The following is a 72,089-nucleotide window of genomic DNA, read 5'->3' on the forward strand; positions in this document are numbered from 1 at the left end:
AAGGCAGGCAAAAAACTATATATGTGATTCGATCATGCTCGTATGTGTGCTAAGGCAGTAAAAAAATTGAATATGTGAATATAGCATGCTCATATGTGCTCTAAGGCAGGCAAAACCAAAAAAATTATATGTGATTCTATCATAAATGATATATAACATGTTCATATGTGTTCTAAGGCAGTAAAAAAACTCTATATGTTATTACATGCTCATATGTGTGCTAAGGCAGTCAAAAAACTGAATATGTGATTATAATATGCTCATATGGGTTCTTAGGCAGTCAAAAAACTGAATATGTGATTATAGCATGCTCATATGTGTTCTAATGCAGTCAAAAAAACTTTATATGTGATTCTATCATGCTCATATGTGCTCTAAGGCAGACAAAAAGTTATATATATATATATATATATATATATATATATATATATATATATATATATATATATATATATATATATGATTCTATCATGCTCATATGTGTGCTAAGGCAGTCAAAAAATTGAATATGTGATTATAGCATGTTCATATGTGTTCTAAGGCATCTAAAAAAACTCTATATGTGATTCTACCATGCTCAGATGTGCTTTAAGGCAGGCAAAAAACTATATATGTGATTCGATCATGCTCGTATGTGTGCTAAGGCAGTCAAAAAATTGAATATGTGAATATAGCATGCTCATATGTGCTCTAAGGCAGGCAAAGCAACTTTATATGTGATTATAGCATGCTCATATGTGCTCTAAGGCAGACAAAAAAACTTTATATGTGATTATAGCATGCTCATATGTGCTCTAATGCAATAAAAAAACTCTATATGTTATTATAGCATGCTCATATGTGCTCTAAGGCAGTCAAAAAACTGAATATGTGATTATAGCTGAGAGGGACCTGGAATCGAAGATCCCCTATCATGAACAGCGGCCTTGATCTCATTTCGGAGAAAGGGGGCGACGGTGTATTGAAAGTAGTTATTCAGTGATTCATTAATGATCTGGCGTACATCATCACTGGAAAGAATATTCGGCTGCTTGGAGCTTATGTCGGTGCAAGAAGTCGGTGAGCCGTAACTGGAAGAACCAATAACTGGTGAAGTGTTCATATTACTCCCAAACCCGAACACGCGACCTTTTTTGGGTTCACCTGCTGCAGTCACCCATGCTGTAGGATCAAATGATGGATGCTGAGTAGCGTCATCGCCATATCGCTCTACCATCTGTTGCTCATATGCCTCCTACAAAATAATGTTTAAAGTATTCATTAATAATTAATGATAACATTATGATAACTTGCATATATATTGCAATGATTATTAATAGAATTAATACATACCGTTGTCGTTCTCGCCTTCTCTGATACGAAGACTCCCATGGTCTTCCATTTATGTGTTTCTACAAACACATCCTTATATGGTACACTGTCTCCTTTTTCTGCTTCCTGCGAAGTTAAATGACAAAAGATTTAGTACACAAGTTTGCAACAATACTTATAAAATTAATATTATATATTGATGAGTTACCATTTTCTTTAGGTGGCTCCCAAATGTCTTAGATCCACCTGTGTGTAGATGGGCTTCGGGCATCTTCGATCGATTTTGTGAAGCCTTCGCAGAGCGATTTTTAAATGCATCTCCCGCCCACTTATCGCACATTTCGTCCCAGTAATCTCTCCTGATAGTAATAGGACCATGGCCCTTCCACAGTAATGGATCATCTACTACGCCAGATGCTTTTTTTGCTGCAGTCTTCATAGTGTGCAGCATGTCTGCAAATCGATTGGCAGCCACCTTCTGCCACACCTTCCTTGCATCATTTTCTTCCACCGTAGTTGCGAAGCGATTCGAAGCCTACAAATATTTTCAGAAAGTTAGTAGACATTGCTTAAATAAATTAAATATGAAACACATTAACTATGAGGAACAACTGTATACCATGAATGAGGACCACAATCTGTCTAACACCTCCTTTGGGTACTCTTTCCATTGAGCAACTGGTCCTGGTAGATGTTGAAGAAGTAAATTCCTAATCTCCCGTACTACTTCTTGTGGCTCAAACCTCATGCTGCACATGAATTGTTACACAGTAAATATCAATATAAAATATTTAAAAGATATGCAATAATTGAAAACAAAATACTTACGGTCGATTATCGATATACACTATTCGAATGAGTCTTCTTGTGCCAGCCTGAGAAGACCATGTTTTCTGTGTTGGTTGTTGACTTGTGTGATCAACTGGTGTAGGTGGGTCGTGTACAGGTGCAACATCATCTGTAAAAAAATACATTAGAAATTCTCAGAATGTGCATTTGAACTAATCAAGCATCTAATTAGTTATATGATATACCTATCACAGGAGCCAGTGAAGATGAAGGCTGAGCCTGGCTACTACTGAATGAGCGACCACTATAACCTCCACGAATCATATTCTAACAAATAACATATGTCATATAATACATTCAAATAATTCACATCAAGTATTACAATGCATTCAAGTCATTCACATCAAGCATTGCAATGCATTCAAATAATTCAAATCATTGACATCAAGTATTGCACTAATTCAAATCATTCGTTAATTGCATAAATTATAATACATTCAGATAATTGAAATCATTCACATCAAGTATTACAATGCATTCGAATCATTCGTATCAAGTATTACAATACATTCAAATAAAATTTTTAATCATTCACACCAAGTATTGCAATACAACTCACATCAAGTATTACAATGCATTTAAATAGAGGTTTGTAGTATAAGATTTTGCTCACTAGCTTGAGAATTCTTCCTCGTCACTAGTTTGATTTTCTTCTTCTTCTTCTTCTTCTTCTTCTTCTTCTTCATTGTTTGCCCATCCACTTGGTACATCATTTGGATCACATTCCTCTATGAATGTTTCATCGGCCAATGGAGATATGACATGCATATCATGCGCAACATCGTGATCATAAGCGAAGTCATAGACATCATCTGATTGATAGTAATCACTGTCTTCAGCTAACTCATCTTCCTGTAACTGATCATACTCGGGGTATAGTTTGGATTTCACCTTGCAAACTGCCCACCATTCATTTCTATCTGACTTTTTTATACTCGGATATGAAGTATAATAAACTTGTTGAGCTTGCGATGCTAATATGAATGGTTCATATGTTCCAAACCTGGATTTATGATTCACCTCCACAATGCCTGAAGCTTTGTCGAGTCTTGTTGCAGTTGGATCAAACCAATGACACTTGAATATCGTAACCCTGTTATTTATGCCTAAGTAAGTCAACTCCATTATTTCCTCTATAACACCGTAGTAATCATGTTCATTTTTACCGTAGCTGCTACCCTTGACACACACGCCACTATTTATCGTTGATTTGTTTATACCGTAGTCTTTTGTATGGAATCGATAACCATTTACGATATACCCGTTGTAGCATTGCACAACTTTGGTCGGGCCATTTTCTAAATCACATATTCCTTGATCTTTAACATCACCATTGCGAACCTACGCACAAACATAAACAATGATTGTGATCACGATCAATTAAGTAACTTAGTGTTGTTTATGAGTAAAAAATTTATGTTAGCTTCTTTACCAATTGTTTCAACCACTCCACAAACTTAGTTTCATGTTCTTTTTGTACTTCTGCATCAGTGAGATGTGAAACTTCGTTTTGCAACTCCAGATCAAATCGACTGCAAACCACAAATACTTATATTGCCGAGCCATGTATCCATATATAGAACATAAAATGATTTATAATTGAGTTGCATATACATATACTAACTCGATGTATGGGTCGATCGCTGAGCAATTAAAAAGAATATAGATGTGTGTTGCATCTTGCTCTCGATCTGTCAATAGCCTTGATCGGCAACTACCAAATGCATGCCCAAGTGGTTGAAATATCGACAGCTTGTCAGCTACAGTTACTTGTTCTCCATCATCGTTACGGGGCGGGCATGTGTAACGTGCTGGAATATGAGGTTCGAAGTACATAGATGAGAAATTTGAAATCTCTTCTAAAGTGTACGCCTCACAAATAGAGCCTTCTACTCTTGCTTTATTACGAACCTTTTTTTTTAGGTCGAACATTCATCTGACAAGAATATATATTTCAAATTTTAAATATCTGTCATTAAAGAGACAAATATAAAAAAACATATACCTTTCAAATGGGTACATCCATCGATATTGCACAGGGCCACCAACCCTTAGTTCATATGGCAGATGTATGATCAAATGTTCCATAACATCGAAAAATGCTGGCGGAAATATCTTTTCTAACAGACAAACAGTTGTGATGACAGAGTCCTCGAGATTCTTTACATCTGATAAAATGACCTCCGATGCGCACAATGTTCTGAAAAATCCGCTCAACTCAGACAATACCCCCCATATAGGTTTGTCTAACATATCATGGAATGCTAGGGGTATCAATCGTTGCATAAAGATATGACAATCATGGCTCTTCAACCCATATAATTGTCCATCGTTATATGGACTAAATCCATCTGTACATAGACCGAGTCTAACATTTCGCACTTCCATTGCGAAGTTCTGATGAGTACGATCAAAGTGCTACCAAGCTTCAGCGTCAACAGGATGTGTGATCTTGTTTTCATCGTGTCGAACTTTATTTGCATGCCATCTCATGTGTTTAGCTGTCCTTGAAGACATATACAATCGCTGCAATCTAGGAGTGATAGGAAAGTAGCGGAGCGACTTGTATGAAACTTCCTTTGATCTCGTGCTACCATTGCCTCTTGTCTTTGGCTTGAACCGAGGATGCCCACATGACGGGCATGATATGTCATTTTCCTGCTCCTTGAAATACAACATGTAGTGATTTAGACAAGCATCAATCTTTTTGTAACCCATACCTAGTGCGTTGACCATAACTTTCGCACGATAGAAATTTTGTGGCAATTTCTCATCTTTAGGCAACATACTCTTCACAATCATGCACAAACGGTCAAAACATGATTGACTCAAATTATACTCGGACTTCAAATTCATTAGTTGAAGAACTGCAGACAAGATAGTGTGACTCTCACAACCGTTCCAAAGTGGCTCATCAGCATCTCTAAGTAAATCATAAAATCTACTAGCTGCATCGTTTGGTGATTCTTCATCTACGGCAGTTCTTACATCACTAGAACTCATAGCAGAACCCAGTTCTGTTCCTGCAGCATCAAATATCAAATTCATATATGGATTGTCGTGCACCACATTCACCCGTGCATCAAAATCGTTTCTAAATTCTTCTCCATGAAACGTCCAGTTTTGATAATCACTCACAAAACTCTTTCTGTATAGGTGATGTCTAACGCCATGAGGTTCTACAAATCGATTATTCTTACAAATCTTGCAGGGACACCTAATCCGACCTGTGGGATCTACCGTACTGACACTTGCCGTTGCAAATTCAATAAAACTGTCGACACCATCCATATATTCATGCGATAACTCATTGTCCACTATCCTACGGTACATCCATTCACGGTTTGCAGTCATTCTGTCGTATGATGTTACGAATAGTATCCTAACCAGTTAAAAGAGAACCATTAGAATGCTATGATGAAGAAAATATCAAATTTATCATGCAATATATGATGTCATACAATCACAAGAATTATGATGCATGCATTGATAACTTAATATTTTCATGTGCAAACTATTTATGACACGATACATTCATTTGAAGCATGCTTTCAGTATACAATTTCACATGGAAGACATAATCAAATTGAAAGTAACTACATGTAAGCATGGATACAATCACATCAAACATTGCAATACATCGAAATAATTCATATCAAACAAATGTCAAACATGTACCTGCAGCAAACACACTTCAATATCCCACTAACTACTACCATGCATAGCATGGACTCCGTACTCCAAAAATAAGAACACTTCCATATTCATACATTAAAATCATGCTCAGCATGATCTCCGAACTCCAACAAAGCAGTCCTAGATATCAACAACTAAGTGAGTGTGTGAACAATAAAGTGTTACATTCAATAAATTAAATAACATGTGATGCGCTTGCATCACTTACTCACCACGGGTATTTACCCGATTTGCATTGTTTTTGTCACTTACTTACCATGGGTGGCGGGGCACAAGCGAGTTCTGTTGAGAAATCTGCACAAAAAAAATGATGTTTTAAAATGAAGTCACCATGAAAAAAACTCACTCTAAACAAATGATTTATAAAAAGGACACGCCTGGTAATAAACTAATTGGTTGGCCATATATGGTTAGAAAAAAAAAGGTTAAAATATTTATCTCTTATTCCAATAACAAAAGAACGTAAGAGTGGATATTAACAATGAAGGAAAAGGAGTAATTCTATACACCAAGTGGCTATTGAATTTTATCATGGATAAGCAGGCACTACAATGTAATAATCTAAAAGTTGAGCTAGTTTTTGCAAACAGAGTGCACAGGCTTTTGTAATTTATTCAAATAAAATAAAAAATTTTGATTTAAAGTCCTAACCAAATTAACTAAAAATCCTTAATTAAAAAAATTATGATTCAAATCCCTAATCATAGAAAATAAAAGCTCTAATCAAATCCAAGAAAACCCTAATCAAATTAACTATAAAATGCCCTAATTTTTAAATTTTGATTCAAAGCCCTAATAAAACAAAATCAAATAAAAAACCCTAATTAAATTAACTACAAATAGCCTTAATTTAAGAAATTTGATTCAGTTGCCTAATAAATGAAAATCAAAATAAAAAATCCTAATCAATGAAAATCAAAGAAAACTAAACAATGAAAATAAAATAAAAACCCTAATTTCTGAAAAAAGAAAAAGAAGAGCAAGAAACCAGGGGGTCGACCCCCTGCCGGACACTGCAGGGGGTAGACCCCCTGTCGACCCCCCCCCCCCCCCCGACCGAACACGGCAGGGGGTCGACCCCCTACCAGGGTTGACCCCCGGCCGGACACGGCAGGGGGTCGACCGCCTGGCGGAGTCGACCCCCTGCCGGAAAACGCAGGGGGTCGACCCCCAATCCATTTCACGGTGAAACACATACGGTTGCTCCGGGCAGCGGCGGCGGCAGCGGAAGGTTGACGGAGATCGACTTCCGGCGAACGGTGGGGGCCGGCAGAGAGGTCGATGGGATGTATAGGGCGGCCGAAGGAAGAGGGCGGCAGGAGGGAGAGGGCGGCGGGCGGGAGCAGCGAAAGGAGAAAGGAAAAAGAGGGCTGGGATTAGGGGTAATGCGACATTTAGCGACGGATTAATTTCGTCGCTAAGCCATCGTAATTCAAAAAACCAAAACAGCGATGGAATATACTCTGTCGCTATGCCGTCACTAATTAGCGATGGATTCGCGACGACAGAGTTCCCTCTCTAAATCCATCGTTGAAATGGTGTTCTTGTAATAAGAATTAGCGACAAAAAAATGCAGTCGCTAATCCGTCGCTAAGTAGCGACGGATTAGCGATAAAAGTTGTTTCCTCGCTAATCCGTCGCGAATTAGCAACAGATTGTTTCTCTAGCTAATCTGTCGCTAATTCGCGACGGAAAAAATCCGTCGCAAATTTCCGTCGCTAATTAGCATTTTTCTTGTAGTGTTTGTGAATATGTGATCATATGCATTTTGTATAAGGGCAAGCTACAAGAGGATTACTACGACAAGTTCTTCAAAGTTGAATCTATCGAGCTGCATATAATACATTTTTATTTCTTTTGATAGATAATGTCTCACACAATACTCTATCGACTCTTATTTTTGTCTATCCATCGAAAGTGGCTCATAAACCAAGATAACCTAAGGTGGAGAGACAAATACATAACACAAGGATGTGTCATACAAGTGCAATGTATATAGTGAGGTTAGCCACAACATTCACATGCATAAATAACAATATGTTTGAATACCTCTTGTTGCAAAATGTGTATTTGTTAAGAGTTGATGAATGAATTACTTTTAGGTATTTATTTAGAGTTTTTTAATGAACAACTCCAATGTCTTACGACTTCTATGTATATCTTAGTTACTTCATGATGTATACAAATAAAGGAAAATGCGACCACAAAAAGGAAACCAAACCTCTATACCCAAGCAATGATTGTAACGTCTCCAAAAAATCCGATCTTTTAAAACTTTTCCCAAAATGTGAAATTTTGACAAAAATTAAAAATTTTCTTTCATGTAAAACTAAACATGACTTCCAAAGGGTAATGCATCAATGAACTCATCTAGGGTCACGTTCCAACCATTCTAAATACTAGACAGTCTGCCTGAGTTCAAGCACGATCGTAGATTAGCCTCTCTATATCAAGTACAATACAAAATCATTCGCAGACACAACTCGATTGTGTTTATTACACTATCAAAAATCATATAATAAATCTGAAAGATGAAATATATTTAAAGCTTAAGACATTCAAAGAGTTACATAATAAGATTGAGATTTAAAACATTTGAAGGGGTAAGCTTAATAGCTTTACCTTTGGAATTAAAAACAAATCATGATATAAGCAAAAGGTTTTATTTCATTCCAAATAACAGATATGTTTAATATCTTTATAAGTCTTTAAAACAAACCAAAGTCTAGATCCTTAATGGATCGTAATATGTAAGAGTGTCTCTCAAAAGCATAGTGTCTTGTCATTTGTCTCAGTCCTCTAAGATGATATCTTTAATTTGTTTTGGTGTTAATACAACATGCTTGTAGGAAACTCAAAACCAAACTTAAAGAATGTAAATCAAGTTTGTATTGATACAACCATAGTGTGATTCCCATCATTTATAAAATAAGGATCAAGGGAATCCACAATAAAAACATTCATTCATTCATTCTCATTGCAATCATTTGTATAAATGAATAAGCAATTAAACAAATCACATATAATTGCATAAATCAAATAGGTTAAGTCCCATTAACCATGTCCAGCGTGAAACACATGCACATGCTTTTCAAACAAATCAGGACATACAAGTCTCTCATAATCATAATATATGCATCACAAATTGCATATAACAAACATGTCAAAAATCTTATTTGACCATTCCAACGTACATTATACTTGCAAGCTTTTCAAGCAACTAAGACACACAAGTCTGTAGCAATTTAAAGCAATCACATTCATTCTTTCAAAAAAATATAAATAAGTCAATCTCATGACCATAATATGCATTTAAGTAATCAACAGGTCAATTCTCATGACCATATTATGCTTTTTTGCATTTTTATAATATAGGAATAGGTTCATTCCCATGACCTTTTTCGTGTGTATCACACACACATGCATCTCATATACATTTCAGTTAAGTCTTTGACTTGAATCATCTGGTCAGTTACATGACACGATGCATGTATTTTTCATTTACATGTATACTCATATGCAATGATATTTGTAAATATTAACAATTCTATATGTCAATATCACTATATTTATGCACATGATAAAAGTGATTATAAGAATCTAATGAAATATTTCTCTTGATTATCTTAAGCCCATCTGGTACAATAAAGGGTATAACCGCCTAGAAACCCCCAACAGAGTGTTTATTGTTCTATGTGTTTTATTATTTTTTCAAAAGCTTAACTAGGTCTATCATGAGTGATCAACCTTGCAGTGCAGCGATTGGAAGATGGACTCATGATCCTCGTATCGGTCTTACCTAATACATTGTCGGACTAACATCGGGCATGCATCCCTAACTTTGTAGAGTTGTGGTTCTACCACCTAGGAATCACTGATAGATCTATCTCCTAACCTCCGTGAGATGAGGACAAGAGGCACCTCAAACCCTTTATGAACTCTCAATGTCCCACAAGACTTTTACTACATTTTCCTATCCAAGGAAGATAAGAGATCATAATAGATTCAACCATCTCAAAAAGCTCGGTTTCATCAACGCCTCATAAAGACTCGTGACCCTAAGGTTATATTTAATTAAGGTCATATGTCATATTTTTTGTGTCATTATCTCACATAATAACTCTCTCATGCTCTTATGAATGATTCACTCGTCCATGCCCTTAGGTAGGACCCATCCATAACATGCTCTCATGCTCTTATGAATGATTCACTAGTCCATGCCCTTAGGTAGGACCCATCCATAATGTGCTCTCATGCATAGATTCATAACATATTTTTATGCATGACACATTTCTAACATGCATGGCATGCTTCACACATGCATTTATTTCATCAATGCATTCATTTTATTTATGTATTCATTTCAATCATACATTCATGTCATGCATTCATTCATTTCAATCATACATTGGCATGTGCATGCAAAAATACTCTATATTTTCACTAATCTAAAGTCATATCAAGCATGACCTCTGTACCATAACAGGAAAAATATTTTAATTCATATATATTCAAATTATGTTTTGCATGATCTTCGAACTTATTTCAATATTTATATGTTTCATTGCATCATATACACTTACCACGTGTATACCTGATTTCATAAGTATTACATCTTTTTCAAATGCGCATTGGCTTATAGCCACTTTGATACTTAGTGTAAGTACCATATTTTTGTATTACCTGCATGACAATTTATATAGACAAATAATGCAATGGCTTGTTGGTCCCTAGTTCTCAGAGTTAGGACACCCGAACTACCAAATTTGTCCTAGGCGATAGTTTTATGTTCTTCTGCAGAAGTTAGAGATGCATCCTATGTTGTTTGGGCCTTTGAGAGGTTTTCTCGGTTACTGACCGTTCTCTTAAGATTTACAATTTCAGTTAGAATATTCGGGTTAATAAAACACCAATGAATAATAAACCCCCGAATGTTCTCTTCTGTTATGGTTTTCTTGGCTCGCGTGTACCCGCAGGATAATTAAAGATAAACATTTGATTTAAATCATCTTAGGTATCACATCTGAGTAGGTAGTGCCAGATTTATAATTGCACACATAAACAATTACTTTTGACATATGAGCATTTACTTTTAGCATGCAATGGAATCTGTGGTTATGAGATGTTTAAATTCTATTAATGTTATTACATGTTAGTTAGTGTTCATAAACCGTTGTTGTCATAGTATAGATTCTTTACTTATTCTTGTATATGCTAAAAGTTACACATGACACCCACATCACATACTCGACACATCATATATCTACAAGAAAAATTATAGTATTTCTTACTTAGACAGTTACAATCTAATTCCAATCATTTTACTAATTTTTAGGTGAAGAATAAAATATTAAGAACGGTTGCGGGATGAGGCATCGATCGAAATGCTTGATTTATTATATTCCGGAGACATCTCAGATTAAATTTTAATTTATTATTATTCTTGTTATTTAGAAACTTGGATGTCAATATTTATTTAGAATAAAATAAATGTTGTTGCTTGATCACTCCTGTGATGCGCTTGAATGCTTAACTCAATGAAATGGTTGTTTTCGCTTTTATAAAAAAAAAACTCTAAAAATTTGGGTTAAAATTTTGAGGCGTTACACTTATAGTATTTGTGTTCAGTTGTTACTATAGTTGATTTATGTATATTTTCCTATGTTTTATTTAAAATTTGGCACCATATTTTCTGTTTAGAGTTTTTAATATATATATATTATTGGTGTTGTGGATGATTTTTTTGTTTGTTTGTCCTTTATGTAATATTCAATGGTTTTGTGTTGGCATAATGGAGCTATGGTTGACCGTGCACAAACATTTAATTAGTGTGAGAAGGTTGGGGTTGACTCTACAAAAACATTGAATAGGGGTTAGGGTTATTGTGCGTAGTTGGTTTTCAGAGTGGTTGTTATAGGTAATTTTATTAATTGAATGAATGAAGGATATATGGATGGCTTTTTGTCACATGTTATTTTTGTTAGATGAATGATATGTTCTGTGGTTGGTATAGGCAATTAATGATGGCTTCTAAAATGATTAAAGTACACTATCATAACATTTATCACCATACTTGAGATCTATAGCGGTCTCTAAAAATAGTTGTTTTAAATAATTTAATGCTTTGGTGTCTCATAAAACTGAATATGCAGAAGAGTTATTGAGCCTTTAGTATAGTTAATCTCCAAACACAAATAGCCAACAAATATAGATAGATGTTTTGAACAATGATAATGTAGAATCGATGTTATTTAGTGGCAATGTTTACTTAATTACTTGCAAAGTTAAACAAGAAGCAGGTAAACAAAAAGCAATTGATAATGTAAATGATGAGAGTCTTATAAAAAATGTGCATCTATCACAGGCACCATCTATTGAGCTCAATCCATTGGCAAACATTCAACTATCCCAAACAGTGGGTGATATTGATGTTCGTAACATGCATGTGTAGGACATGTAATTCTCCAAACCAATTAGGAATATAGATGTTCGACGTGCATGCAATGAAGAACTTTCATAAATAATTGATGTTGTACATTATCAGATGTTCATTGATAATTTGGATGACATCTAACCTTTCGAGGCAAATGTCATAACTAGGTACAATTTGTTGAACTTTATAATTTATACTTGAGATGTTGGTGTGTTGTTTGATGTGTTGTTTTTATTATTAACCTTGAAAGTTGAAAATGCAGGAATGTTGCATGCATAGAAGCAAATGCAGTAATATATACAATGAATTTTGGTTTAGTTTTTGCATGCAAATAGTCAATTAGTACTAGCAGTTATCACGTTCGTAATGGAGAATCAGATGATGATGATTATATGACCAAAACACTAATAACATGAGACAAATAATGGCGGATAAAAATGATGCATAAATGATAATTAAGAAGTCGAGCTCTTGATATACTATATAAGTTATATGAGCATCTTTGGGGCATTAGAATTCTTTTATGTTTTTATACTAATGAGACATGGTTGAATATGTTCTCGTCAATGGATTTTCATAGAAAAATGCATAATAAAAAATGATTGAAACGGAGGCATCTTAGTTGTATGACAAGTTGAATAATGAAAATTTAATGATTGAGATGTTTTTTAGTGGCTAACAATAAGCTCAAAAGATGGAAACATTGTTGTTAGCCAAATGTTTAATGATCTTTAACAATATCGTGAGTTTCTTAAAGATCATATGATTAAGAATATCTACAAAGCAAAATTCATAAAGAGTTACAGTAACAGAGTCATTGTCGTATCCACAAGATAGAACCTACAAATGACAGTTGAGAAACATTCATTGCACAAAGGTGTGTTGAGAAACATTCTTTCAAGAGAAGAAGTATGAAACAAAGTATAAATATGGTAGATCATTAGGCAACCTTCGAGTTGAAAGTATATTCCAAGTGAATTTTAGGTGTTATTCACAAACGACTGCACAATAACCCAGAGATGACTCTAAGAGAAATCATAGATGACATCAGTATAGAAAAAGGTATGAAGATTACTTACAAACAAGCATGACATGAACAATAACTCACGAAGAAAAAGCTATATGGTTCATTCAAAGATTCCTTCAATATGCTTCCCACCCATTTAGAACATTTGATGAAGGCAAACCTAGGAACTCTAGGGTACACTTCGATCGATAATAAAAATCGATTAATCTTATCCTTTCATGAATGCATTGATGGGTTTTTTAAATGATACCCTCTAGTTCTTATGGTAAAAAACACATTCTTAAAATAAATATACATGGGTATATTATTGGCGGCCTATATTGTTGATCCTTGTAATGAGATATTTCTGATAGTATTTGCAGTTATAGATAAGGAGTCAAACGATTTATGTGTGGTTTTTGAAACATATAATGGAAGAATTTGCACACTTTGATGACTATGAAGAGAGAGAAGAGTTGACAATTTTCTCATGTAGGCACTCAGGGTTAAAGTATGATATTCCTCATACATAGCTTAAATATAATATTGGATATTGCATGAAATACTTAACTGATAACTTTTCTAAGAAAAAATGGTTCACCACTCAGTGAACTTTGGTGGAGCACAACCATAAAACAACAATGCAATTATTTACTTTAAAAATCTAGGAGCAAGGTGCTTATAATTATATTGTCACTAACGTAAAATCGAATATTAGGCTACCAATTACTTTTTAGCAAAAAGATATAAGTACTTAACATTTAATATAGCAAAAAGCTTTAATTTGTAATTTTTTCTCATATATGACAAGCCCCTAATCTTTTTTATTGAAAAGATTTGTTTCATGTTGATGAAACTTTTTGAGAAAAAAAAATTCAAGAAGAAATTGTCAAGTATTACAGTGTCTGGAGTAAAAGAAAAGGTAAAAGGCAATACAACTATGCATGCAAGTAGTGGATTGTCACCAACGTAAATATGAATCCCACGATCGATCTCACAGTTACAGTAATGATCTTTAGAAGCAGTTATGCTTTTATAAAGAGTGATAGGTCAGTCAGATTCCATATGAACATGCAATTACATGCATTTTTTTAGGACTGCAAGCTACTAGGGCATAGAGAAAACCAATCGATGAAGGCCTCTAGTTCAAGTCCAAGAAATGCACTTGTTTTCATGCAGTCACTAAATTGAATAAGGGTTTATTTAGAATCTAAGAACTGGGATAAGAGTTAATGCATTTGGCAAAAAGTCAAACCACCACCCGGTGACTGTTTGGAAATTGGTAACTGGGATGAGAGCATCAGGGATGGGAAGTGGCATTGCATTTTATCTAAAGCTTGGAATTGACAGCAAACAGTTCTAGGAGGTGGTAGCTGCCAAATCCAGGATTTGGCAGCTGTCGATTCCCATCCCAGCTACTAGTTTCCAAACAGAGCCTAAGGTGAGCTTGCGGATTTCCGGAGGAACTTCAAGGTTTCACTACCACTTACTATAGAATCCCAAACATAGCCTAAAGATCTATTTGAAAATAGAGATAGAAATACCATTTAATTGTGTTGCCAAAAATATGGTTTTGCCAAAATGTGATGACGAGGAAGAAGTTGCTAAAATCATCCTCTTGTTACTTGTGTTAAAACGTAACGCTCTGACTGCCCAACTCCATTCCCTATGCAGTGTCTTGGCAACAACTTGAGAAACCGTAACAGACCTCCAATTCAAGGCGCCCAAACAGAGTTGGAGAACGCCAGAGAGGAGATGGGGAATTACAAATTCCAAAACGTCCAACAGCAGTCTTTACAAACTTATGGATTCCATACTTCCTACACCCAGCTATCGTGTCATAAACAGAGCCTAAGGCCCCGTTTCGATGAAAGCAACATAACCTGGGTTTTGAAAAAATAGGTTTCCAACAAACCTAGTTTACAAAAAAACTGAGTTGGTTTTCCGGAGCATCTTGATGCTCATTAAAAAAAAATCGACAATCCAAGGGGAAAACCTCCCCATCCTGTTAGTAAAACCCTGAGATCTCATGCCCACCGGGGAGTACGCCTAGCTTCAAACTTCACAAGGCTAGATTTATTGAAAAAGAGAAGTTAAAATCATTCCATACTTGTCCATCTTCTTTACAGCATGTTTGGAAGTGAAAAATAGGAAAAGTGAAACTACGAAAAAAATTATAATTTTTTTTTTATAGAATCTTCAAAGTTCTAAAAGGAATAATTTTTTATAGAAAAAATTCTGTCCCCTTTTGGTGAAGGAATTTTTTCTATCATTTTTTCACATTTGACAACTATTCACCCATAACACATCTCATTCCAGGAGCTGCCCCACCCACCCACCACCACTTAAAAGTCTCCCTATTTCTCTGATATGGTCAAACCTGTTAGAACCCTAGCGTCCTATCAAGTAAAAACAAAAAAGACGGTAAAAAAAGAGAGATGAAAAAGGGTTAGCTTCATTTCGAGGAGATGCGGCCTTCTAACACCCAAGAAAGCTAATTCTCATAACATTGGATAAAAGAAAACTCATTACATGGAGATTATACAAACATCTTTCCTAAACTAAATGGATTAATTGGGTCTATCATGAGCGATCCATACCCACAATCCTTAACTCACCCAATATAATTATCCAAGACCCACCCGAGGCTTATTTCGCCTTGTTATTACAAGACGCTACCCCAGCTTAACCCACTTTTGACTAGCTGGACTGAGGCACTTGTCCGTCTCTAGGGAGGGTGCTAACAGAACCATCTCTCTCTCTCGTTTATCACATTTTTCTACTTAGTTTTTCTCATGCACCACAAACAAGCCAAACGTTTTTATTTGGACAAGTTATCATCAAAATTTCTCATGAGCACATTTTCTTTTCCTACAATAATTTTTCTGGCTTCCAAACATGACCTCAGAAAAAAAAACCGCTTTTTGGCCGCATCAACGCCACAAGTTTCTAAAAGTGTGTTTTAATAACCACCATCACCGACCCTCGAGGGTTTCATGAAGCCAAGTATGGCCGTTTTCCGATCACCACCAAGTGTGGTCCACAAAGTTGTCGGATTTACCCATCGAGGCATTTTGCTGCTAGCGTACTGCAGAATACATGTGGATGAACTCCCTTCTATAACGACTGCAAATCTGCAATGTCAGGAGCTGGCACAACAACCATAAGATAAAATAGTCACAAATGCAACGTAATGATGACATAAATAAGAAACGTAATGATGGCTAAAGGAACGGTTCAAGAATGTGGGCTTTAGAACCAGAACATAGCGGAAGAATATACACAAAAGATGATCGAACAAGGGTAAGTCTTTAATTACTTTTCATGTTATTTCAAGGAGGGAGATTCTCAATGAGGAAAAGGATCCCATTCCTTCCATAAAAATTGAAGAGAAAGGTTGAAGAAGAGGGGGAGGAGGGGGTGTTGCATGGAGTCACAGTGAAGATGCGCACCATTCAGTCAAACATCAAGATTACCTTTTTAAGCAGCTGACATATTCTAAATCTTCTCAGAAATCATTTATGTAATTACAGACAATCAACATGGCATAAGATTCTGACCGCCGGTCTGCATTCTATCATTATTGTGATTTTAGACAACTGACATAAAAAAAGCATAACAAGAGTGACAAGATTTTGATCAAACCATTTTGACATACATTTCCGCTAATCCGCAACAGGTTAAGCCTGACACCAGATTTAAGCACCAGTTTTATCCATTCAGCAATTCAAAGACAGCAAAAAGGTTGATGCTTTTTTAGTGTGCAGAAAAGCAAATAAACTGTGCAAAAATAAATAACCATAGGTGAAAAATAAACAGAATATCTTACACCATGCAGTAACATACCATACTTACCAGAAAAAGAAGTTGGTTCAAACACTAGCACGAAAATTACATTTCCAACATCATGAAAGTCTCATTTTACATTGGAAACCACAACTTTTGTATATTCGTAAGCATACTTCTCATAAAGTTTCAGAAACATGAAAGAAGAGTATGGTATCACACTTTCAAAACGAGCTAACGTCTGTAGAAGCATCCGGGAAAAATGATTCGAACATTGTAAAGAAGTTGTACTCTTATCAGCTGATATATATTATCATGACACTTCGATGCAATATCAACAATTTTTCACCATAGAAAACTACAATGGCATCAGATAATAAGCGGACATCAAGTCCACATCACAATTCTGTGTGTACGATAAGACAGTTAACATCATTTGTCCCTGGCGTTTCCAGATTTGCATTTAAATATCCCCTAAGAGTTAAACAAAAATCGTAAAAAAATAAATATAAGCATCAACTAATAACCAAGATCTACACCATGTAGGATAAGATCATTAGCATAATTTCCCCTTTGTTTTGCACTAATTTTAGCTTGCAAAAACAAGTAATATGGAACAAATATATCATCATTAAAAAAGAAAAATAATCAGCTAAATCATCTCCCGTTTCAGCAATTGTCCATTATCAGTACCACAACTAACAGCAAGGAATTTGATTCCTACAATAACAGCAGGAAAGAAGCTGCATTGTAAATGCTACTAAACGAAATTAATATAAATACCAATCACAAGAAACGAGAAATTGAGAATCTATGATACACAAAAGTTATAAAAAAAACGTTTTATTTATTATGTAGAAAAAAAGAAAGAAAAAATCATCATAATGAAAACACATGTTGGTTGGTCCATTTGACAACAATGCCAAAAAATTTATTGCAATGGGCAGGTAAACCACCATTAGATATAAGCATCAGTTTTATCCCATCAGCAATGCAGTAATCAACATTTATGAGAATTGAAAATGAGTGCTGATGAGTAGGTAAATAAAGCTAATCTTACAAAAAAATGAAGTAATAAGAAATTATTTAAGCATGCAGAAAATAATTCACATTTCGACCTCATTAACATCTTCATGTTCTAACTGCTTACAAATTACCGTGTTCAACCTTACTCAGCAACATCAATTATCTGCCAAGTATCAAAGTTCAGCTCGCTGAATGTAGAACAGGCAATAAACCATTATTCCTTTTATGGAACAAGAAATGACAGCCAAAAACACTTCGAACTAAGAAAGCAATTTAGCAGCATATCATAACACATCCAAAGAAACAATGGTGCATAAAAAAAAGAAAAGCAAGACAATGATAACCAACAAGAAAATAGACAAACAGAACACAAAGAAAACGAAAAAGGAACAAGTTCCACCAGTACCATGAGAAAACTGTTCATCAAGTAATCGGCATTAGCATCGTCAAAGAAACATCACCGGGAACTTGCAACAACAATTAAATGGCGGCCATGAATTGTTTCCTTATCTACAGCCTCCTTCCAAAATTACAAAATTTACTAGCGAAACAAAAAAACATGTAATTTTTGGAGTAACTCAAGTATACCAATCCGAAAAAGAATATAAACCAACTTCAACGCATTGAAATCCAGGGAAAGGAAACAGAGATTAATTGTCCGTCATTCCTTTAGAAAAAAACACATATGCCCACCACAAAACAATGCCCAAAAGGCTAAACTGAGCTAACATTATTAAGGAAATAACAAGAATATGAATTCAGAGTCGGCCTTCCTCGGTTCCATGGTGAAAAATCACCACCAACTACAAACAAAACTAAACATATGAGCATGCAAACAAAGGCAATGCTATTCAAGGCCAAAATTACTAGCAGATCTTAGGATAAGAATAACATCAACGTATATAAATCACAAAATGACCCAGCATAGAATATTAGGGTTACAGAGAGGGGGAGATCTAGAACCCTAAGAGAAGGGAAAGTGAGGTAGTTCCTCTCAGACAAATGCCTCAAACGACATCTTAGAAGATCAGATTCGTCATCTTCTTCTCATCACCGAGAAACCCACATCACGAAACCATCTGAATTAGAGGTAACAGAGAAATAAGGAGACGAGACGAAGGAGAGGTAACAGAGAAATAAGGAAAACAGAAACTCTAGAGGAGGAGAAAGAGAAATCTGAATTTATAGAGCTTGAATCAAATGATCCATTTACTCGTGTAGATAGTCAGGTCCCTAACCCGAGATGAAGTGGGTTTGGGTTAGGGCTGGACAAAAGGGCCGGGCAGCCTAGGGTGTCAAAGGGACGGATTTGATCCGGACCCAATCCATAGCAAACCCTATAGGGTCAGGGTTTAGTGAAAAATAAGAAGGTTTGATTACAATCTAGGTGGGACCGAAGGGTCTGGTTAATATATGAAGCCAGGTATGGATTGTGAAATTTGAGCCAAATTTCAATGTAAAAAGGATAAAAAATATTACTTTACCGGGTATGGTCCCATTCTGGTTCATTAATCCGTATAAGATTCAGGCATGGTTTCTCTTATGATGGGTATGATTCGATCTGAAGCCAGACCCAATACAATTTCTCAACAGGTCTGGGTCTGGTTTCACCTGAGTCCGAACCAAACTCAACCCGATGACACCCCTAAACTAGCCTGTCTGGGCTGGGATTGGGCCTGATCTCTAAACTAAGGCAACCAATTATCCCAGCTTGGCATCATCATAATCTGTTTATGTGAATGATGTGAATCAGTTCCAAGCTAGTCTAAAGACCAGGCAGCTCTAGTGAATCGGTGGAATTAAGTTTATGGTGGAGTCATATGATCAGCTACAAACTGTTTCCTAAGCTGAAGAGATTGGTGGTAGAGGTTGAGATCAATGTCATCCACATTCGTCCAACTCTTGCCTGTAGGATAGCTTGAAACACAAATCTAGTAAATCCTTGCAGAGACATGGAGGCATCGAGTCGCACCAAGTTTCATGCTGACATAAACAGAACCAGCCTTTTTTTTTTGACAGAAGCAGAACCAGCCTCAAGGTTTTTTTTTTGACAGAAGCAGAACCCGCCTCAAGTGTGCCATGAATATTTGCCCAGCACTGCTGCTCATTATTTATATACCAGCAAGGATGGCAATTGAAAATTCTGGAGTAGAGAAAATACATACATTGCCATCAGGTTCAATGACTAGCTTGCCAATGAATTAGAAAATGGACCCAATGCTGCAGTTGATATCTCTCAGGTGCTGAGTGTCTACCTTCAGGTTAGCACTTCCATCACGTATGACCGCAAGCGCAGTCTCCAGAGTATTCTTGATGCCTGAATGTCCCCTATAGAAATTCAAAAAGTAAGTACTTGTATTTTGGTTGTAGTTCCCGGATGTAAACGAGCAAGGTTCAGGCACCGGGCGTACGTTGGTAGTTATTGGTGGGCCAAATCTCAGGGAAATGTACCAATCTGTTTCACACCTCTGGGGCAATCACTACGAACCTGCACTAATAGACCTACTCGTTCGACCAGTTCTTCGAGTTTAGTCCTGCACTCACCTTATGGGAACAGCAGTTCTAGCAGAAATGATATGAAAAGAAAAAGATGCCATTCATGTTTTCACAATCTGAATGAATTACTTAATTTAAAAAAAAACAGTTTTAATAGGTTAAGCCAGTAATGAACTGTGAAACATAGATATATGTACAGACTCGATCCAAGCAGACTCAGATATACAAGTCTTATATCGATTGTCTCATGCTTGGATCGAATCAATACAGGAACTAACCTCAATTGAAGCCTAAATAGGCTTAGTCAGCGACAAAATACGTTAAGGTTCAAGTTGCTGTATATGAAGCACACATGTATGTCAGTATGTGCACATGAATAGTGTAGGATGAATGTGTGCATATATCTTTGTATTTAGATTTGTCAAAGTATCTGCTTCTGCATAGAGGAATAAATAGGCAAGTCAGCATTCAAACGCACGCATATTTGAATTTATTTATATGCATGTTCGCATATGCATTTATACTGATGTAGTGTCATGCGTGACATTGTCATACCTAGGCATATGCAAGCATTTGTAACTGAATCAAGTCTGCGACCTCTTTGAGTCATAGAAAGATGATGATATGGGTCTCCTTGTTCCTCCGTGTTGATGTCAATGGATTACATGGTTAGACAGGCTTTGCAGAAGTGGGCATCTTGTTCAACCCTGATTTGGTATCTAGGCATAAGCAAGCAGGTATTTGCAATGAACAGTCTTCAACCTCTTTGAGTTATAGAAAGATGATACCGGGTCTTCCTATTTCTCTGCAGTGATGTCAATGGATCACATGATCAGATGGTGTCGGACTCTTGCAAAAGTAGCCCATCTTCAACCTTGGTTTGGCCCTTCGGACTTAAAAAAAGTTCATTGGATATTTTCTCATTTCTGTTTGCTGGGAACTTATTACTTTATTTGAGATTTCACACACACACACACACACACACACACACATATATATATATATATATATATATATATATATATATATATATATATATATATATATGTGTGTGTGAGTAACTGAAATATGTAAATCAGCAAAATATGTAAACTGCTGAGATTTTCATAGTTTTTTTTAAATTTTACAGTATGTATGCGATATAGATGCTTGGTTTTATAGAAACAGACTCTTAGATCATCTGATTGCGATGTATATAAAGAATCTTTTTGGAAACCAATGGCTCCAAATTTTCGTAAATATTCAACCATACATAATCATATTTCTTGATCCGATTATGATGATCCAATAATTGATACCAAGCAAATGGACCACGCCCAATGCATCTCTAGAGTTAGATTTGCAAAAAGCTCTATGAAAATCTCAGTTCATACTAGTTTACATATTCAAGTTTTCCTGTATATATAATCACTGGAGTATGAGAACTAATGTGTGAATCACGATTTTCATAATTTTTTGTTCTTTTCTCTTGAATCTAACCGGATGTGATCTATATGCTTGGTTTTATATGAACCCGCTCTTAAATCATTCCATTTTGATGCATAAACAAGATTTTTTGAGATTTTAAAATCAATGGCTCATAATCTTCATAAATATTGAAGCATTCAAAAATCACATTTTTTCATCAAAAATACACTATGCAATGATTGATTCCAAGCAAATTCTCCATCCCAAGCACACCTACATGGTTGGATTTGCATAAAAAAAGTGTTGGAAATGTTCATAATTCTAGTTCTCATATTCTACTGATCAGTACTATGATATCAGATGATGGTAGAGTGTATGTCTAGCTACCAAATGGTAAATCTAACCGTAGGCTAGACTCTTTGATGCATGCAATGATCTTTATGATATGCAATAAGTCATGCATTTATAGTAAAGTGGATAGCCTAAGACAACTATGAATGGTTGATTATTTAGGTTCAAAGATTTTTGCTCTCTTTTGTTTTCAAAAATTGGAACCTTCCTAACAAGTTGATTCTCAGTTTCACTGATATTTTTTCCTCTAATTTTGCCTTGATTTTTTAAGTAACTAGTTATAGAGATATGAGATTAGGTCTCAAGGCAATCATGTTGGGTTTAATGGTTGCCACTAAGGCTTTAACTCTGAAGGACTAGGGCTTGATGAGAACGCATTCAAGTACACTTTTAGGTAAGTTCCCTGGAGTCTTTGTTTTTAACTCGAAAGGGTCTTATTCCACACGTTTATCATCCCTTAACCTGAGGCCTGGCAACCATGGGTCTCATGCCTTCCTGGTACAAGACGAATGCCCCTAGCTATCCAAACTCTGCCTCTAAGACCATATGACCAGAGCCTGTCACCTTGCCATAGGTCTAGAGGTAAATATTGACTTTCTCCTAGCAAACGTCGCTCTATTTTAACCTCTACCCCTAAGGCAGTCTCAAGACCAGAGCCTTCCACTTTATTGGAGATTTCACACACACACACACACACACACAAATATATATATATATATATGAGTAACTGAAATATGTAAACCAGCAAAATATGTAAACTGCTGAGAATTTCAAAGATTTTTTTTATTTTTTTAAAATTTTATAGTATGTATGCGATGTAGATGCTTGGTTTTATAGAAACAAGCTCTTAGATCATCTGATTATGATGTATATAAAGAATCTTTTAAAGCTTGAAAACCAATGGCTCGAAATTTTCGTAAATATTCAACCATACACAATCATATTTCTTGATCTGATTATGATGATCCAATAATTGATTCCAAGCAAAGGGATCACACCCAAAGCATTTGTAGAGTTAGATTTGCCAAAAACTCTATGAAAATCTCAGTTCATACTAGTTTACATATTCCAGTTTTCCTGTATATATAATCACTGGAGTATGAGAACTAATGTGTGAATCACAATTTTCATAATTTTTTGTTCTTTTCTCTTGAATCTAACCGGCTATGATCTATATGCATGGTTTTATATGCACCCACTCTTAAATATATCCATTTTGATGCATAAACAAGATTTTTTGAGACTTTAAAATCAATGGCTCATAATCTTCATAAATATTTAAGCATTCAAAAATCACATTTTTTCATCAAAAATACACTATGCAATGATTGATTCCTAGCAAATTCTCCATCCCAAGCACACCTACATGGTTGGATTTGCATAAAAAGTGTTGGAAATGTTCATATTTCTAGTTCCCATATTCTACTGATCAGTACTATGATATCAGATGATGGTAAAGTGTCTGTATAGATCTAGCTACCAAATGGTAAATCTAACCGTAGGCTAGACTCATTGATGCATGCAATGATCTTTATGATATGCAATAAGTCATGCATTTATAGTAAAGTGGATAGCCTAAGACAACTATGAATGGTTGATTATTTAGGGTCAAAAATTTTTGCTCTCTTTTGTTTTCAAAAATTGGAACCTTCCTAACAAGTTGATTCTCAGTTTCACTGATATTTTTCCCTCTAATTTTGCCTTGATTTTTCAAGTAACTAGTTATAGAGATATGAGATTAGGTCTCAAGGCAATCATGTTGGGTTTAATGGTTGCCACTAAGGCTTTAACTCTGAAGGACTAGGGCTTGATGAGAACGCATTCAAGTACACTTTTAGGTAAGTTCCCTGGAGTCTTTGTTTTTAACTCGAAAGGGTCTTATTCCTCACGTTTATCATCCCTTAACCTGAGGCCTGGCAACCATGGGTCTCATGCCTTCCTGGTACAAGACGAATGCCCCTAGCTATCCAAACTCTGCCTCAAGACCATATGACCAGAGCCTGTCACCTTGCCATAGGTCTAGAGGTAAATATTGACTTTCTCCTAGCAGACGTCATTCTATTTTAACCTCTACCCCTAAGGCAGTCTCAAGACCGGAGCCTTCCACTTTATTGGAGATTTCACACACACACACACACACACACACATATATATATGAGTAACTGAAATATGTAAACCAGCAAAATATGTAAACTGCTAAGATTTTTTTTATTTTTTAAAAATTTTACAGTATGTATGCGATATAGATGCTTGGTTTTATAGAAACAGACTCTTAGATCATCTGATTATGATGTATATAAAGAATCTTTTAAAGCTTGAAAACCAATGGCTCGAAATTTTCGTAAATATTCAACCATACACAATCATATTTCTTGATCTGATTATGATGATCCAATAATTGATTCCAAGCAAAGGGATCACACCCAAAGCATTTGTAGAGTTAGATTTGCAAAAAACTCTATGAAAATCTCAGTTCATACTAGTTTACATATTCCAGTTTTCTTGTATATATAATCACCGGAGTATGAGAACTAATGTGTGAATCACGATTTTCATAATTTTTTGTTCTTTTCTCTTGAATCTAACCGGATGTGATCTATATGCATGGTTTTATATGCATCCACTCTTAATCATTCCATTTTCTTGCATAAACAAGATTTTTTGAGACTTTAAAATCAATGGCTCATAATCTTCATAAATATTTAAGCATTCAAAAATCACATTTTTTGATCAAAAATACACTATGCAATGATTGATTCCTAGCAAATTCCCCATGCCAAGCACACCCACATGGTTGGATTTGCATAAAAAAAGTGTTGGAAATGTTCATATTTCTAGTTCTCATATTCTACTCTTTAGTACTATGATATCTGATGATGGTAAAGTGTTTGTATAGATCTAGCTACCAAATGGTAAATCTAACCGTAGGCTGGACTCTTTGATGCGTGCAATAATCTATTATGATATGCAGTAAGTCTTATGCATTTATAGTAAAGTGGATTGCCTAAGACAGCTATGAATGGTTGATTATTTAGGGTCAAAGCTTTTTGCTCTCTTTTGTTTTCAAAAATTGGAACCTTCCTAACAAGTTGATTCTCAGTTTCACTAGTATTTTTTTCTCTAATTTTGCTTTGATTTTTTAACTAACTAGTTATAGGGATATGAGATTAGGTCTCAAGGCAATCATGTTGGGTTTAATGGTCTCCACTAAGGCTTTAACTCTGAACGACTAGGGCTTGATGAGAACACATTCAAGTACACTTTTAGGTAAGTTCCTTGGAGTCTTTATTTTTAACTCGGAAGAGTCTTATTCCTCACTTTTATCATCCCTTGACCTGAGGCATGGCAACCATGGGTCTCATGCCTTCTTGGTACAAGAGGCATGCCCCTAGCTATCCAACCTCTGCCTCTAAGGCCATATGACTGGAGCTTGTTACCTTGCCATAGGTCTAAAGGTAAGTATTGACTTTCTCCTAGCACACGTCTTTCTATTCTAACCTCTACCCCTAAGGCAGACTCATGACCGAAGCCTTCCACCTCGCAATGGACTCGGGGTAGGTGTTAGCCTAAATGCATTGGTCTTTTTTGTGTTTTGCTTTCTTTTTTCTTTTCTTTTTCATATTTTTTCAATGTTTTTCCCAGTGTTGTGAAAAGCGTTGAGGCGTAGCGAGGCGCTCCACCAAAATCTGAGGCGAGGTGTAAGCCTCGAGGCGTAAAGCGTAATCCTCAAATTTTTTTAAATTAAAACAAAAAACTATAAAAAATATTTAAAATTATAAATAAATAAAAATTGCTTTATTGATAAAGCAACAACACATTTAAAAATGAAAAACTTGTGATAAATATCTGTTAAATGGTAAATATCGCGATATTTGTCACGGTTTGAAAATCACACAAAAAATTGTCATTTTAAACTTTTAGGCAATTTCTCGTGATATTATCGTGAGATTTTTATAAATCTTGCGATATTTGTTACAAAGCCCCAATGTTGTCAGTATCAGTACAACAACAACAACAACAACAACAACTACGCCTTCATCCCAAAACAATTGGGGTCAGCGATATGAACCAAAAAAGAAAATCATTTTGGGTCTTCCACATGAATCCTTTTCCTCCAATCATTTCTATCCAATGCCATGTCCTCGGTGAGGTTCAAAGCATTCATATCCTTTCCTATCATCTCCATCCAAGTCTTCCTAGGCCTACCCCGGCCTCTTTTAACTAATATATTTTCCCATTTCTCCAACCTTCTAACTGGAGCATCATTAGGCCTTCGCCGAATATGTCCAAACCACCGTAAACTATTCTCTCGCATCTTATTTTCAATGGGTGCAACACCTACCTTCTTACGTATCTCCTCGTTCTGAATCTTATCTTTTATTGTATTTCCACACATCCATCTAAGCATCCGCATCTCAGCTACACTCATTTTTTTAATATGATGTCTCTTGGCAGCCCAACATTCCGTACCATATAGTAAAGCGGGTCTAATAGTCGTCCTATAAAACTTTTCCTTCAACCGCAATGGCATTCTACGATCGCACAGCACTCCAGTTGCACTTTTCCATTTCATCCACCCAACCTTTATCCTATGATTTACATCTCCATCAATTTCTCCATACTTTTGAATAATGGATCCCAAATATTTGAAATAATCATTCACCGGTATTTCTTGCTCACCAAGCTTCACTACACTCCCTTCACTACTTCGTTGCTTACTAAACCGACATTCCATATATTCAGTCTTACTCTTACTCAACTTAAAACCTCTAGCTTCCAATGTCTGTCCCCATAATTCTAACTTAGCATTAACCCCAGCTCTAGACTCATCAATCAAAACAATATCATCAGCAAACAACATACACCACGGTACATTTTCTTGAATTGATCTCGTAAGCTCATCCATCACTATCGCAAATAGGAAAGGGCTTAAAGCAGATCCTTGATGTAACCCAACCGTTATCGGAAAATTGGTTGTCACCCCTCCACAAGTGCGGACATTGGTTACTACTCCTTCATACATATCTTTAATTATACTAATGTACTTGAGAGAAACACCTTTCTTCATCATTGTCCACCAGAGAACGTCCCTAGGTACTCTATCGTATGCCTTCTCTAAATCAATAAAAACCATATTCAAATCTTTGTTCATCTCTCTATATCTTTCAATAAGTTGTCTAAGAAGATGTATAGCTTCCATAGTTGATCTTTCAGGCATAAAACCAAATTGATTCTCCGATATCGTGACAACCTTCCTCAACCTAGACTCAATCACCCTCTCCCAAAGTTTCATAGTATGACTCATGAGTTTTATACCCCGATAGTTTGTGCAATCTTGTATATCACCCTTATTCTTATATAAAGGCACCAAAGTACTCTTCCTCCACTCATTAGGCATCTTATTTGTTCGCCAAATCAAATTAAAAAGATTTGTCAACCATTCTAAACCTTTCTCTCATCAGTATCGACATTTAATCGTTTTGGCGAACTATTTTATTAAAACAAGACCAACATAAAATCAAAATAAAGGATTGGTTGTAATGACGATATTAACAACAAAGAAAATGTTGTCGGATGGGTTAATCTGGTTATTCCATCTACTTCGACTTATATTGTAGCGAAAACAATTACAAGATAAATAGTAGGATAAAAGAAAGAAAATAACATTGCATATTCGTCCCAAAGAGAGAGAGAGAGAGTCTCAACAACCGGAAAATTTACAGATAGGGAAATGGGTACAGATCTGAAAGATCTGGGGCAGGTAACCGCTGTTTCCGACGAAAAACTGAAGCAGAAATTGGTTTTCCCGCCGATTTTGAGCCGGAATTCTACGATATAAAATGGATTGGAACGCTCTATCCTCTTCATCCTCCGTTTGGACGATTCAACAATTAGGAGGAAATCAAAACCCCAAGGAGAAACCCCATTTTCCTTACAAACAACAAACTCAGAGAGAGAGAGAGAGAGCTCACTGGGCAGAGCCTCTCCGCGTCGACGTGGGGAGGTCGTAGCACAGATAACAAAACCCTCTGAAAGCCCCCTCTTTTATTTAGGGTTTTGTTAGTTCCAACTTCCAATTGAACCGATGCCCGTGACTTAGATCTGGACCCGAGTCGAAATCTGAGGCGTATACGCCTCACCTTGAGGTGCGCCTTGAGGCATTTACGCATTATGCTTGCGCCTCAAGGCACAAAGGCCCTCGCCTTGAGGAGAGGCACACTTTTTGCGCCTTGAGGCGCGCTTTTAATAACACTGGTTTTTCCTATCAAAATAAAAGAAAAAGACTCATCAGGGGGCCATCCTATGGAGTAGATTAGCCTTGATGGTATTCATCATCTAACAATTTTCTTGGAGAGTCGGTGGCCTAGGTGGGTTCCACAAGCTTGACATTTATGCATTGTTAATAATCCCATGCCTCTATAATTAATCATTATATGCTCATGGGATAGAATTATTGGATTAAAGTACCTTAGCCTCACAGTATCACTGCTCTATCTTATCCTAAGAATTTGATGTCTTATGTGGTAGACTCTCGAGAGCAGGGAGCAGAAAAAACTATTTTGAAGACAGTTGAATTTTTTTTTAGAGAAGATCTTTGACCTTTAATGACATTTCAATGATATACCCACCATCATAATAAAGCTTTACCCTCTTTCTATGACTATTGGACTCAAGGTTAATTAGATTGTCAAGACTATTTTGGGTCTTGCTGAACAAGGTCAAACCATTTCAAAGACAACTGGGATGTGAAGACCGTTTATAGTCTGGTTGAACTAGGTCGAGCTAGTATCCAGGACAAATGGGATATGAAGACGGCAGTGTATCCTACCGAACGAGGTCAAGCTAGTGTCTAAAGGTAAACCGAGCCTTCAAGACCATTTGCATCGTGTCGAACAAGGTAGAGCTGATTTGGGATTTGTATGATTGGCTGCTAAGGGTCCCTTCTTATCAAAGAGATTTGGACTTTGGATGGCTTTACCCTCCTTTTCATGTGACTTTGCCCTGACCCATGGTTGCCTTTTTTTGAGCACATTGGTCTTTTTTAGAATGAGAAGTGGAATGACGAACTCACGACTAAGCTTGATGACATGATCTTTTCTTTCTGTAATCAAGCAGTCGACATGTTAGCTTGCCCCTCGGGTTTCAACAATACAAGTTGTATAGGGAGGTCATCCTTTTCTTTGATGAAACTTTTATGTTGGGATGCTGGAGGCGGAATCTTGGTGTGATTATTGTCCGATGAGCCCAGATGAATCACGTTTATCTGATTGATTTTTGTCCGATGAGCCCAGATGAATCACGTTCCCAGGAGGAGTTTTCATGGCAAAGGAATGACCAACTATAGGACGTGTACATCTTTTTTGTGACCTTAATACCAAGAACACCTTCTAAGGCTCTAACCAATCTCAATGATTTAGGGTCGCTATGTAGTTTGGGCGGCTTCTTATCATGAAATTGCTTAACAGTTAATTGACTATAATACTTCGATCACCAGAAAAGCCTTACTGCAACATGAATTTTAATTTTTATCATATCACCATTTCTATTGAAAAGACAATAAAAAGAGGTGATTGTTGATTCTGTAAATTTATAGTGAGTTAAAATATTACGTTCATTCTCTTTGTTTTAGTCATTTGAAACATTACCAACTATAATCAGCAAAGCCTTGAAGAAAAATAGATATAGTGAACACTAAATAGGACCAATTCTAACAGAATTTTACAGCAAGCTTTCATGCTTTTTCTTTTTTCATCCACATGGACATTTTATGTGAACATAAATACATCTCAGTACTCACGCATGAGTTGAGAATGTACCCGATATTCGCACTAGGTGGTTCAGTCAGCTTCCCATGGGATGCACTTTGAATCAACCAGGAACTACAAAATCTAGTTGATTCCCTAGGGAACAAAATTTTGATTACTTATCCTATCGGTGCTTCAATCTGGGAAAAGTCAGACTTCATAATTTAAGTAAAAGCCAAGAAAGCCTCAGAAAAGGTGACAGCAAAAAGGATCAACCTCTATTGAATTTCATGGTCCTCCAAACAGCATGCAGCAAAGAATGACCAAATTCTATTTTCCTTTCTTTGTTCTTTTTGGAAATAGCTGATCTGCCTCTTGCATAACTTCATGATGCATCTGTTCCCACACTAGTTCAAACAAACTATGATATTTCTCCTGGAACCAACCCATGATCTCAGAATGCAAAAAGTTGTAATCCACTTTCCAAAATTCTCTAAGCATAGCACGGCTATCAATGGCTTGTGAACCCTTCTTTAATTTATTGAGAAGATTCCCGATCCTCCGCTGCCCTGCTGCTTCTGGAATCAAAATGCTAGATGGAACCGCAGACAAGCACTTCTGCACTGATTTCAAACATGGAAGCACTTTCCCTTCAAGCAAGGCACAAGCAAACACAGAAATTTGAAGCTTCTCATTCTTGCACGGGCAACTGTGCAGTGGAAGCTGCCAAAGATGAGGACCAAAGGTCGTGGTCACCCAACACATTACTTGGTCACTTACAGGTTCATAATAAGGTTTGGGATCTGAAAGTGGCTCAGAAAAACTGCATAGGTATTTTGCATGTCTAACAAGCCACTCAGATTTCACGCTCGTTATCCCATGCATATATGGTTGAGATGTGTTAACCAGTTCATTGTATACCACAAACTCAGAAGCAAATCTAGCAACAGATGATGCACGGTGAAGGTATACGGTTTCACTTAACATACAAGCTTGATATCTAACAGAACTTGACTTTTTCTTTCCATCTGATACTTCAGAAACTTTTCTAATGCGCCGAGCAACTCTATCTGCCCAACCTGCACAGATAGCTTGCCCCAATAGCTCTTCTTCATTCAGCGAAAGAGGCTTACCAACAGAAGACCTCCAGGCGCACTCCACATCATCAACGTTTCCATTTGTCCATGAAAACTCCTCCTGGAAACTATTCATACCTTGATGAAAGATCAACATGAGGAGTTGTTTTCTCAATTTGGACATCTCATCCATTGTCTTGAAGTGCAACAGATAATTTGTGCAGAATTCTGATGGGCTTTCTGCAAGCTCAAAGTGCAGCAATGCATGAGCTATAGTCAAAGCATCACTGCTAGGATTACAGAATTTCTCACGAACAGCCTTCGCAAGAACTTTATGTTTTTTTCGCCTGAGTTTGGTCTGTTTATCAGGAACTTTATTATCAACTGTTGCATTCTTCAAGGATATCTCATAAGAATCATTTTCCATGTTTTTGTTATTGTTATCTTGATCCACATCCTCTTTAATACCACTTTCAGAATCAAATTGAAAAATGAAAGGATTGACAGAACTCAAGGCTGCAGCTGCAGCAACAGCATACCCCAAAACTATATTTGCTCTGATGGGTCTGCCCTGCCTCAGTTGTTGTGTAACAGTCAACAGCATACGAGAGTGGCGAGGGCTTATTGGGTACTGTGCCATGGCTTTCCCGATGGGTGTGAGTCTACCACAATGGTCAATAGCTTCAAGAACCTTCAAACAATGCTCTGCTTCTACCAATGCAGCACTGTCAGGAGGTGTGGGAAAGGGGAAATTAGCCACCTGCAGCAAATTAGAAGTTATCATCATTTATAACATCAGATGGGAGAAAACTAAAAGGACAAAGCACTGGATCATGACTGACCTTATCAATACCCATAAATTTCATGATCAGTAAGACACCTTCAACCGGCGTTTTTAGTATTTCAGGATCTGAGAATTCAGAAAATATGTTACTGAAAACCGCGGAGGAATAGAGTCGATAACAATAGCCTGGCCCAGTTCTCCCAGCTCGTCCTGCACGCTGAGCAGCTGATGCTTTGCTTATCCATTGAATTTCATAATTTGCCATGCCATTAACACAATTGTAGTTTTTCACTTTCTCTCTTCCAGAGTCCACTACATATTTTATTCCAGGAATGGTTAATGAGGTCTCGGCAACATTTGTAGCAACCACCACAAGCCGCTCGCCTTCAGGCACATCTCCAAATACACGAAGTTGTGCAGCAGCAGGTAGCATAGCATAAAGGGGTAGGACATACATGGGACCAACGTTTGAAGACCCTGTTCTATTATGAGAAACAACAAGACCCTCTGTAGCTGCTGTGTGAGATGATCTAAGGTTCTCCTTGGGATTGAAAACCTGTGAATTATCAGCCAAGGCCTCAAAAGCTGCTTTTAGTGATGATACGCTCTCAGGGTCTCTAAGAACATCTTGTGAAGCATCTGTCTGTACATCATTTGTAAGATCCTCAGAAGAACCACCATCATCGTCAGTGTAATGCATGTTCTCACTTTCTACTTCAGAGGAATCAAAGTGCAACCCTGAATCATCATGCTCTTCTTCCTCATAAATATGCAACCCATACATCTGATGGTCTGCTGGCCGATCACGAATCTCAAATGCTTCATGTATACCCTTGGATTCATCATCATAAAGAGGATCCACATCCTCTTTAGCATTTGCATCACATGTTTTATGCTCAGTGCCTTTTTTCTTCAACAAGAAGGAAGACTTTCTTAGCTTTCTACACAAGTACTCCACCTCCCTCTGTCCAGTCAGGAATACAAGAATGCCACCAGGTGGCAGCTTTCTGTGTATCTGCAAGACCTTCCTATAAGCTTGGCCTATATAGTCTACCAACTCTGTCTTCCTTGAAAAATGAACGGTTACAGGGAATTGCCTTGTTGGGACTTCTATAACTGGTGGAGACACATGAAACAACTTCCTGTTGGAAATAAAATCTTCCACCTTCAGAGTAGCACTCATGAGAATAAGTTTCAAAGGATGTATCATATTCTCAGGTTTAATTTGGACTCCAGAAAGAATCTTCGCTTGCTGATCTTCATATAATTTCTGAAAATGCAAGGAAACACTAAAATGGGAAAAAAAACAAAAGGAAGAAAGAAATGCATGGAGAAATAGCAAAAAAAGGAGACAGTAACAACCAAGAGAAAAGCAAGGCCAAAAGAACCACACCTGGCGCAATTGTATCACCCTGGATATCATTCCAATCAGTATGTCTGTATTCAAACTCCTCTCATGAGCTTCATCAAGAAGAATGATGGAGTAACGTTTCAAAAGAAAATCACTCTGCAAAATTACAAATTTGCACATCCAGCATCTGAGTTCAACAATGCAAATCAACCCAGATATTAAAGGTATAGCAAAATTCAAGAATGAGATGCATCATATTATTATTCATTCTTGGTGCTTACTTCCAACCTATGTCACCTGGGTACAGGCACGGGTGCGGGTAGGACACGACAATTTCAAAAAATGAGCATACAGGTACACGACTATATATATATAGAGAGAGAGAGAGAGTTGTTTTTTAGCTTCATTGAAAACAAAAAATGTGTTTTTTAAAGATCATTTTTTAGCTTCGTTCACCAGGTTTGAATTTATCCAAACCTGGTCAACAAAACCAACTTGGTTTAACCAAGTTATAAAAGGAGAATGGCGTACTCTCTCGCTCCCTCTCGGTCTGTTGCAGCGAGACGAAAAAGAAGAGGATGTACTCTCTTTCTCTTTGTTTGTTGCAGCGAGAAGAAGAATAAGAGAGAGAGTGAGATAGAGAGGAGTAAATCGAGAGAGCAAGCAAGAGAAAGGGAGACAAAGAGGAGAAAGTTGATAGCCAGAGGGGGCGATTTTGTTTTTTGTTTTTTGTTTTTTTTTTCTGAGGTTTGGGTCTGCATTAGACCCAGCCTGGCGCAGTGAGGGACCCAACCCGCAGCATACCCGCACTGCACCCACTACCTGTACCCATGTCGACACGGGTAGGGGCAGATGAACCTCCGTGTCACGGTTACAGCTTCCAACAAAAAAAATTTGTCAAGTCCAGAATATAATTCTTGAAGAGAACAACAATGCCACAAACATCATAGAACAATATGGCAATAAAGCTAACAAGTAATACAAACCATCAGTTGCACCTTTTCCCATTAAAGAGACCAAGTTATTTATAATCATGGAACTAAGATGCTCACCAATAGGTGGTTAGGACAGGCTAATCATAGGAAGTACAAAGAGCTAACATAAATCATGGAACAAGAAGTTTTCAACTGCCTTAATTCATGTTCTTTTCTTATGAATATAACATAAGACCACTGGAATTAGGCAATCATTGTTTTACACACTGAAAGAAAATCTGAAAGTCTCATCTCCCGCTGAGATCAAGATCAGAAAGTATCATTAGAATTGGTATAATTCCTCTTCTCTTCAAGGAAACCAAACAGACTGGCAAATAAATCGCCAAGTACAATGTCTGATACTATTGTGCATGTGCATGCGCATGTGCATGTGCATGTGCATGTGCAAGCGCACGCATGTGTGCACACATATAAGCATGCTCGAGTACCACCACATACACAACTGCACATCCCCAATGCATGCATCGCACACACACACAATCTATGTTGTCAAAATCTCCGACTAGGCCGCCTAGTCGGTCTAGGCGTAAGTAAAACACCTAGGCTTTGCAATTCCTAGGTGTGTACCTTAAAGGATACCAATTTTGCCGAGTAGGCACTGACTAAGGCGCCTAGTCGGCGACTAAACTGCCTCCTCCTAGGCATCACACACACACAATCTATGTTGTCAAGCCTAGTCGGTCTAGGCGTAAGTAAAACACCTAGGCTTTGCAATTCCTAGGTGTGTACCTTAAAGGATACCAATTTTGCTGATTAGGCACTGACTAAGGCGCCTAGTCGGCGACTAAACTGCCTCCTCCTAGGCAAAAGGGCAGTTTAGTCATTCATTATTCTTATATATATTATTTTTTGTATATATATAATTATATATATGTGCATGTGTTTGTGTGATTTGTTATGTGAAAACATGAAAAAAATGCTTAGTTATTATATATATATATATATATATATGTGTGTGTGTGTGTGTGTGTGTGTGTGCTACTTTGTTTTAATCATGAAAGCATGCACAGTTAATTTTAATTGATTATATTTTCTATATATGTGTGTTATTTTGTTTCTTATAAATTTTTCTATAAAATCCTGAAAGCATGTTTAGTATTATGAATTATGTAATAAGTTAATTATATATGTATGTGTTATTGTGCTTTTGTGAAAGGTTGAAAGCATATTTTGTTTATTATAATGAATATGTTATGAATAATTGAATATATATATATATATATGTGTGTGTGTGTGTGCAATTATTTCTATGTATATTAATATATTTTGTGAAAGCATGTATAATTTTGTACTTGTGTAATGAAAATATCTTATTAGTAAAAGAATTAAACATATTTTTATGTATATTTTGTGTACTTTTTATATTTTAATTGGAATACCGACTAGTCCCGCCCAGTACTCGACTAATCTTTTTGGGGGTCTACCGACAAGGCACCGCCTAACGCTTTTGACTACATAGCACACAATTGCACATTTTGAGCATAACACATTCTACTTTATTGTTTGTAATTTACCATTGTTAATCTGCAGTAAAAAATTACATATATTTTCCAATAAATATACTAACACAACTGGTACAACATGATACAACCTATGTCAGTTTATATATTATCAACTAACCTAGCTCTTTAGCTGATTTCTTATAGACATTTTACTGTACTTTGTTTTTGTGTTTTTCATTGTTAACCTGGGGCAAAAGATCCTTTTCTCTGTTCTAATGGTCAGAAACGAATTAACCAAACAATACAAACGTAACTAATATGTTAGAAATCTAATTTCTCTCTTTCTCATTCTATTGTACTTTTGTGTTTGAAATTTTAACAGTCATTGATACAAGATTTCATCCAAATTCGTACCCCCAGGACAACAGCTGTAACATTAAAGATAAGTAACAATAAACAATCTACCTTACCATCCTCTCACAAATGGGCCACCATTAAATGATGTTACAAGAGTATACAGAGAAAAAAAATGCATTAAAGCTTCTACAGTTTAAAAGCTTGAAAGCATGCATCTAATAGGACTGCAGTAACTTGAAAGAAGTGCCACGGAGACAATTGTTCAGGATTTTTCAGCTGTTACAATCAAATGGCTGGGCCTGGGTACTACAATGCAGATCTAAATATCGGCGATCAAAACATCAACTACATAGTGTGTAATGTTTAATGACTGGAAACATCGGGCAAGAAATCAGAAGCATCCTCGGAGAATAAAAACAAGTTAAAAAGCTGCTGGGCCATGTAAATCTGCATGCCTTGAAAAATCAAGGAACAGTAATTTCCATGATACCTCCAGGAATACGATGCCATTAGATACCTGCCTACCTGAACTTCTCGAAGCAAAATCCCATCAGTCATAAACTTGATGGAGTTGCAATCACCCATCCGCTTGTCATGTCTAACTTGAAAACCAACTTCTTTCCCCAACTTAAGGCCCAACTCATAGGCAACACGCTTAGCCGTGGCAAGAACTGCAACACGGCGAGGTTGAGTAACACCAATTATCCCTCCCGATGCAGGGCATGCCTTTGAACCAAAACCAGCTTCATATAGGAACTGCAAAGCATAAAATGCAGCAAAAGAAACTTATGTATGTGTATTATTTAACTGGCAAAAGAAGCTAAAAAAAGAAATATGCCAATAGAAATAAAAATTCTAAACTTGAAATGGACAAAAACAACAAAAGAAGGACCAGTGTAAAGCATACCTGAGGCACTTGTGTAGTTTTACCACATCCAGTCTCTCCACAAATAATCACAGCAGAATGCCCATTGATAGCTTCCATTATTTCCTGCTCCATCATGACTATTGGAAGATCGGTCCTCTTTTCTTCAACATCTGCAGGTCTCACAACATGCACATTGAAGGACTTCTGACCTTGATGATGACCAGTGGTGGTTACATTCTGAAAACATGGCTCAAAAACATCAACACAAAATTCTGAAGCAGGAGAATAGACATATACCAGAACGAATTGCATATAAATGTAACCCACATATCAACATCAAAGGGGTTTTCTATTAGAAAGTCAAAAACGACTCTTTTCTCAGAGATTCATCAGAAAACATGGGCAGTCACCATCTCTGCAAATAAAGTGTGAAGAAAAATCTTGTAGTAGACAAATTTTGCTATATGCAGTGCAAATCATACTTGTGGTTCGATGCTCTCTTTCCCATTTAAGCTACTTGAAAAACCTTTACTTTGGTTACTTGTGCAGGCATCAAGCCCTTCGCCAGATGAACACTGAGATAATAAAAGAGAACTTGACAAAACAGTTTCCTTATTAACAGAAGCCGGCATCTGATGTTCTTCCAGCAGGAGTGAGGTTTTCAACTCAACATTCTCTAGCTTTGATGATTCTGGAGAACAAGTCTTTTCTTTATCTTGATGCAGATGGTTTCCAATGCTGACACAGCCATTCATGTTTGAAGGTGGCTCCATATAGGAAAGATCTGAAATAGTTCTCTTCTTGAGAAGAGGCACATCTTGTGGCACTTCCAGCCCAGCTCTAGAAAGTTGCATTGCTCTTCTGAGTTTTTCCTTCATAGTTTCTACCTGTAATTTTGAGAATATCTTTCAGTTATGCTGCGCTATACAGAAGCAACTAATAACAAAGAAGCAACCTCGCATAAACACCTGTGCAATATTTCCTGAAGAATACAACAAACTATATGCATCATCCTGAATTCGGTGCTTTCTGAAAATACAAAAGGAGATAAAGTTAACAGATTGTTTTATCTTCTAAATCCTATCCAAACAAAAAAGCAAGCCGATTCTCAGGGACAATGAAATTGTGGTGGTGCTGTTGGTAGAAAGAAACACATAATACTGAAGTAGTAACACACTGTAAGGTCTGGTAGCTTTCAGCCAGCCGTGCCCTTTTTTCTTTCTCCTCCTGCACAAGTAAGAAGAAATTTGCTTAAAGAATTAACCACTAATCACAGGAAGCTTGAAAAACATCTAAGGATAATGAAGAAAATTCTCAACATTGTGAAAATAAAGTATTTCATGCCTGCAACTGCTTTAATTTCCTCTTCTGTGATTTGCTTAACTTTGGCTCCCCTTGCTTCTGATTTTCCTTCACAGATGTAAGACATCAGAAATTACGAGCTACCAACAACACAATTGTGTGTGTGTGTGTATATATATATATATATATATATATATCAAGTACCTGATTTGTGCATTTATGCTTTTTCTTTTTCTTTTTCTTTCCGGGCAAGACAAGTGCATTGCAACCATCATGGTTTTCAAAACTGCCAAACATAAGTGCAACAACTACATCAAATCAAAGCATATTAGATCATTGATCCGTAAAAGTTACTACTTAGAGCAATGAAGCACGCACAAATAGAAGGTGATGCTGAACATAATTTAACCAGATTGCATGAGGGAAGTTAATAGCTAGAAAAAGAGTTAAAAGCTTTACAATTTTCAGTGTTGGCAAATTGTGGAACGTAATGACAAGTAATTAGGTCCGACCAACTCTTAAACTCAAATCGACATAACATAAAAAAGAAAGAAGATAATAAGGGGCGACGTTCACCATTCATCAAGAAAAACTTTTGTTGATTCTACTAAGTCCACCGGTCCATCCATTTTCAGTTGTTGCTCTACAAAATACAGATCTGCAATCAACAAGAGAACCAAGAGAAGACTAACGGAGACAATAAGTCAACCAATTAACCAGCCAACGAGAAAATTCATGGAAGAATGGTTTCATAAGTTAAATAACTAGTTTCATGCTTATGATAACAATCTTGGCATCTGAAATCAATGAACTATTTAAACTAAATCACAATTTTCTCAGTCCCGACAAAAGATGAAAACAGAGAGTGGTCATACTCGCCAGTAACTAAGACACACTAATTAAGGTTTTTTTTATTCACCCACTTATCCAAGACACTAGGATAACGGAGGACAGTGTAATATCGAAATCATCTCAATTTTCTAGAAAAAGTGAAAGTGTATCCAGGCACGCACTTACTCAAAGAATGAAAGATATTGAATTCATATCCAAGACATATCAAAACAGATCCCCAGCAGTTGCATAACCAACCAATTCAAATAATGGTAACTTAGGAAACAAGCCCACGCAAAATTTCCTCCAAATGTCCAATAAGCAAATGAATCCATGTAGCTTCAATCACAAGAAAAATATTATAATAAGAAAAAACAAATGAATTCTAGGTCCTTTTCTTTCACACGATGGGATTTAAATTTTAAACTGTGAAAGGCTTGCAGTAATCAGATTCCTATGCATGCAAGGATTCCATCATTGGAGCTATCATAGTAACCGATGTCTTTGTGAACCTCTTCATGGTAACTCGAAAACACCCATGTAGCTCCCAAGAGAGAGAGAGAGAATGATTGATGGGAAAATAAACAATAGATGAAAATTTATTCCTTTCAATCAATTTTCCAACAAAAATTGTGGCTGATTTAGCCGCTTGAGATGGTGTTTGGACTCACCCAGTTATTCAGAAAAGTTGGACAGATTGGGAAGTTGCAAACAGGAGGACACCACCAAATCCGAACTTTTACCACTTTTCTGGATAATTAGATTGTGAAATCCAAAAAGGAAAACTAAGATTTTACCGTTGGGGTTGATCAAATGCGGTGAAGATGGAGAGGCCGGAATCGGTGAAGACGTGAAGGGCTTGTTGGCTGCTCCAGAGAGAGAGGTCCGATGGCAGGTAAAACTGAGAGAGGTAAGGAGGGGTAAGGACTAAGGAGGCTTAAAGTAGGTCTATCAACGAGTCGGGTTTGTCTTTGTCACAACCCGGTTCGTATCTGAATGGGCTTTGTTTCAAAACGAATGAGATGGGTCCGATTGGTTACCCCAATCTTTGGACCTAGGTATATGCCTATTTCTATTTAAGATCCACAAATTTTTAAAGAGAAATAGATATAGATATTTTTTGGGGTTTAAAATATATACACAATACAAAAGTTGGGGCTCCATCTAGTTCTGGGTTATATTAGATCTAGTGGGACACAATTCTGGTATTGGAACCTTAAAGTTGTACCCAGTCTAAGCCCATAGGGTTTTGGGTAGGTCCGACCGTGTAACGTCCCTCAAAAATCCAACCTTTTTAAAACTTTCTCAAACCCCAAATTTTGAGAAAAAATTAAAACTTTTTATTTATATAAACAATTTACATGGTTCCCAAAAGTAATATGCCAACAAGTTCATCTATGACTACATTCCAACCGTTCCAAATACTAAACAGCCCACCTAAGGGCAAGCGCGAGTGTATATTAGACTCCCAGTATCAGATCCAGTACAGAATCATTCATAGGCACAACTTGATTGAAACTATTACTTTAAGGGCTTCTCATGAGAAAAAGGAAATGCGAAAGACAAAATGTATCAAGATTTAAGATAATTGAGGAGTTCCGTAAACATTTAAAGTTCTAAACCATATACAAAAACATAACAAGAATGAAATGACAGATTTTAAAAGATGTTCTCATTCCAAAGTATTACACTTCTTTAAATGCAAGAATTCAGACAAAAGTAAAATTTACACTAGTTTTTAACCAACTCAAACTGTTGCCTGATCGCTCCAGGAATCATACTAGGTAAGAGTGGAGCCTTCAGCCACGTAGCAACCCGTGCTTCGCTTCAATCCTCTACGAGGTTATCTGTGAATATTGTAAGGCATGAACCACATGCCCGTAGGAAACCAAAACTAAACTTGAAGAATGCAATTCAAGTTGAAATGATGCAATCAAGTAAAATTCCCATCATTTGAAAATGAAAGTCAAGGGAATCCACATCATAATAAGACATGATATTCAATCATGTAAACCAACATTCATTTTATGGCATTCATAATTACATTATTTGTATGCATGAAAACTCAAAATCATTCTCATTTTTATTCATGGCATTCAATTTCATACGCATTCATATACATGATAATCATTTGCATAAATGAATGAAACCAACAATTTATAACATACTCCAAAGTGAAGCAAATATGCACTCTATTATGCAATGCTATCATTCCCTTTCTTTATACTCAAAAGTCAACATGCTCATGTCAAACTTATGACTAAGGCAAGTATTATTTCAATTATAAATTCATAAGTCATTTATTAGAATATTTATGAACACTAAAATTTAGATATCAAAATGAAACAGGTCATATCTTGACCCTTCTTGTGTGCCTTGCATACACAAGCACCTCATGTGCATCAATCAAGTCATTGGCTTGTAACAACAAGTCAAATCATATGACCAAGCATAAACATGTCTTTTTTTCATTCACATGTAACAAAATTTATATGCACTAATCGTGCAAACTTAAAAAACTTTACATATTCACAATATATGAGTATGCACATAGAAGCGGTTATCCTAAAAATCTAATTAATTGTTTCTCTTGTTATTCAAACCCATCTGGTACAAAAGAGGATATAGACATCCAAAAAACCACTATAGGAGTATTCATTATTCTATGTATTTTTTATTGCCCTCATATGGCATCTTTCCCAAGCGATTCAACCCTGCAGTGCAGCAGTTGAGAGAACGAACCCATGATCCCAGGTCTTGGCTTACGCTAAACCAAAATTGGTTACAAAAAATCGAACATGCATCCCTAACTCTGCAAAGTTGTGGTACTACCACCTAAGACACACTGGTAGACCCAGAGTTACCAAAAGCGCCTAGGCAAGTGGGGAAAGCGTGCTTCCCCGAAGCGCACATCGGAAGCACGAAACATCATGCTTCTAAAATGCGTGGGGAAGCACCACTTTTTAATGGGAAGCATGATTCCCTTTTATGGGAAGCACACTTCCGTTTTATGGGAAGCGCACTTTCTATCACGCTTCTCCCTCGCTTCCACCATTTTTTCATTTTTTTATATTTTTTTATTTTTTTCGCTTATCCCTCACTTCCTAGGTCGCTTCCAGGTCGCTTCCGAGACGATTCCCTATTTGCTCCTATGTCATACCACGCTTCCCGCTTCCTAAAATTTTGAAAGTACCTCGCTTCCTGCTCCCGCTTCTTCAACTGGCAACTATGGGTAGACCTATCCCGTAACCTTCGTGGGATGGGGACAAGAGGCGCCTTCAGCCCTCAAAACACAATATGTCCCACAAGGCTTGTACCGCCCTTCCCTCTCCTGAGAGGACACGAGATCAGAACGGATCCAGCCATCTCAGAGAGCCCAGCCTTGCTAGCGCTTCAAATGAACCCATCTTCCAGGGTTATCTTTATTATTAAGTCATAGATCAGAGTCGAGCATTATATTCTCACAAGATAACCCTCTCATTCCCTCATGCATGAATTCAAAAGTCTATGTCACTTGCATAACTTAAACTTACATGCTCTCATGCATGATATCAAATTCTATGCCACTTAAATAATTCAAATTTACATACTCTCGTGCATGATATCAAAAATCTATGTCACTTGCATAATTCAAATTTACATACTCTCATGCATGACATCAAAAATCTGTCACTTGCATAATTCAAATTTACGTACTCTCATGCATGATATCAAAAATCTATGTCATTTGCATAATTCAAATTCACATGTTCTCATGAATGTTCATAACAAATTTGTATTCATTTTCATGCATGACTTTATCATGTCATGATTTATTATACATGCTCACATGCATGATTCAATTTTTTAACATGATTGCATACATGGTTTAATTTCAATCATGCTTAATATAAAATGCAATCACATGAACTATTATACATGCATTGATGACTTAATATTTTCATTTGTAAAACTATCACATCATATTTACACCCATTATAAGGATATTTAAAAAGATGAAATCACAATTACAAATACGATATATTCATTTTAAGCATGTTTTCATGATATAATTTCACATAAAAGGCATAATCAAATAAAAAATAACTTCATGCAAGCATAGATACAGTCACATCAAACATGCCAATACAATCAATCATTCATACCACAACAATATCAAACATGTACATGCAGCAAACACACTTAAATATCTTGCTAACTACAACCATGACTAGCATGGTCTCCGAACTACAAAAATAAGAGCACTTCTATTCTTATACATTTAAATCATGCTCAGCATGATGTCCAAACTCCAGCAAAACAGTCCTAGATATCCACATCTAAGTGAGTGGATGAGTAGAAAAGTGTTGCATCTAAGAAAGTAAATAACATGTGATGCGCTTGCATCACTTACTTACCACGGGTATTTACCCGATTTGCATGCTTTTGTATTTGCATATGCATCTTTCTTATTTCTTTTTGCATGGCATTTTTAGCAGCATCAATGCTTAGCACTAAGCATCACGCAATAGCTCCGTTACGCACCTTCCAAGCACAATTGTATAGGCAATCCAAAACAATTTTTAACAATTTCTAACATTGTGCACGTGGTGCGAATTCAGTGTACGTACAAACAAATTTTGAGATTCTACCATACAACATGAATAACATCCTACAAATTTTAGTTTAGGAATCGTACCTTTTTTATGCGACAAAAAGTAGAATGAAGCTTGGAGACTTGAAAGTCTAGTGTCAGTGTTACACGACACAATCTACTCGTCCCTCTCACAAGGAGAGAACGCTACATGTGCACACACAATGAACAACTTATCCGATCTCGCACATGAGCGATAAAAACAAAAACTAAGTTAAGTAACCCGATTTGCGAAAGCCCTCAAGCGGCATACTAACAAGTCCAACACAGTCTTGGACAGCATACCACGACCAACACATTGTCCCGTGCATCACCCCAAGTGATGGCACAAACACCAAGGTACCCAATTCCAACAAAATATTTATTCATATAACTATTGGAAACAATTCCAAAACACGAAAAACATATAGAAAAGAATCAACAATGCAAAGGTAACTCTGCTGTTATACACAGAAGCCCTGCACGATTCTCAATGCTGGGAATCGGCACACAAATGAGGAGTTTGTCAAAACATAGAAGCAAAAAACAAACTCAAAAGCGGGTTAAAACAACTAAACAGTAAACAGGAATTCAAAACTAACGCATACATGCAGTTCAGCATGAAAAAAAATGATCCCGATCGGTTACGGATTCGGTTAGGGCATAAATATCAAAAATTCGAGAAAACCTTGATTAGGGTCATGTGGTTAGGGCATAAATATCATGCTGCAACCATCAGATCAACTCAAAAAGATTGAAATTCGGTATGTAATGCAGTAAAAAGAAAAACGTATCAGACCTAAGCAACTCGTATCCCGTATTCTAAAAGAAATTTTCCATGACACAGTAACAAAGAATCCCACGACCACACAAGCTTCGCAAATCAAATTAAGGAACCTAACAGGACTTGCTATTTCGTTTAAGGTAGCAAAAAGGGGAAGTAACAAACCTCGGTGAATGGCATCCACGGGTCGTAATGAGGTCGAACTCCGGTGGAGAGAAGACAAGGGCGACGGGTGGTGCCCGTGTGGCTCCCCGCGTGTAAGGTGGATGACAGGCGATGGTCGGCACTGGAACAAGGTCTCACGGCGGCACAGGGGGGGCGGTAGCGATAGAGTAAAGGAAGGGGGGAGAAAAGAAGAAAGGAAACAGAGGGAGAAAGAGATCGTGACGACGGTGGCGCAGGGTGGAGGGTAACGAGGGAAGATACAGTGGCGTCGGCGATGGCGCCGCTCTGACGGCCCGCGGACGGGGGAGTAAGGTGAGAGGAGGGAGGAGGAGGAGGTGGTCACGGCGGCGGCGCGGCTCCGGCCGATATGCAAACGGGGAAGGAAGGAGGAGCAGACGCGAGGAGGGCGGGCGACTGCGAATAGTAAAGAAGGAGGGGGATTAAGAAAGCGGATTAGGGTTTTATCGGGTGAGGGGGGTTATCGGGTCCGTATCGGACCCGGTTCGGGCACGAACCGAGGAACTTAATAAGAGAAAAAAAGAAAATGAAAAAAAAACATTTAAAAAAAATAAAAGTAAAGAATTTCTATAATGAAATAGGAAAAATAAATAAAATAACAGTAGAATTAAACTATTTGGTTTTAAAAATAATACTTTATCCAAATAAAAAAAATCCATGATTAATCTTACGACTAAAATACCTTTTTTACGGAAATATTTCGAGAACCATTAAAATATGTCGTGTTAAGTTTGAAACACCCCAAAAATACTTAATTGGGTTTGTAACTTATTAAAATGATTAAAATGAATATTTTAATATTATTTTGTTTATGACAATTATTGAAATGACCATTGTACTGTTTTTGTCAGAAGGATCAAATTAAGGATATAAAACACATCAAATTTACAATAAAGGGTGAAAATACATTTTAATTCGAATTAAAGTGATTCCTTTATTTATTTTCTCTTAAAAATTTACAAGTTTTACAAACCCATTGGCAGAGTCAGGATCAGTAGGACCGGAAAAGGGCTCTTATTTCTTCTAAACCTTATATATGTCTACCTTTTTGTTTTTCAATGTTGCAACAGACTCACAAAGGCTTGATTCTACCCTAATCTCACCCGATATCTTATGAAATTGGTCTGGGCCCAAATTTTTACTGTTGGGTCTTTAGAATCTGGTTTGAGTCCAACTATTAGCAGGCCGAAAACTCGAAAACGCAATGGGTAGCTGCTTGGTTCATATATGTTCGGTCCAAAGTTCAATTCCAAAGTGCTAGTAGTAGATGCACACTTGAGTTTGGATATGAATATTGAGGTAAGAATGAATTTGGAACCAAATACGTGGTAATGCTAGATCCAATAAAATAAATAATAAAAACAAACACTTTGTGTGTTATTGATCTTAATCCATTATGTAAATTGAGAGGACTCGATTTAAGAAAAAATTAAGCAGCTACAAATAAACTATGTTACTTGCAAACAAAAGCATATGGAAGCAACTCCAATTCAATAATATAAATAATTCAGAAAAATTAGCAAATAAAATAAGAAAGAAAATCACAAATGGGTTTTATCAACAAGTGTCTCTCTCCCTCTCAAACCATCTATTTTTAAAAATCCCTTAAATCTAATGGATCTGAATCTGACATGGATCTCTATGTGAGCCTACGGATTCGATTTGATTGAACCACTATCTTGGTCCCAAGAAATATAAGCTAGGGTGATGAGCTATAGGCGAGCCTCTGTCGTCCCCTCATGCTTTGCATAGGCCTTCGAAGAGTGTCCTCACTTTGATTGAGTTCTCGATTCGTAAATTGGTCCACCAGAGAATTTGACCTACTATCCTCCAACAGAATTGAGTCAAGCTTACATAAATCATGGTCTCAAAGCTAACCTCTAAGATGTGTCCATCAAAAGGTTGCCAGACTAGGAAGCGGAAGCAGAAAATAATACTATAAGTGGAAGCAAGAAGCGAGGCATTTTAAAATTTATAAATGAGAATGGAGATTACAATTTGAAAGCGGAGCAATTATAAAAAGGGAAGCAATACTAGAACTGAATAGGAATTGAACAAGAAGCAAATAAAAATGACTATATTTCATGATTTTGAATGTAAGAATTAGTTTTTTATTCAAATCTAACAATGATTGATTACCAATTTATAGAAAGCACGTGGAAAGTGAGTGAAAGCTTGAAAGGAAGCACAAAAAAACATGAAAAAAACATATACGAAGCATAGACGATACATGTGGAAAGAATAAGAGAAGTGTGAGAGAGTCAAGATTCAAATGAAGTTTCGGTAGCAAGGAGTATCACGCTTCCGAAGCAAGTCTCTAGAAGCATGCTTCCCACCTAGCTAAGAAGCTTCCGACAACTATGGTCCAACATGGTTGGTTTGCTAGAAAATAGCGCTTCAGTCACATTTTTCCAGTGGCAAAATGTGAAATTTTAAGCTTGAATATTTAGGGAAATTTTACAGTCGATTTTTAAACCTTATAAAAACCTATCCAAGTGTTGACATTAGATGATTCAGTATAAAATCAAGCATGTAAAATACATGTACAGTCATAATTGAGAAAAAAACATATAAAAAACCTTTAGATGTCCAAAAACGGATCACAGTAGGCAGCTACCCTATTATATATATATATATATATATAACTGATTGTATTGGAATCTCATGATGTGAGATGTATTGACTCGATCTAACCTCATAGATGTGTTTAGCATATTTGATTTGGTAGGGATCCACCCTTGGGTCATGTTTTTTTGAAGAAAAATGTTTATATGAGTCAGAAAAAATAGATGCATTCATAGATGTTGATTTTTGATCGCCATAAAAACTTGTACATTGTCAGATTCTGGTGATCCAAAAGTTGGTTCTTACTAAATAAAACATGTAGATCACATCTATGGTGTTAGACAAAAAAAAAACGGCATTTGCCTAGTCAATTGTATTTACAATTGACTATAGCAAACTTCATCCCATATATAGAGAGAGAAGGGTGAGCAAAGGAGGGAGATTAGGTGACGCAAAAAAAGGAGGATGAAGGGCAAGCAGATGAGGGGGATCGTCTGAAGAAGGTCAAGCAGATAGTGTTGGGTTGTAGTAGGCAAGTGGGGTTTAAGAGAGTGTCAGTGAACGAGGGTCCTCGAAAAAAAGGAAGGGAAGAGAAACCGTGACGGTGATCCTTGGCAATGGTGGTGGTGGATTGGTAAACTACTTGGCAGATGATCCTCGATAGTGGTTGTCCTGAAGGAACAGGCCCAATGAAGAAGGGGCGTTCGATGATGGAGAGGAGGGAGATGGAGCATAGAAGGAAGTTGCAGAGGAGGGCGTTCATCGATGGCTGCAAAACAGAGTGTCCTGTGATAGTGTTTCTTCATCGATTATGGTAGAGAAGGACGGGGAAAGAGAGAGAGAGAGAGAGAGAGAGAGAGAGAGAGAGAGAGAGAGAGAGAGATGGGGCTTGAGATGTGCGGGGGGGCAAAAAATAGGGATGTCAACAGGTCAGTTTTGGTTCGAATATGTAACGTTCTTAAAAAATCTAACATTTTTTAAACTTTCTCAAACCCAAAATTTTGAGAAAATTTTAAAACTTTTTATTCGTTACAAAGTTTCGTATGATTCTCAAGAGTAATATATCAATGAGTTCATCTATTGCCACATTCCAACAGTTCCAAATACTGGCCGGCCTGCCTGAGTGCAAGCACGAGTATATATTAGCCTTCTAGTATCAGATTCAGTATGGAATCATCCATAAATACAACTCAATAGAGGTTATTACTCTAAGGATCCTCACACGAAGAAAAATTAGGACGACAAAATTCCTTTAAGGTTTAACACAATTAAAGAGTTACGTAAAGATTTATATTTTAAAATCATACGCACAACCATTACACAAATGAAAAGAAAGAATTTACAAATATTCTTATCTTAAAATGTTGCGTCTTTTAACGTAAAGATTCATAAATATCAAGGTTAAATTGTTTTAAATTTATAACTATTTGGATCCTCCAGAGATCGTAATAGGTAAGAGTGGAGCCTTTAGCCGAAAAGCAACTCGCACTTCACCTCAGTCTTCTAAGAGGTTATCTGTAACATTTTAGGGCATCAACCACTTGCCCGTAGAAAACAAAAAACTAAACTTCAAGAATACATATCACGTTTATAATAGTACAATCAGAGAGTGATTCTCATCATTTATAAAATGAGGGTAAAGGGAATTCACATCTAAATATTCACATAACATTTATTCATATTTACAACTGTTCGTTCCATGGCATTCATAATTATGTAAATTGCATCCATAACATTCAAAATTTGCATTTATTCTCATCAATGGTATTAAAAATTACATTCTTTCATATCTATGAAAAGTATTTGCATAAATGAATGACAATACATAATTCGTATATATTTGCACAAACATAATTAGGCCAAATCTCATTTGACCGTGTCCAACGTGAAACACACGCATATGCTTCTTAAACAATTTAGGGCATCAGAGTCTCTCACAAACATAGCATATTCTTCTAAAAGAACGCATATGACCAATAGGTTGAAATCACATTCAATAATCTCAACATACTTGATACACACATGCTTTCAAGTACAATAAGACATAACATTCTATGAAAATGTAAAATTTCATATTCTTTTTCCTCAAAAGTGTATACTCATATTCAACTCATGACTATGATATGTATTATTTAAATTATCATTCTTATGTCCATTCTCAAAATATTAATGCATTTTTGAATTAAGATATATATAAGGAACAAGCCCTAATTCGACCTTTTATGTGTGTCTCATACACACAAAAGCATCTCACATGCATCAAGCAAGTTGTGACTTGTATCAACTAGTCAATCACATGACCGTAAACATGTATCTTTCATTCATATATGAAATTCATATGCAATAACATATGCAAACCTTAGTAGTTTTTGTATGTTCACATCTATATGTTTATGCATATGATAGCAGTGATTCTAAAAATCTAATTCATTTTTCTTTTGTTTATTGAGACTTATCTGTTACAAAAGAGGGCATAGACATATAAAAATAACCATATGAGTATTTATTATTTTATGTATTTTATTTATCATCATATGACTTAACTGGTTCTTTTTCGAGCGATTCAACTCTATAATGCAGAGATTGGAAGAATGGACTCATGGTCCTAGGTCTTGATCTACGTCAAACCAAAATCATTGTCGAAAATTGGGCATACAACCCTAACTCTTCAGAACTGTGGTACTACCGCCTAAGACTCATTGGTAGACTTGTGGCCTAACCTTCGTGGGATTAAGACAAGAAGTGCCTTCAACTCTCAAAAACTCAATATGTTTCATGAGGCTTGTACCACCCTTCCCTCTCTTGAAAGGACAAAGAGATCGGGATGGACTCAACCACCTCATGAGATCAGAATAAAACTCAGTTATCTCTAAGAGCTCGATTTTACTGGTGCCTCAAATGGACCCATGATCCAGGGTTATCTTTATTATTAAGTTATATGTCATATTCAAGTATCATTATCTCACAAGATAACTCTCTCATGCTCTCATAAATGATATCAATAGTCTATGTCTTCATGCATGACTAAACAAACCATGTCATAGGAATGACTTAATCTTACATGCACTCATCCATGCTATATGTTATCTTGTAACTATGTTTTCATGCATACTACATGACATTCATATTTGCTTTCATGCATGATCTATTTATAACATGTTTTTATGTATGATTCAATTCCAACATGTCTTATGCATGACTTTAGTATATGTCTTTCTATATATGAAACATGTCATAGATGATTCAATTTTTTATGCATAATATATGTCACATCATAATTCACACACAAACAAAATACATATTAAAACGTATTCAGGTTTATGTACGTGAGTAATTCATTTCAAAGCATATACTCATGATATATACTTTACATAAATGATATAATTTATAAAATTATTATTTCATAAAGCATTCATAATAGTCATGTCAATCACATCAATTGTGCAACATTAATTTCACATAATATATGCTCAAACATATACCTTCAATGTACTCCATATTTCACTATCTAAAATCATAACGAGCATGATCTCCTAAACCACAACAAGAAAAACACTTTTATTCTCATACATTGAAATCATTCTCATCATAATCTCTGAATTACAGTCACAATAGTCCTACATATTCATAACTAAGTGGTGTGTAAGTGGCATGTGTGAGCATAAAAGTGTTAAATACAATAACATGAATTTATTGTGCGATGCATTTGCACCACATACTTACCACGAGAATTTACCCGATTTACATTTTTATGCATTCAATAAGTATGGTGTTTCTCCTCCATTGTTGGATTACCAAGGTTTTGTTATGCAAAAAAATCGATTTGTAAATATGAATGCTAAATCTTACATCTTGTTTTACTATTCATGCTAAATAACACCTATTTTCATACTGAAACAAATCGATTTGTACCTATCCATCTTCTGGGTATAAAAAACAGCTAGCACGATTTATTTTTATGAAGGCCAAACATTTCAACGATGAGTACTTATGAAGGCTATATTTCTACAATGATTTGTGCGTTCAATGCAACAACGATTTATACGTTTGAAACAGTAATGATTTAATGAAACTATCATGATTTGTACTTAAGTTTGATAAATCATACAATAATGTATATGTATAAAGCCAAACATTACAACGATATATACTTATGAATGTTGAGATTTATATAATGATTTGTAAGCTTGAAGCATCCACAATTTATACATTTAAAGCACTAGTGATGTGTATTTATGAAATTACCTCGATTTGTACTTAATTTTGCTAAATCTTATAACGATGTTTACTTATGAAGCCAAATATTGTGATGATTTGTAATGTTGGTAATTGTTTAACGAATGGGATAATTTATACTATTAGATACTTGGAGAGGCAGTTCTAATGTATAATGTTGCGATTAAATTTATGTGTTATGCATGTTAGCAATGTCTAAAGCTCGTCAGACAAGAAATCCCCTTGGTTATATAGGATGACTATTAAAGAAGTTATCCGCCAGTCCCATCTATATGAGCATTATGAAAGGTACCAAAATATAATGAAGATTGAAAATGATAAAGACAGGGACAAAGCATTGAAATTGTATTATGCGGAGGATTATCTATCAGATATTCAGGCTAAAGACCAATAGAAGAATGATGAAGAACTAAAGATGAAGAAGAAGAAGAAGGATGATGAAGAGAAGGAAAAGCAAAGGAAGAAGGAGGAGGAGACAAAATGCAAACGCAAAGAAAGAAGTCAGAGGAGAGGAAAAGGCAAAGGAAGAAGAAAGAGGAGGAGAATGAAAGGCAAAAAAAGGAGGAGGAGGAGGAGAGGGAAAGGAAAAAAAAAGAATAACGAGGAGGAAGAGGAAAGGGAAAGGCAATTAAAGAAGAGGAAGGAGGAGGAAGAGAAGGAAGAGAAGGAAAGGCAACTGATGAAGCAAAAATATTTTGAAAAGCAAAGGAGGATAAGGTAAATGAAGAAGGAGGTGGAGGAGATGGAAAGGCAAAAAAAGAATAAGGAGGAGGAGAGGAAAATGCAATTGAAAAATGAGGAAGAAGAGAAGGAAAGGCAAATGATGAAGATGGAATATGAAAGGCAAAGAAAGAAGCATCAGGATGAGGAAGAGAAAGAAAGGCAAAGGAAAGAGGAAGACGAGGAAGAGAAGAAAAGGCAAAGGAAGGAGGATAAGGAAGATAAGGAGGATAAGGAAAGGCAAAGGATGAAGAAGGAGGACGAGAAAGATACGGAAAAAGAAAGGAAGAAGCAAAAGGAGGAAGAGAAGGAAAGAGAAAGGAAAAAGCAGGAGAAAAAGAAGGAAAGGGAAAGGAAGGAAGAAATTGAAAACAGAGAAGGGAGGCAGTGGAGTGAAGGATGGAAGTAGTAGAAAAGTAGTTGGAGGTGACAGAGCAACAAGAAAGGTAGAGGATGGAGGGAGGGGATGAAGAGGAGAAAATTATCACCAAGGTACGTAACTCGATCCTGTCTGTCATGATTTATTGTGATAAGTATTACTGTGATAGCGATTACTATGTATAGCGATTATTGTGAAAGCGATTAATGTATAACGATTACTGTGAATGATTTACTGTGATAGGTATTACTATGTATAATGATTACTGTGGTATCAATTACTATGTATAGTGATTACTGTGATAGTGTGTGTACAATGATTATTATTTATAACGATTACTGTCTACAACGAGGTATAAAAGTACAAATGAGACTAATTTACAATTAATACAAATAATATACTATTTTGTGTTACAGAGAGGTCAGAAGAGAAGTAGAGCACCAGGTGAAAAGCTTGGAGAGCGGTGTAAATGGCTTATAGTTCTGTCGTGGTATGAACAGTTGAGTGAATATCAGAAAGATCGATTACGAAATATGCACTTCAACGACCTTCTCAACCATCATTATTTTGAAACGTGCTGGAACACCATGACCCATCTGGTAAATAAGTGGAATCATCAGACAAACACATTCCAGTTTGATTCTTTTGAGATCACCATGATCCTAGAAGATGTGGCGCATATTACTGACCTTAAGTGTCACAGCAGTGTTGTCCTATTATGGGATTCAAACTATAACGCAAGGGAAAAGTGCACGGCCATTCTAGGAATGTCGATGGACGACTAAAGTCAATGTATTTTTGGTGGAAGCAATTCCACATCGATAAAAGTTTCTTCTTTTTCGTAATAAATGGAAAGGTCGGTCCGCTACATGTGCATCTGAAAGAACTGATCAAGAGTTGCACAACTTCCTTCTTTATTTTTTTGGTCTTACTTTATTTTCTGATTGTTTTGGTTCGAGAATAAGTTACTTGTAGCTGCAGTTCTTGGAAGACTTAGATGAAGTAGATAACTATGCATGGAGTGTTGCTATGTGTGCACACTTGTACAATCAACTTTACCATGCGAGTAAGGGTATGTGTGAACACCCCAAATTTTCCAAAAAATCCAAAAATGACCTTTTTGCCCCTGACCTCCATCCTCTGAATAATCAGGTAAATTTTTAACCAAATTTTTCATTCATCCCTTGGATTCGTTAGAATTCGGACCCAAAGTCTTATCTCTGACCCAATTTTTATCCAAATCGGATCAAAACTCCATTTTGAAAAGAAAAAAAACCGAATTCTCAGAAAACTCTCTTTTATAAATATCTTTGCAAAATTACCAAAAACAAAAAAATGGAAAACATAGAAAAAGAAAAAAAAAGTTTTGAAAATTTCCTTCTTAAAAATATCCTTTTCTAAAAACCTCCTTTTAAAAATCATCTTAAGAAAACCGTTTTAAAGGGGAGGGACCCTCTTTGTAAAAACTTGAAAATGAGAGGGCCCCATCGAAAAATCCTTTTAGATTTTTTTTTTCTGAGAAACCCTCGTAAGAGGAAGAGGGGCGAGAAGTCTCTCTCTCTCTCTCTCTCTCTCTCTCTCTCTCTCTCCCCCATTGTCGATCGCCACCCATCTCCAGAGATCCATCGATCCTCTTCTCTCCATCACCGCTCATCTCCAATTGACCCCTTCCCGAATCCTCTTCCCCTCCCTTAAAAAGGGCACACAGGGCTCTCTCTTCCTCATCCGTCTTAACCCCACCATCTTATGATCTCTCTTTGCACGATCGACTCTCCGCCCCTCCACCTTCTCCTCCTTCTTCCTCTTATTTTTCCTGGTTTTCCCAAGCAATCAAATATCGACTACCCCTACGGTAACCAGATTTCTTCCCGATCGATTGAGGAAGGTCGACCTCTCGAGGCAAGGAAATCCCAATCTCCGGTGATAGCCACAAGCCCTAGCCCTCTCTTGGCTTCCCAGAATTAGTCGAAGGAAAAGGGTCATCTCTACGGTAGGATCAAGAGGCCAGCACTGCAGATAGCAATCACCAAGCTCCATCCAGTGACAACGGCATCCAGCAAGATCGTTCCCTTTTTTTTTTTTCAATCGGAGCCAACTTTATCCACGACATTCGTTCTTGACATCACCCATTATCGGTCTTTCTTCTGGCGCATCCATCATCTCAACCCATCATTCATCTCGTGGATCATCGATTAAGAAAAGGAGATCAAAAGCCTCAGAGGCCATTGCAATTCTCGCAAGCAAGGGGACCTCCGTCAGTTCCATTAAAGGGCCATCGCCTCTCCTCTCTCGGTTGGAATTTTTGTAGAAACCGGCAATAGACTTTCCTCAGGGTTCATTTGAAGGAAAGATCAACTTCCCCCTTTCCGATCTCTGCCATCATCTGGTGAGTCTCCCTTTATTCCCCTTTCTTCTTAACTAGTCTAAATTCTTCTCTTCGTTCCTTTTAAACCTTTCTGTTTAATCAATCTATTGAAACACCATCATGACATCAGTCTTGCATGTAGCAAGCACTAATCCATGTTCAGGGTGCCATATTAAAAGAGGGATCCTCAGGTCCCGACATTTTTATTTTTTTTATGTTCGTTCCCTATAATTTTCCATGATGTGCGGTCCCCTCATTTCACCATGCCTCTGTTTCAATGCTTACAACATTGGAAGTTACATTTCCATTCTCCGTTCTAATGCAATCAATTTGGCTTTCTTTCTGCATTTTTTTTACCCTGTCATCGTCCGTGAATACTTTTTGCTTACTTTTTAACCTCACCGTTGGTTGTGATCATCTCATCCACTCTGGTTTGATTTCATCATGATCTCATCCATAAAGGTGTGTTAGTAGTATCAGTCTGTTGGTAGCGACCTCGATACTATATAATGCAACGACACCATTGCCTCTATTTCGGTGTTTTCTGCAATAGAGACCACGAAGCATAGCATATCTAATCATATATTTTACCTTATCGTGCATTGCTCTTGTTCCCCTTTCAGTCTGTAATTCCTCTTTCCTGTTTCGTAATCTTCCAATTGTCGTTCGTTTATGTAGATTCTTTCTTTCTTTTTTTTTTTTTTATTATTTGTTGCTAATTCCATCACGCCTTATCATAACCATGTTATCCTTGCCAATTTCTTCGTTTTACTTAATGTTCCTTTTTTATGCTTCACATACAGTAGATATTTATGCTTGGTTGCAGCGTGAATACTTGCCTTCATTTTCCTTTTCTTTTTCTTTTCTTTTTCTTTTTTTTTCGTTGTCACCTGTGTTAATGATATATGCGCTCATTTTATGAATTCCCTGATTGCTATCTGTTTTAGCCCATCCGCATGCTTGCCCTTTTCCTTAACATTCATTGTAATGTGTCTCTCTCCTCTCTCAATGCACGTACGTCTTTCTTTTTTTTACCTTTTGCATTTGATTAAATAGTAGATCTTAGTTAAATGACATCATCATGTTCATTCAGTTCATTATGTTTTGTCCTAAGCCTTCACCATTGTGTTAACTGTATCTGATTTCAATATCTTGAAATGCATGATAACTCTTACTAAGTATATCAGAAGGAAACAATTAGATTCTGGAAATATCCTCTGTGAACCGGAATCTCTGAAGTAGCCTGATTTTATAAAGTTTGATGGATGAATGGAAAGGGGCCAGACACATCCAGCCCAGGACATGATACAAGAATTGTTTAAAAGGATAGAACCATATGTAAGTCTGTTAATCATTTGCTGCATTGCAATAAGAAGGTTGATTTCATCATGTAGTCTAACAAGAGGCTTCCGATCAAGCAAGGGAACAAAATTCGCAGGTTCTTGAGGTAAGAGAATCAGAGATGACAGGAGTCAGCTGAGAAGATTATATCCTGCCTTCATTCAAGTTTCGCAGTAATTTGCATCATTTTTCTCTTTGTTCGCTACAAAAGCCACTGTTCACTAGCATGTGTACATCTGTTGCATGTTAGCATTATCTTTTTATTACCTGAGCACCCACCCACAGTCACTTTTTTTTTTGTACATATATATATATATATACATATATATACTAGAGTTACCAAGCCTTCCAGCATGATCTATGCATCATTGATAGGATGCATCTGAACCTTTGTAAATTATCAATTCAGTTTTTTTTTTTAGCATCAGTTGGTGTTCCATACATATTACATGTTATAATAAAAGCCTGTGCATCGTATAGGCGTTTTCAATTTATCACTTACACCTTATTGCATTTCACTGTACTCACACTTCGTTATTTTGCAGGTTTTATCATATCCAGTTTAAGCTCACAACCCAGACAGTAAGATGGTTAATCTGTGTGCAGTACTCCAAATTTTTTTTCTCTTGAAGGAAAATGTCTGCAGGTGTATTTTTCCTGTTCACCATGTATTATCTGATACATTGGATCCTTTTATTACATCAATTCCTGTTTTGTCACAATAACTCACGCTTCATTGTATATACAGTTGTCGGTTTACAGCAGTAATTCACATTTTTTTTTTAAACAGGCTTCATTTCATTACATATACATTTGTGGATTCATTGCATCTCATCTTGCGGTAGTTGTGCAAATCAGCCCCTCATGGTCCCATAAGGAAAATTATCTGCCTTAAGCTCCAAAGATCACAGTGGGTTGGTTTCTGCAATAAACCCAAAGGTACCACTAGACTGCCCTTTATACGCCCATGAACAAGAAGAGTCCGATAAGAGGAAAATCCTATTGACAGTGGTGTATATGGGAGAGTTTATCCTGCTTTTAATAGTCATATTGATGTAATTTGTGCACAAGAGGAAATGACTACAGTTCCAGAGGATCCCGAATCGGTTGGAGGCATAGGACACCAAGTGTGTAAGTCCATTGGTTAACTATCCCGGTATCATCAAGCTTGCAAACTTTGGGTTGTATCGTCATTAAGATGATTACAGGAAAACCAGTTTCCTTTCGACAACCTTGGAATCATCAGGTAGATTATATTTTGCTATTATTGAGTCTGCAAAAGCAGAAGTGATAAGTTTTATTGATATTATGATAATAGAAATTTTAAGGGCTAGCCGGCCTCAGTCACGGTCCGATCCAATAGAATTCACACCCCACATGCATACTCATTAGGTAAGCATTCAATAAGTACACCTCACTATATGTATACAGCAAGCATACCCATTACCTGTCTGCCACCGTAATCAAATTAGCCTAGCTGCATGCCATCATTTGTGACAACATGTCACTTGCTACACTTTGCCATTCACTGAATCATTTCACCTAGGACACTGGCGCACTTGCATATCACTTAAGGCATTCCCTTTCTCACCTTTATCGCATCAATAGTATATGTATCTAGCCCTTCCTTTGCACGATTGGTGTTTTCATCATATTCCCATAGTAAAACCAACAGGAATAGATATAAGTCCAGCCCAACACCTTCTAAACAATCAAGTCTACTGTTGATAGCTGTTATGGATCTTCACTACCCCCAATCACTACTACATATCACCTGCTGCACACTATGATCATCATCACAACACATTCATTTTTCTTTTTTTTCTACTCTCACTACATTGCGGCCTTGCTATATTTGGCCACTCAATACCTAACCTCCAATCCCAGCATAGCACTCACTGTTACTTTCCCCTTTCATACAGTTTCCTTTCAGTTACAGAGCACCTTACTTTCATTGTTTTTTTCTATCACATTCCCGCTAACATAGGCATTCATATCAAGCTTAGGCACATATATATGTTGTCCCCATTAGTATAAGTGTTGCATGCGAATATTCTTTCCATGTATGTTTTTCTCTTTATTTGATATGCATACCTATATATACTTATCACATCGGCATGCATATATGTATTTTCTTCATTAGAAGTAGATGTCATACTTAGTCATAAGTATGTCAATTTTGCCATGATATCTTCCACATCCTTAGTATATGGCTCTACATTAACCTTGTTTTGCGAGAATATGTGAAAAGCTTGAATTTCTTTCTTAGACTAGAAACTTTTTGATATTTTTAAATTCCAATGTTGTAATAAGCTAGATATTAATGAAAACTTTACATTTCTAGTTCTAGATTAGAATGAATGAGCATTGTAAATATCATAAATTGATTGTTTTCATACCTTTTGCCTTTATTTCTCAAAATCTCACAATGGTGAAACACGAATGGCACGTGCACCATTTCGTAAGAGGTAATTAATTCTAAGTTGATGATTTACATCAATGGCCATAGTCAAGATGTAAACAAAACTTAGGATTTTTACCTTTTATAAAATAACACTGGATCCACACTGGGTCATTTTCAAAAATTCATCATATTTTACTTAAATATTTTTTTTCTCTTTTATTAGGGTTTAATTTAAAATTAATTCAATATATATACCAATGGCCATATTCAGGATATATGGAGAATTAATTTCATTTTAAACTCTATAAAAGCACCAAAATGTATTTTATTCTTTATTTGAATTTAGATATGATTATTATATAATACATTCAATGACCATAGTCAGGAGTGTATTATATTATTAATCTTATTTACATTCATTTAAAGAAAGAATTATGATTTTCAAAATCCAATTTCAAAATTCTTCAAATCCATTCATCATTTAGGATAGAATTATATCATATTTTCAAAAATTCATATTTTCAAAAACTCCAAGTAATGTAAATATCTTCCTCAATCTATCTTCCATCCTTATCAAATCTGATTCATCCTTTCATTTTTCAAATTCAATTTCATTTTCAATCTCAAAGTCCAATCTAACTTTGAGATTTCAAATTCCTTTTATGTTCAAATTCAAAATCAGATTTCAAAATTCAAATTTAACTTTGAAATTCCAAATTCATTTCAACTCAAAGTTCAATTTAACTTTGAGATTCTTGATTCATTTTCTAAAAATTTGAATTCAAGTCCCAAATTCAAAGTCCAATTTGACTTTGAAATACATTTGTATATTCAAATTCAAAATCTCATTTTTTAAATTCAATTCAAACTTGGAAATTCTTGATTCATCTTCTGAATTTAACAAAACTCCAAATACATTTTAGGATCCAGGATTCAACATTCATATCGGATCTCAGACTTCAGATCTAATTCCACTTCTAGGATCCAGAATCCAATTTTACTTTGGATCTCAGACTCCGGATCCAATTCCATTTTAGGGTCCAGATCCCAATTCTACATTGGATCTCAGATTCAGATCCAAATTCCACTTTAGGATCCAGAACTCAAATTTCCATCTTGGATCTTAGACTTCAAATCCAAATCCATTTTAGGGTCCAGAATCAAATTCTACTTTGGATCTCATACTTCAAATCTAAATTCATTCTAGGATCCAGAACCCAATTCTACTTTGGATCTTAGATTTTATATCCAAATCCAACTTTTTCAAATCCAATTCCATTTCATTTCCAGATTTCAAATCTAAATCCATCTACAGATTACATCTGAATTTCATAAATTCATCTCTATTTTTAAATACCATTTGATTTTCTCTGATCCATTCTAAATTTCAAACTTAAAAATCTAAATTCAAATGCCACCTCAAGTATTCATTTCCTTTTCTAAATTCAAGTTCAAATTCAAAGTTCATTTATGATTTGGAAACTTCATTTCCTTTCATTTCAAAGCTTTAAATCATTCTTTTCCAAAATCAAGATTTATTTTTCTAACTTTGATTTACTTCAAAGACTTAGAACTTCTCTAATCTATCTCAAGTTCTAAGTTAGATTTAATCATTCCTTCACTCCCTCATCAAGTTCATGTCAGAACACTTGGAAATTTTCAAAATATCTTTTCAAAAAGAGCATACATCATCGCATTGCACAAGCATGATTCTTTGTGCATTTAGAGTTAGAATAAATTTCTTAGGTAATATTTAGGCAAAGCAAAAGGCATAGATTCGATCCTTGGTTCGATTACCCCTGGTAAAGGCGCCAGGAATGGTCGAACCTCGTACCGACGAGCGAATCCCGTCTCTCCATTTTCCCGCAAATTTTCAAAAACGAAGACGAGTTAAATTTCTAAATATTTTTCAAATCAAGGTCAAGTGAGACCGCGCAAAATAGTTCCTCTTTTCTCTTCTCTCTTTCTTTCTTTCTTTTCTCTTCTCTTTCTCTTTTCTTTCTTTTATTCTTCTCCCTTCAAAAAGGAGGAAAATAGAAGTTAGAAAAGGAAAAGAGAAGGAAAAGAGAGAAACCACAAGAGAGGGAAAATTTTGCGATGATCACAATATGAAAACCGTCGGGGGGTTTTGGTCATTTGTTTAGGTATCTGTTTATTACATATTTAGTACTTGTAGACTAAACTCGTTGAAGGTTGTAGTCTTACTAATATATTGTTTTTGTAGGACTAGGCATGAGAGCATATTGTTGCATTGTGTTCTCATTGTGGCCCTATGATTTGTGTTTTTTCAAAGATCGATCGGTGGGCTAGAATAAATGTCAAGGAGGATAATGCTAAGTTCATTTTAGATGGTCTGCAACTAAATGAGGTAAATGGTTTAAAGTCATTTACAATCGATTCAACATTTATCATTCAGTAGTATAAATTGTTGAAATGTTTAACATTCTTAAGTAATCATCGCTACAGGTTTTTGTCATAGTTAGTACAAATCGTTATCGTTTTAGCATTTATCTTTTAGTACTGTAAATTGTAGTAATCGTTTGCATTCTTATTAATAGTTTTTATAATATATTTAGCACTCGTTATTATAAATAATTTTAATATTTAGCATTTATTAGCATGAATAATCGTCTATACCTAAACCATAATCTCCAATATACAAGTTGTGTGGAGACCGTATGGAGATGAGGAGGACGAAAACAAAGAGCTTGTAACTGAGGGTACAAGACTGTCTGACCGCGATATTTGGCTGTTTAGCAATTATAAAGCCGAGTTGCAACATGGTAGTCGAGTTCTCCTATAATATGGCTTGGGAGAGTCTATCCCAAAGATGCCTGTGAAAGTCAGAAGGAAGATGAATAGTGGTGGGGCCAGGAACGTGAATTGGCACAAACGCTAAAGGAAACAATTGTATAGCTGGAATAAAAGAGGTGTACGTGCCATAGCGTATGATTATAAAAAATGGCAATATGATCTCGATTATTACCAAAAATATTGGGAACCCATGCGTCAAAATCTGGAGATTGAGAATATTGGGAACCCATGCCTCCCTTCTGTCCCCCATTATGTCGCAGCCCCGCATAGAAAACACGTCCATCGTCTCTCTCTAGCTACAACAACGATTATCATAGTAACAATACACGACGAGGAGCAAACATAACTCACAAAAGAGAATGTAGTCTCCGACACAAGGTTCGAGATATTGGAGAGAGAGAATAAGGACTTACAGAAGGAGGTGAATATTTTGGGGAGACAAATGCAGTCACTGGTAGAGATGATGACCCGTGTTTATAATGAGATCGAGGGATCTAAGAGGACACCACCAAGAAAAAAAAAGAGATGATTTGTATGTCATAGTCCATATGAGTCGTCAAGTGCCAGTGAATAAACGATAATGATTCTTTTTATCCCGATAATTATTTGTTGTAATTCTATAATTCTTTGTTGTAACTCTATAAATATTTTTTGTAACGTGACATTTTTTAATTGTTTAATTCTTTTTTTAATAATTGTAACACACAAGTGCTACTGAATAGATCGTTGTAATGTTCGACCTTCATAAATAAAAGTGATCACATTTGTTTTTTATAAGAGACCATGATTGGTTTGCAATCAGTTGTATATAAGAGATCGCGATTTATTTTTCATAGAAGGTGTTCTATCATGATTTATACAACCATCCCGCCTAAACCCATCAAATAATCGAGCAAAATCTGTTTGAATATCCTATTGCGATTTTCCTTCATGAGCTTTGTCCTAGGAAACGATACGTTACATCGCGATTTACATAATGACATTCTAAAATGGCAGAAAAGAAAAAATAAATAAATGGACACGATGTTTAGACTTAGTCAAGAACAAATCAAGTTAACTTGACCGATACAGACGTCATTATGTATATCGCTCTGGGAAAATATCTGGTATAATGATTCAGATACAATACATGTACAACAATTTGTCTTATCGTGAATTACACAATGACTGATAAAAAACAAAAAATAGAAAGAAAAAATTATTAAAGGTTATAGTCTTACTAATATATTGATTTTGTAGACCTGGGCATGAGAACATATTGTGGCATTGCAGCCTTAGTGTGGCCTTGCGATTTGTGGTTTTTCAAAGAACGGCTGGTGATCTAAAATTAATATAAAGAAAGATAATGCTAAATTCATTTTAGATGGTCTACAATTAAATAAGGTAAATGGTTTAAATTCATTTATAATCATTTCAGCATTTATCATTCAGTAGTATAAATCGTTGAAATGTTTAACATTCTTAAGTAATCATCGCTATTGGATTTTGTCTTCATTAGTACAAATCGTTATCGCTTTAGCATTTATCTTTCAGTACTGTAAATCATTATAATTGTTTTCATTCTTAAGTAATAATCGTTGCTGGATTTTGTATTTCTTAGTACAAATCGTTATCGCTTACGCATTTAACTTTCAGTACTGTAAATCGTAGTAATCGTTTGCATTCTTAAGTAATGATCTTTGCAGGATTTTGTATTCCTTAGTACATATCGTTATGCTTTTAGCATTTAACTTTCAGTATTGTAAATCATTATAATCATTTGTATTCATAAGTAATGATCGTTGGAGGATTTTGTATTCCTTAGTACAAATCGTTATCGCTTAATCATTTAACTTTCAGTACTGTAAATCGTAGTAATCGTTTGCATTCCTAAGTAATGATCTTTGCAGGATTTTGTATTTCTTAGTACATATTGTTATGCCTTTAGCATTTAAATTTAAGTACTATAAATCATTATAATCGTTTGCATTCATAAGTAATGATCATTGCATGATTTTGTATTCTTTAGTATAAATTGTTATCTCTTTAGTATTTAACTTTCATTAGTGTCAGTCATTGTAATTGTTAGCATTCTTAGTAACAGTCGTAAGATATTTAGCACTCGATATTATAAATAATTTGAATGATACCTTACAACCACATTCATTTATATGAGTATTTAGTTACAATACATCATGACCAATGGTTTAGCTTAGATACAATACATGACCATCATCATCATCATTAAAGAAAACATATATTATCATTAACATCAACCCACGTCCAAATAATGATATGCTTTGAAACATACATCATCAACATCAACACTTTCAGTTTACTCAGTGGCCTTCGCTAGTCACTGGGAACGATTGAAGGCAAATATACCTACTAATGGAGGTCCTTATCTGTTTGCAAGTTTTTTTTTTCACGATGTATATTGGCAGCATATAAAGGTACGAATTCCAATAGACAGAGAAGATGCAACCCGCACGACTAGCATATTTGTCATGAAGTATATCGAATATTAGGCAAATATTTTTTCAACTAAAAATTATGGTTTGCGAACGATTGAGAGTCTGACAGTAGGAATAGATCAAATAGATGGTCATCAGCACCCACCTGTCCATCATGCAAAATATATATGCTTGCTCCGGTATGACAGTAAAAATTGAGGATGATTATGGTCGTTATATACTGCGTAAACTTCGATATACTTCATGACAAATACGCCACAGTCGTATGTGTCACGAATATATCGATGTATCCACAGAAGATAACCATTATAATCATCATCAAAGATTATACAAATCTTTCAGCACAACATAAAACAACTACGATATTAACATCAAACACCATCCATTAAGCAAAGATAGAAGAAACACAAAAGAACGAAGAAGAAAGAAAAATGCAATGAAGAAGAAGAAGGAAAAGAAGACGAAGTCGTAAAAAAAAGAAGAAGAAGAAGTTGCTCTGCCGCGAAAAAGAAAGATGAAGAGAGGTTAAATAGATTAGAGTTTTAGACCTGGACAACAGGTCGAGTCGGGTCACTCCCCCACCAAAACTCATCACACAAATTGAGACATTGTTCAGACTATAAATCTAGGTAACTTAATAAATACAAATTTAGGTAACTTAATAAATACAAATTGACTTACAACCACAATACTTTAAGTTTCATAATTTAACAATATTTGTCCTATTGCGATTTGCTGTTACGAGCTTTGTTAATATTAATGACATATCCTATCATGATTTACACAATGACTGATTCATAAATTTCAGAAAAGAAAATAATAAATAAATTGACACAATGTTTAGACTGATTTGTCATATCGCATTGACTAGTTTTGTAAAATGTAGCTGAAATGACAGTTTTTATTTAATTAATGCATAATGCAATTAATTTATGCAAAGTTTTTGAAAACATGCGGTAGGTGAAACAATGTTTCCTTTATATATAAATGACACATCACACAAGTTCAGGTGAATGTTGATTCACTTTGCTTTGTGATTAAGGAATAGACGAACCGACGATTCCTTTAGAATGACGTGTTCGTGAAAAGAAAATATAACCTGCTTCATCATAAAGGGGGTATCAATATCGAGGAAGGAGACGACGATAGCTACATGGCCAACGATGTCGATGAAGAAGACGATGACAGTTAGATAGCAAGCGATGGCGATGAAGGAGATGACCATAGCTACACGACTAGCGATGACGATTCAGGCATATATTTTTTAAACCTCGTGACTAGTTTCTGCAATATTTGCCTCTTTTATGGCATATATTCGATTTGTGTTGTGTATTATAGAAAGCAATTTAAATGTCGAATACTGAATATTATGCTCATGTCAGTGAAACATCCACCAAAAAAGGTGGGCGAAAACGCTGCAAAGGGCTCCAAGAGAACATCAATCAGATGCAAGATGAATTTGCATAAGGGAACACTATCAATAAGTTTGTACGTATGAAACCACTATCAGTTATATATTTATGTATGCCATGTGTATGTATGTTAACAAGTTCATATTTGTTGCAAACAGACTATATCCGATTTCGTCATGTATATTAAAAGCAACGCAACAAGCAATACTAGACGCATCGTCACCCCTTATTTCATGGTATATCGATACTCTTATTTGTTTATTTTCTTTTATGATTTACTCTTTTTGCTTCATGTTTTAACCTTATTATTATCACTCTTTCATTCAACAGACTTACGTCCGTCGAAAGTCATACACCATTGGATTTCATGATGCACTACCATGTTGGGGTAATGATGATCACTGCGAAGACTTTTGGTCAAGTGAAAAGGTAAGTAAACATACCGCTTGTCCAAGGTTTAGGCCTAACATTCCTAACATAATTTGTCTATCGATTTCTAATATATTGTATAGATTCGCAGATATTGATTCCTATAATCTGGCAAACTGCTGAGCATTAGATCTTATACGTGATGGATTTATGGGAAAAACAACTATGATGCTACAACTCATTAGACTTTCACACTGGTGTACAATATGACATTATGCATTTAATAAGTTTCTATCTATAAGTGTATTGTATCTTTTACGGTGGCCTGGATTTTACTATATTATGTATTAACCACAGAAAGGATTCCTAAAAGACGTTTTGGGTGTCGACATTGGTGAGTAGAGCTTGCTCTGTGCAGACCATGCTCCTTTACAAAGTAATAACGTCGATTATGGCATATTCGTAATGAAGTATATTGAAGCAATATACAATAGACGAGTACCTGATTTCGACGTTGTATGCTCTTTATTATCATCTGTTATTAAAGACTCAAATTATATATTGGTGTTACATTATATTTTTGTTGCAGGATGATATACCGGGATTCTGCACCAAACTATGCCAAAAATTGATTGAGTTTCTAAATGCGGGAGAGAAAAAGAATCAACCGACAAGAGTACTTACAAGGCAACGAACGACGCGACCCCCCCCCCTAGAATTAGTATGATGTACAAAGATTTCTAACAGATTTTGTAGACCGTGTATACCAAAATTTGTATACAAATTTTATAAGACTGTATACAAAATATGTAAATTTTTCTGGGTTGAAATAAAATTTCAATTTTACTAAAGACGTGAATAAGTTGGACTATTATTTGTCACCTCTATAGATGACTACTCTGTGTACATGTATCTCTACTTATAATTTGAGAAATCTTAAGTCTTTCAGGCCATTAGTATGGTTTCTAAAAGAAGAAGGCATTATGCCTCATTATACCGTGCGTATGTTGGCTCTGACATAGATGCCATTTTGCAAATAGTATTTGTCTTATCGTGATTTGCTTTTTGCAAAGTTTGTCTATACGAACAAATCGTTGTAATGTTCTCCCTCGTAAATGAAAATCCTATAAGTGATTAGAGATGTGTACTGTTCAGAAATCGTTGTAATGCTCACCCTCCATAAATGAAAATTGTAAAAGGAATTACTGTTGTGTACAATGAACAAAGGTTTGTAATGTTTGCCCTTCGTAAATGAAAATCCTATAAGCGATTAGAGATTGTACTATTCATAAATCATTGTAATGCTCACCCTCTGTAAATGAAAATTGCAAAAGGGATTATCATTATATATATTAAACAAAGGCTTGTAATGTTCGTCATTCGTAAATGAAAATCCTATAAGCGATTAGAGATGTATACTGTTCAGAAATTGTTGTAATGCTCACCCTCCATAAATGAAAATCGCAAAAAGGATTAGCGATGTATGCGGTTTACAAAGGATTGTAATGTTCGCCCTTCGTAGATGGAAATCCTATAAGCGATTAGAGATGTGTACTGTTCAAAAATCGTTGTAATGGTCACCCTTCATAAATGAAAATCACAAAATGGATTAGTGATGTATGTGGTGAACAAATGCTTATAATGTTTGCCATTCATAAATGAAAATCCTATAAGCGATTAGAGATGTATACTGTTAATAAATCATTCTAATGCTCACCCTTCGTAAATGAAAATCGCAAAAGGGATTTACGATGTATGCGGTTAACAAATGCTTGTAATGTTCGCCCCTCGTAGATGAAAATCTTATAAGCGATTAGAGATGTGTACTGTTCAAAAATCCTTGTAATGCTCACCCTCCACAAATGAAAACCGCAAAAGGGATTAGCGATGTATGCAATGAACAAAAGCTTGTAATGTTTGCCCTTTATAGATGAAAATCTTATAAGCGATTAAAGATGTGTACTATTCAAAAATCGTTGTAATGCTCACCCTTCGTAAATGAAAATTGTAAAAGGGATTAGCGATGTATGCGGTGAACAAAGGCTTGTAATGTTCGCTCTTCGTAAATGAAAATCTTATAAGCGATTAGAGATGTGTACTGTTCATAAATCATTATAATGCTCACCCTTCGTAAATAAAAATTGCAAAAAGAATTAGCGATGTATGCGGTGAGCAAAGGCTTGTAATGTTCGCCCTTCGTGGATGAAAATCCTATAAGCGATTAGAGATGTGTACTGTTCAAAAATCGTTGTAATGCTCACCCTCCGTAAATGAAAATCCTATAAGCGATTAGTGATGTATGCGATGAACAAAGGCTTGTAATGTTCACCCTTCGTAAATGAAATTTCTATAAGCAATTAGAGATGTGTACTGTTCAGAAATTGTTGTAATGCTCATGCTCTGTAAATGAAAATCGCAAAAGAGATTAGCAATGTATGCGATGAACAAAGGCTTGTAATGTTCGTTTTTTCGTAAATGAAAATCCTATAAGCGATTAGAGATGTGTATTGTTTAGAAATCGTTGTAATGCTCACCATCCGTAAATGAAAATTGCAAAAGGGATTACCATTGTGTACAGTGAACAAAGGCTTGTAATGTTCACCCTTCGTAAATGAAAATCCTATAAGCGATTAGAGATGTGTATTGTTCCAAAATCATTGTAATGCTCACCCTCCGTAAATGAAAACCGCAAAAGGGATTAAAGTTGTGTACAATGAACAAAGGCTTATAATGTTTGCCCTTCGTAAATAAAAATCCTATAAGTGATTAGAGATGTGTATTGTTAAGAAATCGTTGTAATGCTCACCCTCCGTAAATGAAAATCGTAAAGCAATTAAAGATGCGTATAATGAACAAAGCCTTGTAATGTTCACTCTTCCTAAATGAACATCCTATAAGTGATTAGAGATGTTTAGATTTTAGAGTTTAGGAATTAGGGTTTGGATAATAGGGCTTAGGTAGCAGGGTTTAGGGATTAGTGTTTATGGTTTATGGTTTAGGTAGTAGGGTTTGGGGTTCAGTGTTTAGGGTTTTGGGTTTTGGCTTTAGATAATATAGATTTAGGGTTTAGGTAGTAGGGTTTAGTGTTTAGGGTTTAGATAGTAGGGTTTAGGGTTTTGGGTTTAGGTTTTAGATAGTATGGATTTAGGGTTTAGGTAGTAAGGTTTAGTGTTTAGGGTTTAGATAGTAGAATTTAGGGTTTAGATAGTATGGATTTAGGGTTTAGGGTTTAGATAGTAGAGTTTAGGGTTTAGGGTTTCGAGTGTAGGGTTTAGGGTTTAGGGTTTAGGGTTTAGGGTTTAGGGTTTAGGGTTTTAAGAAGCTACAATGACAATGATATATTAATCGTTGTCTTTGCGAACGATACCAATATATAATATCGTGATTTGATGAGCTTTGTGCTTTAGGTTTTTGGGTTTTTGGTTTAGGTATTTGGGTTTAGTATTTAGGGTGACGAGCTTTGTCTATGTTATATCCTATCACAATTTACAACTTCATGCAGATTTAAGTCATAGTTGAAAATCCATATCGCTGCAACGATTTGTCCTATCGTGATTTGTTTTGACGAGCTTGGTCTAAGTTAACGATTTTTCTATCACGATTTACACAATGACATATAAAAGACCAAAAAAGGTTGAAAAACAAATCCACACGAGATGTGCTATCATGTTTTGACTGCTACGTCCTAATCCGGTTATTAGTTTTATAAAAGGTAGATGAAATGACATTTTTTAATTTAATTAATGTGCAATACAATTTATTTGCTCGCGCTTTTTGAAAACTGACATTATTTTTTGAAAATTGGTGGTCTGTGAAATCAACGGTTCCTTTATAAATGACATATTCATGAATCTAACATATAACCTACTTTATCGCAAACGAGGTATCGATATCGATGAAGGAGACGAGGAAGGAGAAGACGACAACTAGATGACCAACGATGGTGATTCAGGCATATATTGTCTAAACATCATGTTGATTTTCTTCAAAATTTGTCTCTTTTATGGCGTTTATGCGATTTGTGTTGTGTACTGTATAACATAATTTCAATATTGTTTCTTGAATATTCTGCTAATGTTAGTGGAACATCCACAAAATGCGGTGCTCAAAAACTCAACAAAGCGCTCTAAGATAAAATCAAACAGATGCAAAACGAATATGCAGAAGGCAACACTATAAGTAATTTTGTATGTATGAAACCACTATCAGTAATATATTTACGTATGCCATGGTATGTATGTTGACAAGTTCATATTTGTTGCAAACAAACTATATCTGATTTCGTCAAGTATATTCAAAGCAACGCAACAACCAATATTAGACGCATCATCAAACCTTATTTCATGGTATATCGGTTCTATTTTATGTTTATTTTGTTTTTTTATTTACTCTTGTTGCTTCATGTTTTAATATTACTATTATCACTGTTTCGTTCAACAGAGTATCGCCCGTCGATTGCCATACTCCATTGAATTTCAAGATGGACTACCATACTGGGGTAACGATGATCATTGCAGAGACTTTTGGTTAAGTGAAAAGGTAAGTGAACAAACCTCTTGTGCAAGGTTTCAGCATAACAGTCCTAACACAATTTGTCCTATCGATTTGCAGATATTGATTCCAACACTCTGGTAAACTGAAGCACATTGGGTCATATATGTGATAGATCTAAAAGAAAAACAACTATGGTGCTACAATTCATTAGAGTTACACAGTGTGTACGTCGTGACGTTTTGCATTTCATATGTTTCCATCTATAAGGATATCATATCTTGTACGGAGGTCAAGAATTTACTTTCTTCTGCATGAACCACAAGTGGGATTTGTCAAAGACGCTTTGGGTGTCGACATTGGCGAGTGGATATTTCGCTCAACACAAGATGCTCCTTTACAAAATAATGGTGTCGATCGTGGTGTATTTGTAATGAAGTATATTGAAGCAATATACAATGGACGAGAACCTGATTTCAACATTGTATGCTGTTTATTACCCTCTATTATTGGGGACTCAATGTATATATTGGTGTCACATTACATTTTTTTTGCAGGTTGATATGCCTGGATTCCGCACAAAACTATACAGAAAATTGATGGAGATCTAATTACGAAAGAGAAAAAAACTCAGTCGACAAAAATACCTAGAAGGCAACAAACGATGCGACCCCCCCAGGAGTAATATGATGTACATCGACTTCTAACAGATTTTATGTATTGTACAACCAAATTTTGTATAAAAAAATTTGTAAGACTATGTATACAAGTTATGTAAATATCTCTAGGTTGAAATAAATAATCTTTTAATTTCACTAAACATGACAAATAAGTTGGACTGTTATATAGTAAAAGCAAATCGTTGTTATGTTCGGCCTTCATAATTGAAAATTGTAAAAGTGATTAGCGTTGTGTAGAGTAGAAATGAGTTATTTTCTTTAACATGACTTTCTATAAGTGTATAAATCTATTTTAATCAGTGTAGCACACAAATGTCACTGAACAAATAGTTGTAATGATCGGCCTTCGTAAATTAAAATCGAACAAGCGTTTATATAAGGCTTAAACGATTTGCACAAACATTCATAAACGACGATCATGATTTGCACAAGCATTGATAGTGCACTTTAACATGTCTTTCTATAAGTGTATAAATCTATTTTAATCAGTGTAGCACACAAATGTCACTAAACAGATAGTTGTAATGATCGACCTTCGTAAATTAAAATCAAACAAGCGTTTATATAAGGCTTAAATGATTTGCATAAACATTTATAAACGACAATCATGATTTGCACAAGCATTGACAATGTACTTATACCACAATTTCTACTCATGCACAGAGCGATTTTTATCTAGTTGTGACCGACATAGACGTCATTGTGTAAATCGTTATACCATTGCGTTTTACACAACAAAGTTTGTCTTTAAGACAATGAGCTTTGTCTAAGTGAACCATAAGTACCATCGCGATTTACACAATGAGGTATGAAGGCTACGTGCCTTCGCGATTTGTTTTTACGGACAATGTTTATGTCAATGAAATTTCTTAATCGCTTTTACGAGCGATTGGGGTTGAGGGTTTAAAGATTTTGGGTTTCACTTCAATGATACAAAATGAGTTAAATTCTTAAATACAAATTAATTTCGTTCGCAAATACAAACAAAGACATATCATTCTCGTCCTAACTTCATAACTACAAATCCACATGATTTATAACCATATTCATATAGAAAAAATATTAGTATTTAGTTACAATATCTATTGGGAGGACAATTCCGTCGAACACATATCTATCTTCTAGAGACTCAAATTTTTACAGAAGAGATCACCAAAACATCTGTATCG

At 35.9% G+C, this 72,089-nt stretch overlaps 1 protein-coding gene and 2 non-coding genes across 3 annotated transcripts; all 3 read right to left on the reverse strand.

Annotated features, from left to right (window-relative positions):
* Positions 1–17,443: 17,443 nt before the first annotated feature.
* LOC149839633 (small nucleolar RNA R16) lies at positions 17,444–17,525 on the reverse strand. The gene has a single exon (XR_016431747.1). It is a non-coding gene; the product is annotated as a small nucleolar RNA R16 (small nucleolar RNA).
* A 974-nt stretch (positions 17,526–18,499) lies between these two features.
* Positions 18,500–18,575, reverse strand: LOC149839634 (small nucleolar RNA snoR53Y). The gene has a single exon (XR_016431763.1). It is a non-coding gene; the product is annotated as a small nucleolar RNA snoR53Y (small nucleolar RNA).
* An 11,490-nt stretch (positions 18,576–30,065) lies between these two features.
* Positions 30,066–48,019, reverse strand: LOC149839635 (ATP-dependent RNA helicase DEAH13-like). The gene is made up of 13 exons (XM_090004904.1): positions 47,854–48,019; positions 44,674–45,087; positions 38,858–38,924; positions 38,486–38,567; positions 38,324–38,389; positions 38,157–38,206; positions 37,948–38,008; positions 37,462–37,866; positions 37,019–37,216; positions 36,637–36,867; positions 33,360–33,473; positions 32,025–33,236; positions 30,066–31,942 (listed from the first exon to the last, which is right to left on the reverse strand). Exons 1-13 carry the CDS (start codon positions 48,017–48,019, stop codon positions 30,437–30,439), a joined length of 4,572 nt encoding a protein of 1,523 aa, XP_089861030.1. The 3' UTR covers positions 30,066–30,436.
* Positions 48,020–72,089: the final 24,070 nt, after the last annotated feature.

Source organism: Nuphar pumila, chromosome 4 (genome assembly GCF_984573655.1).
Source record: "Nuphar pumila chromosome 4, dmNupPumi1.hap1.1, whole genome shotgun sequence".
NCBI lineage: Eukaryota > Viridiplantae > Streptophyta > Magnoliopsida > Nymphaeales > Nymphaeaceae > Nuphar > Nuphar pumila.

Bases quoted from the DNA above. Each gene is read 5' to 3' on its own strand.
- LOC149839635 (XM_090004904.1), bottom strand. From the start codon at position 48,019: ATGAACGCCCTCCTCTGCAACTTCCTTCTATGCTCCATCTCCCTCCTC. The intron at 37,217-37,461 runs GTATGATTTGCA...CCATGTTTTCAG, and splicing joins AAGAGAGCATCGAACCACAA to AATGTAACCACCACTGGTCA. The intron at 31,943-32,024 runs GTCAGTCATGAT...AATTTGCTGCAG, and splicing joins AATTTATGGGTATTGATAAG to GTGGCTAATTTCCCCTTTCC.